This window comes from Amblyomma americanum, chromosome 1, assembly GCF_052857255.1.
Source record: "Amblyomma americanum isolate KBUSLIRL-KWMA chromosome 1, ASM5285725v1, whole genome shotgun sequence".
Classification (NCBI taxonomy): Eukaryota; Metazoa; Arthropoda; class Arachnida; order Ixodida; family Ixodidae; genus Amblyomma; species Amblyomma americanum.
The window spans coordinates 80,566,212-80,637,382 of record NC_135497.1 but is presented as its reverse complement, the minus strand read 5'-3'; positions in this window follow the sequence as shown (position 1 = coordinate 80,637,382).

Below are 71,171 nucleotides of genomic sequence, written 5' to 3'. Positions count from 1 at the left end.
AAGAAGCAGTGAAAAGAGCATCTTAGGGGCCGCACGTGGGACAGTGGGCTTCGAAGAAGGATCCCTAACTCGTCAAAGACTTAGGGCGCTCAGGTATAACCTAGGAGAAATAAAGGATATCAATGCATGGAGCCGCGAAGTGGTCACAGAAGTGGAGGAGGTCACGGAGACGGTGGCTCATGAAAGCGAAGCAGGGGCACTAGACAGACGTCTGCTTAACCTGTGGAGGCGAAAGAAGCAGTAGGAAGAGCAGTTTGGGGGCCGCACTTGGGCAGTGGACAAAGAAAAGCATCCCCAACTCGGCAAAGAGATAGGGCGCACAGGAGTAACCTAGGGGAAATAACGGATATCAATGCATGGATTCGCGAAGTGCTCACAGAAGTGGAGGAGGTCACAGAGACGGTGGCTCATGAAAACGAAGCAGGGGCACTAGACAGACGTCTGCTTAACCTGTGGAGGCGAAAGAAGCAGTGAAAAGAGCATCTTAGGGGCCGCACGTGGGACAGTGGGCTTCCAAAAAGGATCCCTAACTCGGCAAAGAGGTAGGGCGTTGAGGTATAACCTAGGAGAAATAAAGGATATCAATGCATGGAGCCGCGAAGTGGTCACAGAAGTGGAGGAGTTCACGGAGACGGTGGCTCGAGAAAGCGAAGCAGGGGCATTAGACAGAAGTCTGCTTAACCTCTGGAAGCGAAAGAAGCAGTGGGAAGAGCAGCTTACGGGCCGCACGTCGGACAGTGGGCTTCGAAAAGGATCCCTAACTCGGCAGACAGATAGGGCGCACAGGAGTAACCTAGGAGAAATAAAGGATATCAATGCATAGAGCCGCGAAGCGGTCACAGAAGTGGAGGAGGTCACTGAGATGGTGGCTCATGAAAGCGAAGCAGGGGCACTAGACAGATATCTGCTTAACCTGTGGAAGCGAAAGAAGCAGTGGGAAGAGCAGCTTGGGGACCGCACGTGGAACAGTGAGCTCCGAAAAAGGATCCCAAACGCGGCAGACAGATAGGGCGCACAGGAGTAACCTAGGAGAAATAAAAGATATCAATGCATGGAGCCGCGAAGTGGTCACAGAAATGGAGGAGGTCACAGAGACGGTGGCTCATGAAAGCGAAGCAGGGGCACTAGACAGACGTCTGCTTAACCTGTGGAAGCGAAAGAGGCAGTGCGAAGAGCAGCTTACGGGCCGCACGTCGGAGAGTAGGCTTCGAAAAAGGATCCCCAACTCGGCAGAGAGATAGGGCTCACAGGAGTAGCCTAGGCGAAATAAAGGATATCAATGCATGGAGCCGCGAAGTGGTCACAGAAGTGGAGGAGGTCACCGAGACGGTGGCTCATGAAAGCGAAGCAGGGGCATTAGACAGACGTCTGCTTAACCTGTGGAAGCGAAAGAAGCAGTGAAAAGAGCATCTTAGGGGGGCGCACGTGGGACAGTGGGCTTCGAAAAAGGATCCCCAACTCGGCAGAAAAATAGGGCGCGCATGGGTAACCTAGGAGAAATAAAGGTTATCAATGCATGGAGCCGCGAAGTGGTCACAGAAGTGGAGGAGGTCGCGGAGACGGTGGCTCATGAAAGCGAAGCAGGGGCACTAGACAGACGTCTGCTTAACCTGTCGAAGCGAAAGAAGCAGTAGGAAGAGCAGTTTGGGGCCGCACGTGGGACAGTGGACAAAGAAAAAGAATCCCCAACTCGGCAAAGAGATAGGGCGCACAGGAGTAACCTAGGAGAAATAAAGGATATCAATGCATGGAGCCGCGAAGTGGTCACAGAAGTGGAGGAGGTCACAGAGACGGTGGGTATGAAAGCGAAGAGGGGCCACTTGACAGATATTTGCTTAACCTGTGGAAGTGAAAGAAGCAGTGGCAAGAGCAGCTTAGGGGCCGCACGTCGGACAGTGGGCTCCGAAAAAGGATCTCTAACTCGGCAGACAGATAGGGCGCACAGGAGTAACCTACGAGAAATAAAGGATATCAATGCATGGAGCCGCGAAGTGGTCACAGAAGTGGAGGAGGTCACCGAGACGGTGGCTGATGAAAGCGAAGCAGGGGCACTAGAAAGACGTCTGCTTAACCTGTGGAAGCAAAAGAAGCAGTGGGAAAAGCAGCTTAGGGGCCGCACGTGGGACTGTGGACAAAAAAAGGATCACTAACTCGGCAGAGAGATAGGGCGCACAGGAGTAACCTAGGAGAAATAAAGGAAATCAATGCATGAAGCCGTCAAGTGGTCACAGAAGTGAGGGGGTCACAGAGACGATGGCTCATGAAAACGAAGCAGGGGCACTAGACAGACGTCTGCTTAACCTGTGGAAGCGAAAGAAGCAGTGGGGAGAGCAGCGTTGGGGCCGCACGTGGGACAGTGGACAAAGAAAAAGGATCCCCAACTCGGCAGACAGATAGGGCGCACAGGAGTAACCTAGGAGAAATAAAGGATATCAATGCATGGAGCCGCGAAGTGGTCACAGAAGTGGGGGAGGTCACACAGACAGTGGCTCATGAAAGCGAACTAGGGCACTAGACAGACGTCTGCTTAACCTGTGGAGTAAAAAGAAGCAGTGAAAAGAGCATCTTAGGGGCCTCACGTGGGACAGTGGGCTTCGAAAAAGGATCCCTAACTCGTCAAAGAGGTAGGGCGCTCAGGTATAACCTAGGAGAAATAAAGGATATCAATGCATGGAGTCGCGAAGTGGTCACAGAAGTGGAGGAGGTCACGGAGACGGTGGCTCATGAAAGCGAAGCAGGGGCATTAGACAGACGTCTGCTTAACCTGTGGAAGTGAAAGAAGCAGTGGCAAGAGCAGCTTAGGGGCCGGACGTCGGACAGTGGGCTCCGAAAAAGGATCCCAAACTCGGCAGACAGATAGGGCGCACAGGAGTAACCAAGGAGAAATAAAAGATATCAATGCATGGAGCCGCGAAGTGGTCACAGAAGTGGAGGAGGTCACAGAGACGGTGGCTCATGAAAGCGAAGCAGGGGCACTAGACAGACGTCTGCTTAACCTGTGGAAGCGAAAGAAGCAGTGGGAAGAGCAGCTTACGGGCCGCACGTCGGACAGTGGGCTTCTAAAAAGGATCCCTAACTCGGCAGACAGATAGGGTGCACAGGAGTAACCTAGGAGAAATAAAGGATATCAATGCATGAAGCCGCGAAGTGGTCACAGAAGTGGGGGAGGTCACTGAGACGGTGGCTCATGAAAGCGAAGCAGGGCACTAGACAGACGTCTGATTAACCTGTGGAGTAAAAAGAAGCAGTGAAAAGAGCATCTTAGGGGCCGCACGTGGGACAGTGGGCTTCCAAAAAGGATCCCTAACTCGGCAAAGAGGTAGGGCGATGATGTAAAACCTAGGAGAAGTAAAGGATATCAATGCATGGAGCCGTGAAGTGGTCACAGAAGTGGAGGAGTTCACGGAGACGGTGGCTCATGAAAGCGAAGCAGGGGCATTAGACAGAAGTCTGCTTAACCTGTGGAAGCGAAAGAAGCAGTGGGAAGAGCAGCTTGGGAGCCGCACGTGGGACAGCGAGCTCCGAAAAAGGATCCCAAACTCGGCAGACAGATAGGGCGCACAGGAGTAACCTAGGAGAAATAAAAGATATCAATGCATGGAGCCGCGAAGTGGTCACAGAAGTGGAGGAGGTCACAGAGACGGTGGCTCATGAAAGCGAAGCAGGGGCACTAGACAGACGTCTGCTTAACCTGTGGAAGCGAAAGAAGCAGTGGGAAGAGCAGCTTACGGGCCGCACGTCGGACAGTGGGCTTCGAAAAAGGATCCCTAACTCGGCAGACAGATAGGGCGCACAGGAGTAACCTAGGAGAAATAAAGGATATCAATGCATGAAGCCGCGAAGTGGTCACAGAAGTGGGGGAGGTCACATAGACGGTGGCTCATGAAAGCGAAGCAGGGCACTAGACAGACGTCTGATTAACCTGTGGAGTAAAAAGAAGCAGTGAAAAGAGCATCTTAGGGGCCGCACGTGGGACAGTGGGCTTCCAAAAAGGATCCCTAACTCGGCAAAGAGGTAGGGCGATGATGTAAAACCTAGGAGAAGTAAAGGATATCAATGCATGGAGCCGTGAAGTGGTCACAGAAGTGGAGGAGTTCACGGAGACGGTGGCTCATGAAAGCGAAGCAGGGGCATTAGACAGAAGTCTGCTTAACCTGTGGAAGCGAAAGAAGCAGTGGGAAGAGCAGCTTGGGGGCCGCACGTTTGACAGCGAGCTCCGAAAAAGGATCCCAAACTCGGCAGACAGATAGGGCGCACAGGAGTAACCTAGGAGAAATAAAAGATATCAATGCATGGAGCCGCGAAGTGGTCACAGAAGTGGAGGAGGTCACAGAGACGGTGGCTCATGAAAGCGAAGCAGGGGCACTAGACAGACGTCTGCTTAACCTGTGGAAGCGAAAGAAGCAGTGGGAAGAGCAGCTTACGGGCCGCACGTCGGACAGTGGGCTTCGAAAAAGGATCCCTAACTCGGCAGACAGATAGGGCGCACAGGAGTAACCTAGGAGAAATAAAGGATATCAATGCATGGAGCCGCGAAGTGGTCACAGATGTGGAGGAGGTCACAGAGACGGTGGGTATGAAAGCGAAGAGGGGCCACTTGACAGATATTTGCTTAACCTGTGGAGGCGAAAGAAGCAGTGAAAAGAGCATCTTAGGGGCCGCACGTGGGACAGTGGGCTTACAAAAAGGATCCCTTACTCGGCAAAGAGGTAGGGCGATGATGTATAGCCTAGGAGAAGTAAAGGATATCAATGCATGGAGCCGTGAAGTGGTCACAGAAGTGGAGGAGTTCACGGAGACGGTGGCTCATGAAAGCGAAGCAGGGGCATTAGACAGAAGTCTGCTTAACCTCTGGAAGCGAAAGAAGCAGTGGGAAGAGCAGCTTGGGGGCCGCATGTGGGACAGTGGGCACCGAAAAAGGATCCCGAACTCGGCAGAGAGATAGGGCGCACAGGAGTAACCTAGGCGAAATAAAGCATATCAATGCATAGAGCCGCGAAGTGGTCACAGAATTGGAGCAGGTCACAGAGACGGTGGGTATGAAAGCGAAGAGGGGCCACTTGACAGATATTTGCTTAACCTGTGGAAGTGAAAGAAGCAGTGGCAAGAGCAGCTTAGGGGCCGCACGTCCGACAGTGGGCTTCGAAAAAGGATCCCTAACTCGTCAAAGAGGTAGGGCGCTCAGGTATAACCTAGGAGAAATAAAGGATATCAATGCATGGAGCCGTGTAGTGGTCACAGAAGTGGAGGAGGTCACGGAGACGGTGGCTCATGAAAGCGAAGCAGGGGCATTAGACAGACGTCTGCTTAACCTGTGGAAGCGAAAGAAGCAGTGGGAAGAGCAGCTTGGGGGCCGCACGTGGGACAGTGGACAAAGAAAAAGAATCCCCAACTCGGCAAAGAGATAGGGCGCACAGGAGTAACCTAGGAGAAATAAAGGATATCAATGCATGGAGCCGCGAAGTGGTCACAGAAGTGGAGGAGGTCACAGAGACGGTGGGTATGAAAGCGAAGAGGGACCACTTGACAGATATTTGCTTAACCTGTGGAAGTGAAAGAAGCAGTGGCAAGAGCAGCTTAGGGGCCGGACGTCGGACAGTGGGCTCCGAAAAAGGATCCCAAAGTCGGCAGACAGATAGGGCGCACAGGAGTAACCAAGGAGAAATAAAAGATATCAATGCATGGAGCCGCGAAGTGGTCACAGAAGTGGAGGAGGTCACAGAGACGGTGGCTCATGAAAGCGAAGCATGGGCACTAGACAGACGTCTGCTTAACCTTTTGACGCGAAAGAAGCAGTGGGAAGAGCAGCTTACGGGCCGCACGTCGGACAGTGGGCTTCGAAAAAGGATCCCTAACTCGGCAGACAGATAGGGCGCACAGGAGTAACCTAGGAGAAATAAAGGATATCAATGCATGAAGCCGCGAAGTGGTCACAGAAGTGGGGGAGGTCACTGAGACGGTGGCTCATGAAAGCGAAGCAGGGCACTAGACAGACGTCTGATTAACCTGTGGAGTAAAAAGAAGCAGTGAAAAGAGCATCTTAGGGGCCGCACGTGGGACAGTGGGCTTCCAAAAAGGATCCCTAACTCGGCAAAGAGGTAGGGCGATGATGTATAACCTAGAAGAAGTAAAGGATATCAATGCATGGAGCCGTGAAGTGGTCACAGAAGTGGAGGAGTTCACGGAGACGGTGGCTCATGAAAGCGAAGCAGGGGCATTAGACAGAAGTCTGCTTAACCTGTGGAAGCGAAAGAAGCAGTGGGAAGAGCAGCTTGGGGGCCGCACGTGGGACAGCGAGCTCCGAAAAAGGATCCCAAACTCGGCAGACAGATAGGGCGCACAGGAGTAACCTAGCAGAAATAAAAGATATCAATGCATGGAGCCGCGAAGTGGTCACAGAAGTGGAGGAGGTCACAGAGACGGTGGCTCATGAAAGCGAAGCAGGGGCACTAGACAGACGTCTGCTTAACCTGTGGAGTAAAAAGAAGCAGTGAAAAGAGCATCTTAGGGGCCGCACGTGGGACAGTGGGCTTCGAAAAAGGATCCCTAACTCGTCAAAGAGGTAGGGCGCTCAGGTATGACCTAGGAGAAATAAAGGATATCAATGCATTGAGCCGCGAAGTGGTCACAGAAGTGGAGGAGGTCACGGAGACGGTGGCTCATGAAAGCGAAGCAGGGGCATTAGACAGACGTCTGCTTAACCTGTGGAAGCGAAAGAAGCAGTGAAAAGAGCATCTTAGGGGGGCGCACGTGGGACAGTGGGCTTCGAAAAAGGATCCCCAACTCGGCAGAAAAATAGGGCGCTCATGGGTAACCTATGAGAAATAAAGGTTATCAATGCATGGAGCCGCGAAGTGGTCACAGAAGTGGAGGAGGTCACGGAGACGGTGGCTCATGAAAGCGAAGCAGAGGCACTAGACAGACGTCTGCTTAACCTGTCGAAGCGAAAGAAGCAGTGGGAAGAGCAGTTTGGGGGCCGCAAGTGGGACAGTGGACAAAGAAAAAGAATCCCCAACTCGGCAAAGAGATAGGGCGCACAGGAGTAACCTAGGAGAAATAAAGGATATCAATGCATGGAGCCGCGAAGTGGTCACAGAAGTGGAGGAGGTCACAGAGACGGTGGGTATGAAAGCGAAGAGGGGCCACTTGACAGATATTTGCTTAACCTGTGGAGGCGAAAGAAGCAGTGAAAAGAGCATCTTAGCGGCCGCACGTGGGACAGTGGGCTTCCAAAAAGGATCCCTTACTCGGCAAAGAGGTAGGGCGATGATGTATAGCCTAGGAGAAGTAAAGGATATCAATGCATGGAGCCGTGAAGTGGTCACAGAAGTGGAGGAGTTCACGGAGACGGTGGCTCATGAAAGCGAAGCAGGGGCATTAGACAGACGTCTGCTTAACCTGTGGAAGCGAAAGAAGCAGTGAGAAGAGCAGCTTGGGGGCCGCACGTGGGACAGTGGACAAAGAAAAAGAATCCCCAACTCGGCAAAGAGATAGGGCGCACAGGAGTAACCTAGGAGAAATAAAGGAAATCAATGCATGAAGCCGTCAAGTGGTCACAGAAGTGAGGACGTCACAGAGACGATGGCTCATGAAAGCGAAGCAGGGGCACTAGGCAGACGTCTGCTTAACCTGTGGAAGCGAAAGAAGCAGTGGGAAAAGCAGCTTGGGGGCCGCACGTGTGACTGAGGACAAAAAAAGGATCCCTAACTCGGCAGAGAGATAGGGCGCACAGGAGTAACCTAGGAGAAATAAAGGATATCAATGCATAGAGCCGCGAAGCGGTCACAGAAGTGCAGGAGGTCACTGAGATGGTGGCTCATGAAAGCGAAGCAGGGGCACTAGACAGATATCTGCTTAACCTGTGGAAGCGAAAGAAGCAGTGGGAAGAGCAGCTTGGGGGCCGCACGTGGGACAGTGAGCTCCGAAAAAGGATCCCAAACTCGGCAGACAGATAGGGCGCACAGGAGTAACCTAGGAGAAATAAAGGATATCAATGCATGGAGCCGCGAAGTAGTCACAGAAGTGGAGGAGGTCACAGAGACGGTGGCTCATGAAAGCGAAGCAGGGGCACTAGACAGACGTCTGCTTAACCTGTGGAAGCGAAAGGAGCAGTGGGAAGAGCAGCTTACGGGCCGCACGTCGGACAGTGGGATTCGAAAAAGGATCCCTAACTCGTCAAAGAGGTAGGGCGCTCATGTATAACCTAGGAGAAATAAAGGATATCAATCCATGGAGCCGCGAAGTGGTCACAGAGGTGCAGGAGGTCACGGAGACGGTGGCTCATGAAAGCGAATCAGGGGCACTAGACAGACGTCTGCTTAACCTGTGGAAGCGAAAGAAGCAGTGGGAAGAGCAGCTTAGGGCTGCACATCGGACAGTGGGCTCCAAAAAAGGATCTCTAACTCGGCAGACAAATAGGGCGCCCAGGAGTAACCTAGGGGAATAAAGGATATCAATGCATGGAGCTGCGAAGTGGTCAGAGAAGTGGAGGAGGTCACAGAGACGATTGCTGATGAAAGCGAAGCAGGGGCACTAGACACACATTTGCTTAACCTGTGGAAGCGAAAGAAGAAGTGGGAAGAGCAGCTTACGGGCCGCACGTCGGACAGTGGGCTTCGAAAAAGGATCCCTAACTCGGCAGACAGATAGGGCGCACAGGAGTAACCTAGAAGAAATAAAGGATATCAATGCATGAAGCCGCGAATTGGTCACAGAAGTGGAGGACGTCTCAGAGACGGTTGCTGATGAAAGCGAAGCAGGGGCACTAGATAGACATCTGCTTAACCTGTGCAAGCGATAGAAGCAGTGGGAAGAGCAGCTTAGGGGCCGCACGTCGGACAGTGAGCTCCGAAAAAGGATCCCTAACTCGGCAGACAGATAGGGCGCACAGGAGTAACCTAGGAGAAATAAAGGATATCAATGCATGAAGCCGTCAAGTGGTCGCTGAACTGAGGAGGTCACAGAGACGGTGGCTCATGAAAGCGAAGCAGGGGCACTAGACAGACGTCTGCTTAACCTGTGGAAGCGGAAGAAGCAGTGGGGAGAGCAGCTTGGGGCCGCACGTGGGACAGTGGACAAAGAAAAAGGATCCCCAACTCGGCAGAGAGATAGGGCGCGAAGGAGTAACCTAGGAGAAAAAGGATATCAATGCATGGAGCCGCGAAGCGGTCGTAGAAGTGGAGGAGGTCACTGAGATGGTAGCTCATGAAAGCGAAGCAAGGGCACTAGACAGATATCTGCTTAACCTGTGGAAGCGAAGCAGGGGCACTAGACAGACGTCTGCTTAACCTGTGGAGGCGAAAGAAGCAGTGAAAAGAGCATCTTAGGGGCCGCACGTGGGACAGTGGGCTTCCAAAAAGGATCCCTAACTCGGCAAAGAGGTAGGGCGTTGAGGTATAACCTAGGAGAAATAAAGGATATCAATGCATGGAGCCGCGAAGTGGTCACAGAAGTGGAGGAGTTCACGGAGACGGTGGCTCGAGAAAGCGAAGCAGGGGCATTAGACAGAAGTCTGCTTAACCTCTGGAAGCGAAAGAAGCAGTGGGAAGAGCAGCTTACGGGCCGCACGTCGGACAGTGGGCTTCGAAAAGGATCCCTAACTCGGCAGACAGATAGGGCTCACAGGAGTAACCTAGGAGAAATAAATGATATCAATGCATGTTGCCGCGAAGTGGTCACAGAAGTGGAGGAGGTCACGGAGACGGTGGCTCATGAAAGCGAAGCAGGGGCACTAGCCAGACGTCTGCTTAACCTGTGGAAGCGAAAGAAGCTGTAGGAAGAGCAGTTTGGGGGCCGCACGTGGGACAGTGGACAAAGAAAAAGGATCCCCAACTCGGCAAAGAGATAGGGCGCACAGGAGTAACCTAGGAGAAATGAAGGATATCAATGCATGGATTCGCGAAGTGGTCACAGAAGTGGAGGAGGTCACAGAGACGGTGGCTCATGAAAGCGAAGCAGGGGTACTAGACAGACGTCTGCTTAACCTGTGGAGGCGAAAGAAGCAGTGAAAAGAGCACCTTAGGGGCCGCACGTGGGACAGTGGGCTTCCAAAAAGGATCCCTAACTCGGCAAAGAGGTAGGGCGATGATGTATAACCTAGGAGAAGTAAAGGATATCAATGCATGGAGCCGCGAAGTGGTCACAGAAGTGGAGGAGTTCACGGAGACGGTGGCTCATGAAAGCGAAGCAGGGGCATTAGACAGAAGTCTGCTTAACCTCTGGAAGCGAAAGAAGCAGTGGGAAGAGCAGCTTGGGGGCCGCATGTGGGACAGTGGGCTCCGAAAAAGGATCCCGAACTCGGCAGAGAGATAGGGCGCACAGGAGTAACCTAGGCGAAATAAAGCATATCAATGCATAGAGCCGCGAAGTGGTCAAAGAATTGGAGCAGGTCACAGAGACGGTGGGTATGAAAGCGAAGAGGGGCCACTTGACAGATATTTGCTTAACCTGTGGAAGTGAAAGAAGCAGTGGCAAGAGCAGCTTAGGGGCCGCACGTCCGACAGTGGGCTTCGAAAAAGGATCCCTAACTCGTCAAAGAGGTAGGGCGCTCAGGTATAACCTAGGAGAAATAAAGGATATCAATGCATGGAGCCGTGTAGTGGTCACAGAAGTGGAGGAGGTCACGGAGACGGTGGCTCATGAAAGCGAAGCAGGGGCACTAGACAGACGTCTGCTTAAGCTGTGGAAGCAAAACAAGCAGTGGGAAAAGCAGCTTGGGGGCCGCACGTGGGACTGTGGACAAAAAAAGGATCCCTAACTCGGCAGAGAGATAGTGCGCACTGGGGTAACCTAGGAGAAATAAAGGAAATCAATGCATGAAGCCTTCAAGTGGTCACAGAAGTGAGGAGGTCACAGAGACGATGGCTCATGAAAGCGAAGCAGGGGCATTAGACAGAAGTCTGCTTAACCTCTGGAAGCGAAAGAAGCAGTGGGAAGAGCAGCTTACGGGCCGCACGTAGGACAGTGGGCTTCGAAAAGGATCCCTAACTCGGCAGACAGATAGGGCGCACAGGAGTAACCTAGGAGAAATAAAGGATATCAATGCATAGAGCCGCGAAGCGGTCACAGAAGTGGAGGAGGTCACTGAGATGGTGGCTCATGAAAGCGAAGCAGGGGCACTAGACAGATATCTGCTTAACCTGTGGAAGCGAAAGAAGCAGTGGGAAGAGCAGCTTGGGGACCGCACGTAGAACAGTGAGCTCCGAAAAAGGATCCCAAACGCGGCAGACAGATAGGGCGCACAGGAGTAACCTAGGAGAAATAAAAGATATCAATGCATGGAGCCGCGAAGTGGTCACAGAAATGGAGGAGGTCACAGAGACGGTGGGTATGAAAGCGAAGCAGGGGCACTAGACAGACGTCTGCTTAACCTGTGGAAGCGAAAGAAGCAGTGCGAAGAGCAGCTTACGGGCCGCACGTCGGACAGTAGGCTTCGAAAAAGGATCCCTAACTCGGCAGACAGATAGGGCGCACAGGAGTAACCTACGAGAAATAAAGGATATCAATGCATGGAGCCGCGAAGTGGTCACAGAAGTGGAGGAGGTCACCGAGACGGTGGCTGATGAAAGCGAAGCAGGGGCACTAGACAGACGTCTGCTTAACCTGTGGAAGCAAAAGAAGCAGTGGGAAAAGCAGCTTAGGGGCCGCACGTGGGACTGTGGACAAAAAAAGGATCACTAACTCGGCAGAGAGATAGGGCGCACAGGAGTAACCAAGGAGAAATAAAGGAAATCAATGCATGAAGCCGTCCAGTGGTCACAGAAGTGAGGAGGTCACAGAGACGATGGCTCATGAAAACGAAGCAGGGGCACTAGACAGACGTCTGCTTAACCTGTGGAAGCGAAAGAAGCAGTGGGGAGAGCAGCGTTGGGGCCGCACGTGGGACAGTGGACAAAGAAAAAGGATCCCCAACTCGGCAGACAGATAGGGCGCACAGGAGTAACCTAGGAGAAATAAAGGATATCAATGCATGGAGCCCCGAAGTGGTCACAGAAGTGGGGGAGGTCACACAGACGGTGGCTCATGAAAGCGAACTAGGGCACTAGACAGACGTCTGCTTAACCTGTGGAGTAAAAAGAAGCAGTGAAAAGAGCATCTTAGGGGCCGCACGTGGGACAGTGGGCTTCGAAAAAGGATCCCTAACTCGTCAAAGAGGTAGGGCGCTCAGGTATAACCTAGGAGAAATAAAGGATATCAATGCATGGAGCCGCGAAATGGTCACAGAGGTGGAGGAGGTCACGGAGACGGTGGCTCATGAAAGCGAAGCACGGGCACTAGACAGACGTCTGCTTAACCTGTGTAAGCGAAAGAAGCAGTGCGAAGAGCAGCTTAGGGGCCGCACGTCCGACAGTGGGCTTCGAAAAAGGATCCCTAACTCGTCAAAGAGGTAGGGCGCTCAGGTATAACCTAGGAGAAATAAAGGATATCAATGCATGGAGCCGCGAAGTGGTCACAGAAGTGGAGGAGGTCACGGAGACGGTGACTCATGAAAGCGAAGCAGGGGCATTAGACAGACGTCTGCTTAACCTGTGGAAGCGAAAGAAGCAGTGGGAAGAGCAGCTTGGGGGCCGCACGTGGGACAGTGGACAAAGAAAAAGGATCCCCAACTCGGCAGACAGATAGGGCGCACAGGAGTAACCTAGGAGAAATAAAGGATATCAATGCATGGATTCGCGAAGTGGTCACAGAAGTGGAGGAGGTCACAGAGACGGTGGCTCATGAAAGCGAAGCAGGGGTACTAGACAGACGTCTGCTTAACCTGTGGAGGCGAAAGAAGCAGTGAAAAGAGCACCTTAGGGGCCGCACGTGGGACAGTGGGCTTCCAAAAAGGATCCCTAACTCGGCAAAGAGGTAGGGCGCTCAGGTATAACCTAGGAGAAATAAAGGATATCAATGCATGGAGCCGTGTAGTGGTCACAGAAGTGGAGGAGGTCACGGAGACGGTGGCTCATGAAAGCGAAGCAGGGGCATTACACAGACGTCTGCTTAACCTGTGGAAGCGAAAGAAGCAGTGGGAAGAGCAGCTTGGGGGCCGCACGTGGGACAGTGGACAAAGAAAAAGAATCCCCAACTCGGCAAAGAGATAGGGCGCACAGGAGTAACCTAAGAGAAATAAAGGATATCAATGCATGGAGCCGCGAAGTGGTCACAGAAGTGGAGGAGGTCACAGAGACGGTGGGTATGAAAGCGAAGAGGGGCCACTTGACAGATATTTGCTTAACCTGTGGAAGTGAAAGAAGCAGTGGCAAGAGCAGCTTAGGGGCCGGACGTCGGACAGTGGGCTCCGAAAAAGGATCCCTAACTCGGCAGACAGATAGGGCGCACAGGAGTAACCTACGAGAAATAAAGGATATCAATGCATGGAACCGCGAAGTGGTCACAGAAGTGGAGGAGGTCACCGAGACGGTGGCTGATGAAAGCGAAGCAGGGGCACTAGACAGACGTCTGCTTAAGCTGTGGAAGCAAAACAAGCAGTGGGAAAAGCAGCTTGGGGGCCGCACGTGGGACTGTGGACAAAAAAAGGATCCCTAACTCGGCAGAGAGATAGTGCGCACTGGAGTAACCTAGGAGAAATAAAGGAAATCAATGCATGAAGCCTTCAAGTGGTCACAGAAGTGAGGAGGACACAGAGACGATGGCTCATGAAAGCGAATTAGGGGCACTAGACAGACGTCTGCTTAACCTGTGGAAGCGAAAGAAGCAGTTGGGAGAGCAGCGTTGGGGCCGCACGTGGGACAGTGGACAAAGAAAAAGGATCCCCAACTCGGCAGACAGATAGGGCGCACAGGAGTAACCTAGGAGAAATAAAGGATATCAATGCATGGAGCCGCGAAGTGGTCACAGAAGTGGAGGAGGTCACAGAGACGGTGGCTCATGAAAGCGAAGCAGGGGCACTGGACAGATATCTGCTTAACCAGTGGAAGCGAAAGAATCAGTGGGAAGAGCACCTTACGGGCCGCACGTCGGACAGTGGGCTTCGAAAAAGGATCCCTAGCTCGGCAGAGAGATAGGGCGCACAGGAGTAACCTAGGAGAAATAAAGGATATCAATGCATGAAGCCGCGAAGTGTTCACAGAATTGGGGGAGGTCACACAGACGGTGGCTCATGAAAGCGAAGCAGGGCACTAGACAGACGTCTGCTTAACCTGTGGAGTAAAAAGAAGCAGTGAAAAGAGCATCTTAGGGGCCGCACGTGGGACAGTGGGCTTCGAAAAAGGATCCCTAACTCGTCAAAGAGGTAGGGCGCTCAGGTATAACCTAGGAGAAATAAAGGATATCAATGCATGGAGCCGCGAAGTGGTCACAGAAGTGGAGGAGGTCACGGAGACGGTGGCTCCTGAAAGCGAAGCAGGGGCATTAGACAGACGTCTGCTTAACCTGTGGAAGCGAAAGAAGCAGTGGGAAAAGCAGCTTGGGGGCCGCACGTGTGACTGTGGACAAAAAAAGGATCCCTAACTCGGCAGAGAGATAGGGCGCATAGGAGTAACCTAGGAGAAATAAAGGATATCAATGCATAGAGCCGCGAAGCGGTCACTGAAGTGCAGGAGGTCACTGAGATGGTGGCTCATGAAAGCGAAGCAGGGGCACTAGACAGATATCTGCTTAACCTGTGGAAGCGAAAGAAGCAGTGGGAAGAGCAGCTTGGGGGCCGCACGTGGGACAGTGAGCTCCGAAAAAGGATCCCAAACTCGGCAGACAGATAGGGCGCACAGGAGTAACCTAGGAGAAATAAAGGATATCAATGCATGGAGCCGCAAAGTGGTCACAGAAGTGGAGGAGGTCACAGAGACGGTGGCTCATGAAAGCGAAGCAGGGGCACTAGACAGACGTCTGCTTAACCTGTGGAAGCGAAAGAAGCAGTGGGAAGAGCAGCTTACGGGCCGCACGTCGGACAGTGGGATTCGAAAAAGGATCCCTAACTCGTCAAAGAGGTAGGGCGCTCAGGTATAACCTAGGAGAAATAAAGGATATCAATGCATGGAGCCGCGAAGTGGTCACAGAGGTGGAGGAGGTCACGGAGACGGTGGCTCATGAAAGCGAAGCAGGGGCACTAGACAGACGTCTGCTTAACCTGTGGAAGCGAAAGAAGCAGGGGGAAGAGCAGCTTAGGGCTGCACATCGGACAGTGGGCTCCAAAAAAGGATCTCTAACTCGGCAGACAAATAGGGCGCCCAGGAGTAACCTAGGGGAATAAAGGATATCAATGCATGGAGCTGCGAAGTGGTCAGAGAAGTGGAGGAGGTCACAGAGACGATTGCTGATGAAAGCGAAGCAGGGGCACTAGACACACATTTGCTTAACCTGTGGAAGCGAAAGAAGAAGTGGGAAGAGCAGCTTACGGGCCGCACGTCGGACAGTGGGCTTCGAAAAAGGATCCCTAACTCGGCAGACAGATAGGGCGCACAGGAGTAACCTAGAAGAAATAAAGGATATCAATGCATGAAGCCGCCAATTGGTCACAGAAGTGGAGGACGTCTCAGAGACGGTTGCTGATGAAAGCGAAGCAGGGGCACTAGATAGACATCTGCTTAACCTGTGCAAGCGATAGAAGCAGTGGGAAGAGCAGCTTAGGGGCCGCACGTCGGACAGTCAGCTCCGAAAAAGGATCCCTAACTCGGCAGACAGATAGGGCGCACAGGAGTAACCTAGGAGAAATAAAGGATATCAATGCATGAAGCCGTCAAGTGGTCGCAGAACTGAGGAGGTCACAGAGACGGTGGCTCATGAAAGCGAAGCAGGGGCACTAGACAGACGTCTGCTTAACCTGTGGAAGCGGAAGAAGCAGCGGGGAGAGCAGCTTGGGGCCGCACGTGGGACAGTGGACAGAGAAAAAGGATCCCCAACTCGGCAGAGATATAGGGCGCGAAGGAGTAACCTAGGAGAAAAAGGATATCAATGCATGGAGCCGCGAAGCGGTCGTAGAAGTGGAGGAGGTCACTGAGATGGTGGCTCATGAAAGCGAAGCAAGGGCACTAGACAGATATCTGCTTAACCTGTGGAAGCGAAAGAAGCAGTGGGAAGAGCAGCTTGGGGGCCGCACGTGGGACAGTGAGCTCCGAAAAAGGATCCCAAACTCGGCAGACAGATAGGGCGCACAGGAGTAACCAAGGAGAAATAAAAGATATCAATGCATGGAGCCGCGAAGTGGTCACAGAAGTGGAGGAGGTCACAGAGACGGTGGCTCATGAAAGCGAAGCAGGGGCACTAGACAGACGTCTGCTTAACCTGTGGAAGCGAAAGAAGCAGTGGGAAGTGCAGCTTACGGGCCGCACGTCGGACAGCGCGCTTCGAAAAAGGATCCCTAACTCGGCAGACAGATAGGGCGCACAGGAGTAACCTAGGAGAAATAAAGGATATCAATGCATGAAGCCGCGAAGTGGTCACAGAAGTGGGGAGGTCACTGAGACGGTGGCTCATGAAAGCGAAGCAGGGCACTAGACAGACGTCTGATTAACCTGTGGAGTAAAAAGAAGCAGTGAAAAGAGCATCTTAGGGGCCGCACGTGGGACAGTGGGCTTCGAAGAAGGATCCCTAACTCGTCAAAGACTTAGGGCGCTCAGGTATAACCTAGGAGAAATAAAGGATATCAATGCATGGAGCCGCGAAGTGGTCACAGAAGTGGAGGAGGTCACGGAGACGGTGGCTCATGAAAGCGAAGCAGGGCCACTAGACAGACGTCTGCTTAACCTGTGGAGGCGAAAGAAGCAGTAGGAAGAGCAGTTTGGGGGCCGCACTTGGGCAGTGGACAAAAAAAAGCATCCCCAACTCGGCAAAGAGATAGGGCGCACAGGAGTAACCTAGGAAAAATAAAGGATATCAATGCATGGATTCGCGAAGTGCTCACAGAAGTGGAGGAGGTCACAGAGACGGTGGCTCATGAAAACGAAGCAGGGGCACTAGACAGACGTCTGCTTAACCTGTGGAGGCGAAAGAAACAGTGAAAAGGGCATCTTAGGGGCCGCACGTGGGACAGTGGGCTTCCAAAAAGGATCCCTAACTCGGCAAAGAGGTAGGGCGTTGAGGTATAACCTAGGAGAAATAAAGGATATCAATGCATGGAGCCGCGAAGTGGTCACAGAAGTGGAGGAGTTCACGGAGACGGTGGCTCGAGAAAGCGAAGCAGGGGCATTAGACAGAAGTCTGCTTAACCTCTGGAAGCGAAAGAAGCAGTGGGAAGAGCAGCTTACGGGCCGCACGTCGGACAGTGGGCTTCGAAAAGGATCCCTAACTCGGCAGACAGATAGGGCGCACAGGAGTAACCTAGGAGAAATAAAGGATATCAATGCATAGAGTCGCGAAGCGGTCACAGAAGTGGAGGAGGTCACTGAGATGGTGGCTCATGAAAGCGAAGCAGGGGCACTAGACAGATATCTGCTTAACCTGTGGAAGCGAAAGAAGCAGTGGGAAGAGCAGCTTGGGGACCGCACGTGGAACAGTGAGCTCCGAAAAAGGATCCCAAACGCGGCAGACAGATAGGGCGCACAGGAGTAACCTAGGAGAAATAAAAGATATCAATGCATGGAGCCGCGAAGTGGTCACAGAAATGGAGGAGGTCACAGAGACGGTGGCTCATGAAAGCGAAGCAGGGGCACTAGACAGACGTCTGCTTAACCTGTGGAAGCGAAAGAGGCAGTGCGAAGAGCAGCTTACGGGCCGCACGTCGGAGAGTAGGCTTCGAAAAAGGATCCCCAACTCGGCAGAGAGATAGGGCTCACAGGAGTAGCCTAGGCGAAATAAAGGATATCAATGCATGGAGCCGCGAAGTGGTCACAGAAGTGGAGGAGGTCACCGAGACGGTGGCTCATGAAAGCGAAGCAGGGGCATTAGACAGACGTCTGCTTAACCTGTGGAAGCGAAAGAAGCAGTGAAAAGAGCATCTTAGGGGGGCGCACGTGGGACAGTGGGCTTCGAAAAAGGATCCCCAACTCGGCAGAAAAATAGGGCGCGCATGGGTAACCTAGGAGAAATAAAGGTTATCAATGCATGGAGCCGCGAAGTGGTCACAGAAGTGGAGGAGGTCGCGGAGACGGTGGCTCATGAAAGCGAAGCAGGGGCACTAGACAGACGTCTGCTTAACCTGTCGAAGCGAAAGAAGCAGTAGGAAGAGCAGTTTGGGGGCCGCACGTGGGACAGTGGACAAAGAAAAAGAATCCCCAACTCGGCAAAGAGATAGGGCGCACAGGAGTAACCTAGGAGAAATAAAGGATATCAATGCATGGAGCCGCGAAGTGGTCACAGAAGTGGAGGAGGTCACAGAGACGGTGGGTATGAAAGCGAAGAGGGGCCACTTGACAGATATTTGCTTAACCTGTGGAAGTGAAAGAAGCAATGGCAAGAGCAGCTTAGGGGCCGCACGTCGGACAGTGGGCTCCGAAAAAGGATCCCTAACTCGGCAGACAGATAGGGCGCACAGGAGTAACCTACGAGAAATAAAGGATATCAATGCATGGAGCCGCGAAGTGGTCACAGAAGTGGAGGAGGTCACCGAGACGGTGGCTGATGAAAGCGAAGCAGGGGCACTAGAAAGACGTCTGCTTAACCTGTGGAAGCAAAAGAAGCAGTGGGAAAAGCAGCTTAGGGGCCGCACGTGGGACTGTGGACAAAAAAAGGATCACTAACTCGGCAGAGAGATAGGGCGCACAGGGGTAACCTAGGAGAAATAAAGGAAATCAATGCATGAAGCCGTCAAGTGGTCACAGAAGTGAGGGGGTCACAGAGACGATGGCTCATGAAAACGAAGCAGGGGCACTAGACAGACGTCTGCTTAACCTGTGGAAGCGAAAGAAGCAGTGGGGAGAGCAGCGTTGGGGCCGCACGTGGGACAGTGGACAAAGAAAAAGGATCCCCAACTCGGCAGACAGATAGGGCGCACAGGAGTAACCTAGGAGAAATAAAGGATATCAATGCATGGAGCCGCGAAGTGGTCACAGAAGTGGGGGAGGTCACACAGACAGTGGCTCATGAAAGCGAACTAGGGCACTAGACAGACGTCTGCTTAACCTGTGGAGTAAAAAGAAGCAGTGAAAAGAGCATCTTAGGGGCCTCACGTGGGACAGTGGGCTTCGAAAAAGGATCCCTAACTCGTCAAAGAGGTAGGGCGCTCAGGTATAACCTAGGAAAAATAAAGGATATCAATGCATGGAGCCGCGTAGTGGTCACAGACGTGGAGGAGGTCACGGAGACGGTGGCTCATGAAAGCGAAGCAGGGGCATTAGACAGACGTCTGCTTAACCTGTGGAAGCGAAAGAAGCAGTGAAAAGAGCATCTTAGGGGGCGCACGTGGGACAGTGGGCTTCAAAAAAGGATCCCTAACTCGGCAGAAAATTAGGGCGCTCATGGGTAACCTAGGAGAAATAAAGGATATCAATGCATGGAGCCGCGAAGTGGTCACAGAAGTGGAGGAGGTCACGGAGACGGTGGCTCATGAAAGCGAAGCAGGGGCACTAGCCAGACGTCTGCTTAACCTGTGGAAGCGAAAGAAGCTGTAGGAAGAGCAGTTTGGGGGCCGCACGTGGGACAGTGGACAAAGAAAAAGGATCCCCAACTCGGCAAAGAGATAGGGCGCACAGGAGTAACCTAGGAGAAATGAAGGATATCAATGCATGGATTCCCGAAGTGGTCACAGAAGTGGAGGAGGTCACAGAGACGGTGGCTCATGAAAGCGAAGCAGGGGCACTAGACAGACGTCTGCTTAACCTGTGGAGGCGAAAGAAGCAGTGAAAAGAGCACCTTAGGGGCCGCACGTGGGACAGTGGGCTTCCAAAAAGGATCCCTAACTCGGCAAAGAGGTAGGGCGATGATGTATAACCTAGGAGAAGTAAAGGATATCAATGCATGGAGCCGCGAAGTGGTCACAGAAGTGGAGGAGTTCACGGAGACGGTGGCTCATGAAAGCGGAGCAGGGGCATTAGACAGAAGTCTGCTTAACCTCTGGAAGCGAAAGAAGCAGTGGGAAGAGCAGCTTGGGGGCCGCATGTGGGACAGTGGGCTCCGAAAAAGGATCCCGAACTCGGCAGAGAGATAGGGCGCACAGGAGTAACCTAGGCGAAATAAAGCATATCAATGCATAGAGCCGCGAAGTGGTCACAGAATTGGAGCAGGTCACAGAAACGGTGGGTATGAAAGCGAAGAGGGGCCACTTGACAGATATTTGCTTAACCTGTGGAAGTGAAAGAAGCAGTGGCAAGAGCAGCTTAGGGGCCGCACGTCCGACAGTGGGCTTCGAAAAAGGATCCCTAACTCGTCAAAGAGGTAGGGCGCTCAGGTATAACCTAGGAGAAATAAAGGATATCAATGCATAGAGCCGTGTAGTGGTCACAGAAGTGGAGGAGGTCACGGAGACGGTGGCTCATGAAAGCAAAGCAGGGGCATTACACAGACGTCTGCTTAACCTGTGGAAGCGAAAGAAGCAGTGGGAAGAGCAGCTTGGGGGCCGCACGTGGGACAGTGGACAAAGAAAAAGAATCCCCAACTCGGCAAAGAGATAGGGCGCACAGGAGTAACCTAGGAGAAATAAAGGATATCAATGCATGGAGCCGCGAAGTGGTCACAGAAGTGGAGGAGGTCACAGAGACGGTGGGTATGAAAGCGAAGAGGGGCCACTTGACAGATATTTGCTTAACCTGTGGAAGTGAAAGAAGCAGTGGCAAGAGCAGCTTAGGGGCCGGACGTCGGACAGTGGGCTCCGAAAAAGGATCCCAAACTCGGCAGACAGATAGGGCGCACAGGAGTAACCAAGGAGAAATAAAAGATATCAATGCATGGAGCCGCGAAGTGGTCACAGAAGTGGAGGAGGTCACAGAGACGGTGGCTCATGAAAGCGAAGCAGGGGCACTAGACAGACGTCTGCTTAACCTGTGGAAGCGAAAGAAGCAGTGGGAAGAGCAGCTTACGGGCCGCACGTCGGACAGTGGGCTTCTAAAAAGGATCCCTAACTCGGCAGACAGATAGGGTGCACAGGAGTAACCTAGGAGAAATAAAGGATATCAATGCATGAAGCCGCGAAGTGGTCACAGAAGTGGGGGAGGTCACTGAGACGGTGGCTCATGAAAGCGAAGCAGGGCACTAGACAGACGTCTGATTAACCTGTGGAGTAAAAAGAAGCAGTGAAAAGAGCATCTTAGGGGCCGCACGTGGGACAGTGGGCTTCCAAAAAGGATCCCTAACTCGGCAAAGAGGTAGGGCGATGATGTAAAACCTAGGAGAAGTAAAGGATATCAATGCATGGAGCCGTGAAGTGGTCACAGAAGTGGAGGAGGTCATGGAGACGGTGGCTCATGAAAGCGAAGCAGGGGCATTAGACAGAAGTCTGCTTAACCTGTGGAAGCGAAAGAAGCAGTGGGAAGAGCAGCTTGGGGGCCGCACGTGGGACAGCGAGCTCCGAAAAAGGATCCCAAACTCGGCAGACAGATAGGGCGCACAGGAGTAACCTAGGAGAAATAAAAGATATCAATGCATGGAGCCGCGAAGTGGTCACAGAAGTGGAGGAGGTCACAGAGACGGTGGCTCATGAAAGCGAAGCAGGGGCACTAGACAGACGTCTGGTTAACCTGTGAAAGCGAAAGAAGCAGTGGGAAGAGCAGCTTACGGGCCGCACGTCGGACAGTGGGCTTCGAAAAAGGATCCCTAACTCGGCAGACAGATAGGGCGCACAGGAGTAACCTAGGAGAAATAAAGGATATCAATGCATGAAGCCGCGAAGTGGTCACAGAAGTGGGGGAGGTCACATAGACGGTGGCTCATGAAAGCGAAGAAGGGCACTAGACAGACGTCCGCTTAACCTGTGGAGTAAAAAGAAGCAGTGAAAAGAGTATCTTAGGGGCCGCACGTGGGACAGTGGGCTTCGAAAAAGGATCCCTAACTCGTCAAAGAGGTAGGGCGCTCAGGTATGACCTAGGAGAAATAAAGGATATCAATGCATTGAGCCGCGAAGTGGTCACAGAAGTGGAGGAGGTCACGGAGACGGTGGCTCATGAAAGCGAAGCAGGGGCATTAGACAGACGTCTGCTTAACCTGTGGAAGCGAAAGAAGCAGTGAAAAGAGCATCTTAGGGGGGCGCACGTGGGACAGTGGGCTTCGAAAAAGGATCCCCAACTCGGCAGAAAAATAGGGCGCTCATGGGTAACCTAGGAGAAATAAAGGTTATCAATGCATGGAGCCGCGAAGTGGTCACAGAAGTGGAGGAGGTCACGGAGACGGTGGCTCATGAAAGCGAAGCAGGGGCACTAGACAGACGTCTGCTTAACCTGTCGAAGCGAAAGAAGCAGTAGGAAGAGCAGTTTGGGGGACGCAAGTGGGACAGTGGACAAAGAAAAAGAATCCCCAACTCGGCAAAGAGATAGGGCGCACAGGAGTAACCTAGGAGAAATAAAGGATATCAATGCATGGAGCCGCGAAGTGGTCACAGAAGTGGAGGAGGTCACAGAGACGGTGGGTATGAAAGCGAAGAGGGGCCACTTGACAGATATTTGCTTAACCTGTGGAGGCGAAAGAAGCAGTGAAAAGAGCATCTTAGGGGCCGCACGTGGGACAGTGGGCTTACAAAAAGGATCCCTTACTCGGCAAAGAGGTAGGGCGATGATGTATAGCCTAGGAGAAGTAAAGGATATCAATGCATGGAGCCGTGAAGTGGTCACAGAAGTGGAGGAGTTCACGGAGACGGTGGCTCATGAAAGCGAAGCAGGGGCATTAGACAGAAGTCTGCTTAACCTCTGGAAGCGAAAGAAGCAGTGGGAAGAGCAGCTTGGGGGCCGCATGTGGGACAGTGGGCACCGAAAAAGGATCGCGAACTCGGCAGAGAGATAGGGCGCACAGGAGTAACCTAGGCGAAATAAAGCATATCAATGCATAGAGCCGCGAAGTGGTCACAGAATTGGAGCAGGTCACAGAGACGGTGGGTATGAAAGCGAAGAGGGGCCACTTGACAGATATTTGCTTAACCTGTGGAAGTGAAAGAAGCAGTGGCAAGAGCAGCTTAGGGGCCGCACGTCCGACAGTGGGCTTCGAAAAAGGATCCCTAACTCGTCAAAGAGGTAGGGCGCTCAGGTATAACCTAGGAGAAATAAAGGATATCAATGCATGGAGCCGTGTAGTGGTCACAGAAGTGGAGGAGGTCACGGAGACGGTGGCTCATGAAAGCGAAGCAGTGGCATTAGACAGACGTCTGCTTAACCTGTGGAAGCGAAAGAAGCAGTGGGAAGAGCAGCTTGGGGGCCGCACGTGGGACAGTGGACAAAGAAAAAGAATCCCCAACTCGGCAAAGAGATAGGGCGCACAGGAGTAACCTAGGAGAAATAAAGGATATCAATGCATGGATTCGCGAAGTGCTCACAGAAGTGGAGGAGGTCACAGAGACGGTGGCTCATGAAAACGAAGCAGGGGCACTAGACAGACGTCTGCTTAACCTGTGGAGGCGAAAGAAGCAGTGAAAAGAGCATCTTAGGGGCCGCACGTGGGACAGTGGGCTTCCAAAAAGGATCCCTAACTCGGCAAAGAGGTAGGGCGTTGAGGTATAACCTAGGAGAAATAAAGGATATCAATGCATGGAGCCGCGAAGTGGTCACAGAAGTGGAGGAGTTCACGGAGACGGTGGCTCGAGAAAGCGAAGCAGGGGCATTAGACAGAAGTCTGCTTAACCTCTGGAAGCGAAAGAAGCAGCTTACGTGCCGCACGTCGGACAGTGGGCTTCGAAAAGGATCCCTAACTCGGCAGACAGATAGGGCGCACAGGAGTAACCTAGGAGAAATAAATGATATCAATGCATGGAGCCGCGAAGTGGTCACAGAAGTGGAGGAGGTCACGGAGACAGTGGCTCATGAAAGCGAAGCAGGGGCACTAGCCAGACGTCTGCTTAACCTGTGGAAGCGAAAGAAGCTGTAGGAAGAGCAGTTTGGGGGCCGCACGTGGGACAGTGGACAAAGAAAAAGGATCCCCAACTCGGCAAAGAGATAGGGCGCACAGGAGTAACCTAGGAGAAATGAAGGATATCAATGCATGGATTCGCGAAGTGGTCACAGAAGTGGAGGAGGTCACAGAGACGGTGGCTCATGAAAGCGAAGCAGGGGTACTAGACAGACGTCTGCTTAACCTGTGGAGGCGAAAGAAGCAGTGAAAAGAGCACCTTAGGGGCCGCACGTGGGACAGTGGGCTTCCAAAAAGGATCCCTAACTCGGCAAAGAGGTAGGGCGATGATGTATAAGCTAGGAGAAGTAAAGGATATCAATGCATGGAGCCGCGAAGTGGTCACAGAAGTGGAGGAGTTCACGGAGACGGTGGCTCATGAAAGCGAAGCAGGGGCATTAGACAGAAGTCTGCTTAACCTCTGGAAGCGAAAGAATCAGTGGGAAGAGCAGCTTGGGGGCCGCATGTGGGACAGTGGGCTCCGAAAAAGGATCCCGAACTCGGCAGAGAGATAGGGCGCACAGGAGTAACCTAGGCGAAATAAAGCATATCAATGCATAGAGCCGCGAAGTGGTCACAGAATTGGAGCAGGTCACAGAGACGGTGGGTATGAAAGCGAAGAGGGGCCACTTGACAGATATTTGCTTAACCTGTGGAAGTGAAAGAAGCAGTGGCAAGAGCAGCTTAGGGGCCGCACGTCCGACAGTGGGCTTCGAAAAAGGATCCCTAACTCGTCAAAGAGGTAGGGCGCTCAGGTATAACCTAGGAGAAATAAAGGATATCAATGCATGGAGCCGTGTAGTGGTCACAGAAGTGGAGGAGGTCACGGAGACGGTGGCTCATGAAAGCGAAGCAGGGGCACTAGACAGACGTCTGCTTAAGCTGTGGAAGCAAAACAAGCAGTGGGAAAAGCAGCTTGGGGGCCGCACGTGGGACTGTGGACAAAAAAAGAGTCCCTAACTCGGCAGAGAGATAGTGCGCACTCGAGTAACCTAGGAGAAATAAAGGAAATCAATGCATGAAGCCTTCAAGTGGTCACAGAAGTGAGGAGGTCACAGAGACGATGGCTCATGAAAGCGAAGCAGGGGCATTAGACAGAAGTCTGCTTAACCTCTGGAAGCGAAAGAAGCAGTGGGAAGAGCAGCTTACGGGCCGCACGTCGGACAGTGGGCTTCGAAAAGGATCCCTAACTCGGCAGACAGATAGGGCGCACAGGAGTAACCTAGGAGAAATAAAGGATATCAATGCATAGAGCCGCGAAGCGGTCACAGAAGTGGAGGAGGTCACTGAGATGGTGGCTCATGAAAGCGAAGCAGGGGCACTAGACAGATATCTGCTTAACCTGTGGAAGCGAAAGAAGCAGTGGGAAGAGCAGCTTGGGGACCGCACGTAGAACAGTGAGCTCCGAAAAAGGATCCCAAACGCGGCAGACAGATAGGGCGCACAGGAGTAACCTAGGAGAAATAAAAGATATCAATGCATGGAGCCGCGAAGTGGTCACAGAAATGGAGGAGGTCACAGAGACGGTGGGTATGAAAGCGAAGCAGGGGCACTAGACAGACGTCTGCTTAACCTGTGGAAGCGAAAGAAGCAGTGCGAAGAGCAGCTTACGGGCCGCACGTCGGACAGTAGGCTTCGAAAAAGGATCCCTAACTCGGCAGACAGATAGGGCGCACAGGAGTAACCTACGAGAAATAAAGGATATCAATGCATGGAGCCGCGAAGTGGTCACAGAAGTGGAGGAGGTCACCGAGACGGTGGCTGATGAAAGCGAAGCAGGGGCACTAGACAGACGTCTGCTTAACCTGTGGAAGCAAAAGAAGCAGTGGGAAAAGCAGCTTAGGGGCCGCACGTGGGACTGTGGACAAAAAAAGGATCACTAACTCGGCAGAGAGATAGGGCGCACAGGAGTAACCTAGGAGAAATAAAGGAAATCAATGCATGAAGCCGTCCAGTGGTCACAGAAGTGAGGAGGTCACAGAGACGATGGCTCATGAAAACGAAGCAGGGGCACTAGACAGACGTCTGCTTAACCTGTGGAAGCGAAAGAAGCAGTGGGGAGAGCAGCGTTGGGGCCGCACGTGGGACAGTGGACAAAGAAAAAGGATCCCCAACTCGGCAGACAGATAGGGCGCACAGGAGTAACCTAGGAGAAATAAAGGATATCAATGCATGGAGCCCCGAAGTGGTCACAGAAGTGGGGGAGGTCACACAGACGGTGGCTCATGAAAGCGAACTAGGGCACTAGACAGACGTCTGCTTAACCTGTGGAGTAAAAAGAAGCAGTGAAAAGAGCATCTTAGGGGCCGCACGTGGGACAGTGGGCTTCGAAAAAGGATCCCTAACTCGTCAAAGAGGTAGGGCGCTCAGGTATAACCTAGGAGAAATAAAGGATATCAATGCATGGAGCCGCGAAGTGGTCACAGAAGTGGAGGAGGTCACGGAGACGGTGGCTCATGAAAGCGAAGCAGGGGCATTAGACAGACGTCTGCTTAACCTGTGGAAGCGAAAGAAGCAGTGAAAAGAGCATCTTAGGGGGCGCACGTGGGACAGTGGGCTTCAAAAAAGGATCCCTAACTCGGCAGAAAATTAGGGCGCTCATGGGTAACCTAGGAGAAATAAATGATATCAATGCATGGAGCCGCGAAGTGGTCACAGAAGTGGAGGAGGTCACGGAGACGGTGGCTCATGAAAGCGAAGCAGGGGCACTAGCCAGACGTCTGCTTAACCTGTGGAAGCGAAAGAAGCTGTAGGAAGAGCAGTTTGGGGGCCGCACGTGGGACAGTGGACAAAGAAAAAGGATCCCCAACTCGGCAAAGAGATAGGGCGCACAGGAGTAACCTAGGAGAAATGAAGGATATCAATGCATGGATTCGCGAAATGGTCACAGAAGTGGAGGAGGTCACAGAGACGGTGGCTCATGAAAGCGAATCAGGGGCACTAGACAGACGTCTGCTTAACCTGTGGAAGCGAAAGAAGCAGTGGGAAGAGCAGCTTACGGGCCGCACGTCGGACAGTGGGATTCGAAAAAGGATCCCTAACTCGTCAAAGAGGTAGGGCGCTCAGGTATAACCTAGGAGAAATAAAGGATATCAATGCATGGAGCCGCGAAATGGTCACAGAGGTGGAGGAGGTCACGGAGACGGTGGCTCATGAAAGCGAAGCACGGGCACTAGAGAGACGTCTGCTTAACCTGTGTAAGCGAAAGAAGCAGTGCGAAGAGCAGCTTAGGGGCCGCACGTCCGACAGTGGGCTTCGAAAAAGGATCCCTAACTCGTCAAAGAGGTAGGGCGCTCAGGTATAACCTAGGAGAAATAAAGGATATCAATGCATGGGGCCGCGAAGTGGTCACAGAAGTGGAGGAGGTCACGGAGACGGTGACTCATGAAAGCGAAGCAGGGGCATTAGACAGACGTCTGCTTAACCTGTGGAAGCGAAAGAAGCAGTGGGAAGAGCAGCTTGGGGGCCGCACGTGGGACAGTGGACAAAGAAAAAGGATCCCCAACTCGGCAGACAGATAGGGCGCACAGGAGTAACCTAGGAGAAATAAAGGATATCAATGCACGGATTCGCGAAGTGGTCACAGAAGTGGAGGAGGTCACAGAGACGGTGGCTCATGAAAGCGAAGCAGGGGTACTAGACAGACGTCTGCTTAACCTGTGGAGGCGAAAGAAGCAGTGAAAAGAGCACCTTAGGGGCCGCACGTGGGACAGTGGGCTTCCAAAAAGGATCCCTAACTCGGCAAAGAGGTAGGGCGATGATGTATAACCTAGGAGAAGTAAAGCATATCAATGCATGGAGCCGCGAAGTGGTCACAGAAGTGGAGGAGTTCACGGAGACGGTGGCTCATGAAAGCGAAGCAGGGGCATTAGACAGAAGTCTGCTTAACCTCTGGAAGCGAAAGAAGCAGTGGGAAGAGCAGCTTGGGGGCCGCATGTGGGACAGTGGGCTCCGAAAAAGGATCCCGAACTCGGCAGAGAGATAGGGCGCACAGGAGTAACCTAGGCGAAATAAAGCATATCAATGCATAGAGCCGCGAAGTGGTCACAGAATTGAAGCAGGTCACAGAGACGGTGGGTATGAAAGCGAAGAGGGGCCACTTGACAGATATTTGCTTAACCTGTGGAAGTGAAAGAAGCAGTGGCAAGAGCAGCTTAGGGGCCGCACGTCCGACAGTGGGCTTCGAAAAAGGATCCCTAACTCGTCAAAGAGGTAGGGCGCTCAGGTATAACCTAGGAGAAATAGAGGATATCAATGCATGGAGCCGTGTAGTGGTCACAGAAGTGGAGGAGGTCACGGAGACGGTGGCTCATGAAAGCGAAGCAGGGGCATTACACAGACGTCTGCTTAACCTGTGGAAGCGAAAGAAGCAGTGGGAAGAGCAGCTTGGGGGCCGCACGTGGGACAGTGGACAAAGAAAAAGAATCCCCAACTCGGCAAAGAGATAGGGCGCACAGGAGTAACCTAGGAGAAATAAAGGATATCAATGCATGGAGCCGCGAAGTGGTCACAGAAGTGGAGGAGGTCACAGAGACGGTGGCTCATGAAAGCGAAGCAGGGGCACTAGACAGATATCTGCTTAACCAGTGGAAGCGAAAGAATCAGTGGGAAGAGCACCTTACGGGCCGCACGTCGGACAGTGGGCTTCGAAAAAGGATCCCTAACTCGGCAGACAGATAGGGCGCACAGGAGTAACCTAGGAGAAATAAAGGATATCAATGCATGAAGCCGCGAAGTGTTCACAGAATTGGGGGAGGTCACACAGACGGTGGCTCATGAAAGCGAAGCAGGGCACTAGACAGACGTCTGCTTAACCTGTGGAGTAAAAAGAAGCAGTGAAAACAGCATCTCAGGGGCCGCACGTGGGACAGTGGGCTTCGAAAAAGGATCCCTAACTCGTCAAAGAGGATGGGCGCTCAGGTATAACCTAGGAGAAATAAAGGATATCAATGCATGGAGCCGCGAAGTGGTCACAGAAGTGGAGGAGGTCACGGAGACGGTGGCTCATGAAAGCGAAGCAGGGGCATTAGACAGACGTCTGCTTAACCTGTGGAAGCGAAAGAAGCAGTGAAAAGAGCATCTTAGGGGGCGCACGTGGGACAGTGGGCTTCGAAAAAGGATCCCTAACTCGGCAGAAAATTAGGGCGCTCATGGGTAACCTAGGAGAAATAAAGGATGTCAATGCATGGAGCCGCGAAGTGGTCACAGAAGTGGAGGAGGTCACGGAGACGGTGGCTCATCAAAGCGAAGCAGGGGCACTAGCCAGACGTCTGCTTAACCTGTGGAAGCGAAAGAAGCTGTAGGAAGAGCAGTTTGGGGGCCGCACGTGGGACAGTGGACAAAGAAAAAGGATCCCCAACTCGGCAAAGAGATAGGGCGCACAGGAGTAACCTAGGAGAAATGAAGGATATCAATGCATGGATTCGCGAAGTGGTCACAGAAGTGAAGGAGGTCACAGAGACGGTGGCTCATGAAAGCGAAGCAGGGGCACTAGACAGACGTCTGCTTAACCTGTGGAAGTGAAAGAAGCAGTGGAAAGAGCAGCTTAGGGGCCGCACGTCGGACAGTGGGCTTCGAAAAAGGATCCCTAACTCGTCAAAGAGGTAGGGCGCTAAGGTATAACCTAGGAGAAATAAAGGATATCAATGCATGGAGCCGCGAAGTGGTCACAGAGGTGGAGGAGGTCACGGAGACGGTGGCTCATGAAAGCGAAGAAGGGCACTAGACAGACGTCTGCTTAACCTGTGGAAGCGAAAGAAGCAGTGCGAAGAGCAGCTTACGGGCCGCACGTCGGACAGTGGGCTTCGAAAAAGGATCCCTAACTCGGCAAAGAGGTAGGGCGCTCAGGTATAACCTAGGAGAAATAAAGCATATCAATGCATGGAGCCGCGAAGTGGTCACAGAAGTGGAGGAGGTCACGGAGACGGTGGCTCATGAAAGCGAAGCAGGGGCATTAGACAGACGTCTGCTTAACCTGTGGAAGCGAAAGAAGCAGTGGGGAGAGCAGGTGGGGGCCACACGTGGGACAGTGGACAAAGAAAAAGGATCCCCAACTCGGCAGAGAGATAGGGCGCAAAGGAGTAACCTAGGAGAAATAAAGGATATCAATGCATGGAGCCGCGGAGTGGTCACAGAAGTGGAGGAGGTCACGGATACGGTGGCTCATGAAAGCGAAGCAGGGGCACTAGACAGACGTCTGCTTAACCTGTGGAAGCGAAAGAAGCAGTGGGAAAAGCAGCTTGGGGGCCGCACGTGTGACTGTGGACAAAAAAGGGATCCCTAACTCGGCAGAGAGATAGGGCGCACAGGAGTAACCTAGAAGAAATAAAGGATATCAATGCATAGAGCCGCGAAGCGGTCACAGAAGTGCAGGAGGTCACTGAGATGGTGGCTCATGAAAGCGAAGCAGGGGCACTAGACAGATATCTGCTTAACCTGTGGAAGCGAAAGAAGCAGTGGGAAGAGCAGCTTGGGGGCCGCACGTGGGACAGTGAGCTCCGAAAAAGGATCCCAAACTCGGCAGACAGATAGGGCGCACAGGAGTAACCTAGGAGAAATAAAGGATATCAATGCATGGAGCCGCGAAGTGGTCACAGAAGTGGAGGAGGTCACAGAGACGGTGGCTCATGAAAGCGAATCAGGGGCACTAGACAGACGTCTGCTTAACCTGTGGAAGCGAAAGAAGCAGTGGGAAGAGCAGCTTACGGGCCGCACGTCGGACAGTGGGATTCGAAAAAGGATCCCTAACTCGTCAAAGAGGTAGGGCGCTCAGGTATAACCTAGGAGAAATAAAGGATATCAATGCATGGAGCCGCGAAATGGTCACAGAGGTGGAGGAGGTCATGGAGACGGTGGCTCATGAAAGCGAAGCACGGGCACTAGACAGACGTCTGCTTAACCTGTGTAAGCGAAAGAAGCAGTGCGAAGAGCAGCTTAGGGGCCGCACGTCCGACAGTGGGCTTCGAAAAAGGATCCCTAACTCGTCAAAGAGGTAGGGCGCTCAGGTATAACCTAGGAGAAATAAAGGATATCAATGCATGGAGCCGCGAAGTGGTTACAGAAGTGGAGGAGGTCACGGAGACGGTGGCTCATGAAAGCGAAGCAGGGGCATTAGACAGACGTCTGCTTAACCTGTGGAAGCGAAAGAAGCAGTGGGAAGAGCAGCTTGGGGGCCGCACGTGGGACAGTGGACAAAGAAAAAGGATCCCCAACTCGGCAGACAGATAGGGCGCACAGGAGTAACCTAGGAGAAATAAAGGATATCAATGCATGGAGCCGCGAAGTGGTCACAGAAGTGGGGGAGGTCACACAGACGGTGGCTCATGAAAGCGAACTAGGGCACTAGACAGACGTCTGCTTACCCTGTGGAGTAAAAAGAAGCAGTGAAAAGAGCATCTTAGGGGCCGCACGTGGGACAGTGGGCTTCGAAAAAGGATCCCTAACTCGGCAGAAGATTAGGGCGCTCATGGGTAACCTAGGAGAAATAAATGATATCAATGCATGGAGCCGCGAAGTGGTCACAGAAGTGGAGGAGGTCACGGAGACGGTGGCTCATGAAAGCGAAGCAGGGGCACTAGCCAGACGTCTGCTTAACCTGTGGAAGCGAAAGAAGCTGTGGGAAGAGCAGTTTGGGGGCCGCACGTGGGACAGTGGACAAAGAAAAAGGATCCCCAACTCGGCAAAGAGATAGGGCGCACAGGAGTAACCTAGGAGAAATGAAGGATATCAATGCATGGATTCGCGAAGTGGTCACAGAAGTGGAGGAGGTCACAGAGACGGTGGCTCATGAAAGCGAAGCAGGGGTACTAGACAGACGTCTGCTTAACCTGTGGAGGCGAAAGAAGCAGTGAAAAGAGCACCTTAGGGGCCGCACGTGGGACAATCTGCTTCCAAAAAGGATCCCTAACTCGGCAAAGAGGTAGGGCGATGATATATAACCTAGGAGAAGTAAAGGATATCAATGCATGGAGCCGCGAAGTGGTCACAGAAGTGGAGGAGTTCACGGAGACGGTGGCTCATGAAAGCGAAGCAGGGGCATTAGACAGAAGTCTGCTTAACCTCTGGAAGCGAAAGAAGCAGTGGGAAGAGCAGCTTGGGGGCCGCATGTGGGACAGTGGGCTCCGAAAAAGGATCCCGAACTCGGCAGAGAGATAGGGCGCACAGGAGTAACCTAGGCGAAATAAAGCATATCAATGCATAGAGCCGCGAAGTGGTCACAGAATTGGAGCAGGTCACAGAGACGGTGGGTATGAAAGCGAAGAGGGGCCACTTGACAGATATTTGCTTAACCCGTGGAAGTGAAAGAAGCAGTGGCAAGAGCAGTTTAGGGGCCGCACGTCCGACAGTGGGCTTCGAAAAAGGATCCCTAACCCGTCAAAGAGGTAGGGCGCTCAGGTATAATCTAGGAGAAATAAAGGATATCAATGCATGGAGCCGTGTAGTGGTCACAGAAGTGGAGGAGGTCACGGAGACGGTGGCTCATGAAAGCGAAGCAGGGGCATTACACAGACGTCTGCTTAACCTGTGGAAGCGAAAGAAGCAGTGGGAAGAGCAGCTTGGGGGCCGCACGTGGGACAGTGGACAAAGAAAAAGAATCCCCAACTCGGCAAAGAGATAGGGCGCACAGGAGTAACCTAGGAGAAATAAAGGATATCAATGCATGGAGCCGCGAAGTGGTCACAGAAGTGGAGGAGGTCACAGAGACGGTGGGTATGAAAGCGAAGAGGGGCCACTTGACAGATATTTGCTTAACCTGTGGAAGTGAAAGAAGCAGTGGCAAGAGCAGCTTCGGGGCCGGACGTCGGACAGTGGGCTCCGAAAAAGGATCCCTAACTCGGCAGACAGATAAATAAAGGATATCAATGCATGGAACCGCGAAGTGGTCACAGAAGTGGAGGAGGTCACCGAGACGGTGGCTGATGAAAGCGAAGCAGGGGCACTAGACAGACGTCTGCTTAAGCTGTGGAAGCAAAACAAGCAGTGGGAAAAGCAGCTTGGGGGCCGCACGTGGGACTGTGGACAAAAAAAGGATCCCTAACTCGGCAGAGAGATAGTGCGCACTGGAGTAACCTAGGAGAAATAAAGGAAATCAATGCATGAAGCCTTCAAGTGGTCACAGAAGTGAGGAGGTCACAGAGACGATGGCTCATGAAAGCGAAGCAGGGGCACTAGACAGACGTCTGCTTAACCTGTGGAAGCGAAAGAAGCAGTTGGGAGAGCAGCGTTGGGGCCGCACGTGGGACAGTGGACAATGAAAATGGATCCCCAACTCGGCAGACAGATAGGGCGCACAGGAGTAACCTAGGAGAAATAAAGGATATCAATGCATGGAGCCGCGAAGTGGTCACAGAAGTGGAGGAGGTCACAGAGACGGTGGCTCATGAAAGCGAAGCAGGGGCACTAGACAGATATCTGCTTAACCAGTGGAAGCGAAAGAATCAGTGGGAAGAGCACCTTACGGGCCGCACGTCGGACAGTGGGCTTCGAAAAAGGATCCCTAACTCGGCAGACAGATAGGGCGCACAGGAGTAACCTAGGAGAAATAAAGGATATCAATGCATGAAGCCGCGAAGTGTTCACAGAATTGGGGGAGGTCACACAGACGGTGGCTCATGAAAGCGAAGCAGGGCACTAGACAGACGTCTGCTTAACCTGTGGAGTAAAAAGAAGCAGTGAAAAGAGGATCTTAGGGGCCGCACGTGGGACAGTGGGCTTCGAAAAAGGATCCCTAACTCGTCAAAGAGGTAGGGCGCTCAGGTATAACCTAGGAGAAATAAAGGATATCAATGCATGGAGCCGCGAAGTGGTCACAGAAGTGGAGGAGGTCACGGAGACGGTGGCTCCTGAAAGCGAAGCAGGGGCATTAGACAGACGTCTGCTTAACCTGTGGAAGCGAAAGAAGCAGTGGGAAAAGCAGCTTGGGGGCCGCACGTGTGACTGTGGACAAAAAAAGGATCCCTAACTCGGCAGAGAGATAGGGCGCACAGGAGTAACCTAGGAGAAATAAAGGATATCAATGCATAGAGCCGCGAAGCGGTCACAGAAGTGCAGGAGGTCACTGAGATGGTGGCTCATGAAAGCGAAGCAGGGGCACTAGACAGATATCTGCTTAACCTGTGGAAGCGAAAGAAGCAGTGGGAAGAGCAGCTTGGGGGCCGCACGTGGGACTGTGAGCTCCGAAAAGGATCCCAAACTCGGCAGACAGATAGGGCGCACAGGAGTAACCTAGGAGAAATAAAGGATATCAATGCATGGAGCCGCAAAGTGGTCACAGAAGTGGAGGAGGTAACAGAGACGGTGGCTCATGAAAGCGAAGCAGGGGCACTAGACAGACGTCTGCTTAACCTGTGGAAGCGAAAGAAGCAGTGGGAAGAGCAGCTTACGGGCCGCACGTCGGACAGTGGGCTTCGAAAAAGGATCCCTAACTCGTCAAAGAGGTAGGGCGCTCAGGTATAACCTAGGAGAAATAAAGGATATCAATGCATGGAGCCGCGAAGTGGTCACAGAAGTGGAGGAGGTCACGGAGATGGTGGCGCATGAAAGCGAAGCAGGGGCATTAGACAGACGTCTGCTTAACCTGTGGAAGCGAAAGAAGCAGTGGGAAGAGCAGCTTGGGGGCCGCACGTGGGACAGTGGACAAAGAAAAAGGATCCCCAACTCGGCAGACAGATAGGGCGCACAGGAGTAACCTAGGAGAAATAAAGGATATCAATGCATGGAGCCGCGAAGTGGTCACAGAAGTGGGGGAGGTCACACAGACGGTGGCTCATGAAAGCGAACTAGGGCACTAGACAGACGTCTGCTTAACCTGTGGAGTAAAAAGAAGCAGTGAAAAGAGCATCTTAGGTGCCGCACGTGGGACAGTGGGCTTCGAAAAAGGATCCCTAGCTCGTCAAAGAGGATGGGCGCTCAGGTATAACCTAGATGAAATAAAGGATATCAATGCATGGAGCCGCGAAGTGGTCACAGAAGTGGAGGAGGTCACAGAGACGGTGGCTCATGAAAGCGAAGCAGGGGCACTAGACAGACGTCTGCTTAACCTGTGGAGGCGAAAGGAGCAGTGAAAAGAGCATCTTAGGGGCCGCACGTGGGACAGTGGGCTTCCAAAAAGGATCCCTAACTCGGCAAAGAGGTAGGGCGATGATGTATAACCTAGGAGAAGTAAAAGATATCAATGCATGGAGCCGCGAAGTGGTCACAGAAGTGGAGGAGTTCACGGAGACGGTGGCTCACGAAAGCGAAGCAGGGGCATTAGACAGAAGTCTGCTTAACCTCTGGAAGCGAAAGAAGCAGTGGGAAGAGCAGCTTAGGGGCCGCATGTGGGACAGTGGGCTCCGAAAAAGGATCCCGAACTCGGCAGAGAGATAGGGCGCACAGGAGTAACCCAGGCGAAATAAAGCATATCAATGCATAGAGCCGCGAAGTGGTCACAGAATTGGAGCAGGTCACAGAGACGGTGGGTATGAAAGCGAAGAGGGGCCACTTGACAGATATTTGCTTAACCTGTGGGAGTGAAAGAAGCAGTGGCAAGAGCAGCTTAGGGGCCGCACGTCCGACAGTGGGCTTCGAAAAAGGATCCCTAACTCGTCAAAGAGGATGGGCGCTCAGGTATAACCTAGGAGAAATAAAGGATATCAATGCATGGAGCCGTGTAGTGGTCACAGAAGTGGAGGAGGTCACGGAGACGGTGGCTCATGAAAGCGAAGCAGGGGCATTAGACAGACGTCTGCTTAACCTATGGAAGCGAAAGAAGCAGTGGGAAGAGCAGCTTGGGGGCCGCACGTGGGACAGTGGACAAAGAAAAAGAATCCCCAACTCGGCAAAGAGATAGGGCGCACAGGAGTAACCTAGGAGAAATAAAGGATATCAATGCATGGAGCCGCGAAGTGGTCACAGAAGTGGAGGAGGTCACAGAGACGGTGGGTATGCAAGCGAAGAGGGGCCACTTGACAGATATTTGCTTAAGCTGTGGAAGTGAAAGAAGCAGTGGCAAGAGCAGCTTAGGGGCCGGACGTCGGACAGTGGGCTTCGAAAAAGGATCCCTAACTCGGCAGACAGATAGGGCGCACAGGAGTAACCTACGAGAAATAAAGGATATCAATGCATGGAGCCGCGAAGTGGTCACAGAAGTGGAGGAGGTCACTGAGACGGTGGCTGATGAAAGCGAAGCAGGGGCACTAGACAGACGTCTGCTTAACCTGTGGAAGCAAAACAAGCAGTGGGAAAAGCAGCTTGGGGGCCACACGTGGGACTGTGGACAAAAAAAGGATCCCTAACTCGGCAGAGAGATAGGGCGCACTGGAGTAACCTAGGAGAAATAAAGGAAATCAATGCATGAAGCCTTCAAGGGGTCACAGAAGTGAGGAGGTCACAGAGACGATGGCTCATGAAAGCGAAGCAGGGGCACTAGACAGACGTCTGCTTAACCTGTGGAAGCGAAAGAAGCAGTTGGGAGAGCAGCGTTGGGGCCGCACGTGGGACAGTGGACAAAGAAAAAGGATCCCCAACTAGGCAGACAGATAGGGCGCACAGGAGTAACCTAGGAGAAATAAAGGATATCAATGCATAGAGCCGCGAAGCGGTCACAGAAGTGCAGGAGGTCACTGAGATGGTGGCTCATGAAAGCGAAGCAGGGGCACTAGACAGATATCTGCTTAACCTGTGGAAGCGAAAGAAGCAGTGGGAAGAGCAGCTTGGGGGCCGCACGTGGGACAGTGAGCTCCGAAAAAGGATCCCAAACTCGGCAGACAGATAGGGCGCACAGGAGTAACCTAGGAGAAATAAAGGATATCAATGCATGGAGCCGCGAAGTGGTCACAGAAGTGGAGGAGGTCACAGAGACGGTGGCTCATGAAAGCGAAGCAGGGGCACTAGACAGACGTCTGCTTAACCTGTGTAAGGGAAAGAAGCAGTGGGAAGAGCAGCTTACGGGCCGCACGTCGGACAGTGGGATTCGAAAAAGGATCCCTAACTCGTCAAAGAGGTAGGGCGCTCAGGTATAACCTAGGAGAAATAAAGGATATCAATGCATGGAGCCGCGAAGTGGTCACAGAGGTGGAGGAGGTCACGGAGACGGTGGCTCATGAGAGCGAAGCACGGGCACTAGACAGACGTCTGCTTAACCTGTGGAAGCGAAAGAAGCAGTGCGAAGAGCAGCTTAGGGGCCGCACGTCCGACAGTTAGCTTCGAAAAAGGATCCCTAACTCGTCAAAGAGGTAGGGCGCTCAGGTATAACCTAGGAGAAATAAAGGATATCAATGCATGGAGCCGCGAAGTGGTCACAGAAGTGGAGGAGGTCAAGGAGACGGTGGCTCATGAAAGCGAAGCAGGGGCATTACACAGACGTCTGCTTAACCTGTGGAAGCGAAAGAAGCAGTGGGAAGAGCAGCTTGGGGGCCGCACGTGGGACAGTGGACAAAGAAAAAGAATCCCCAACTCGGCAAAGAGATAGGGCGCACAGGAGTAACCTAGGAGAAATAAAGGATATCAATGCATGGAGCCGCGAAGTGGTCACAGAAGTGGAGGAGGTCACAGAGACGGTGGCTCATGAAAGCGAAGCAGGGGCACTAGACAGACGTCTGCTTAACCTGTGGAGGCGAAAGGAGCAGTGAAAAGAGCATCTTAGGGGCCGCACGTGGGACAGTGGGCTTCCAAAAAGGATCCCTAACTCGGCAAAGAGGTAGGGCGATGATGTATAACCTAGGAGAAGTAAAAGATATCAATGCATGGAGCCGCGAAGTGGTCACAGAAGTGGAGGAGTTCACGGAGACGGTGGCTCATGAAAGCGAAGCAGGGGCATTAGACAGAAGTCTGCTTAACCTCTGGAAGCGAAAGAAGCAGTGGGAAGAGCAGCTTAGGGGCCGCATGTGGGACAGTGGGCTCCGAAAAAGGATCCCGAACTCGGCAGAGAGATAGGGCGCACAGGAGTAACCCAGGCGAAATAAAGCATATCAATGCATAGAGCCGCGAAGTGGTCACAGAATTGGAGCAGGTCACAGAGACGGTGGGTATGAAAGCGAAGAGGGGCCACTTGACAGATATTTGCTTAACCTGTGGAAGTGAAAGAAGCAGTGGCAAGAGCAGCTTAGGGGCCGCACGTCGGACAGTGGGCTTCGAAAAAGGATCCCTAACTCGTCAAAGAGGTAGGGCGCTAAGGTATAACCTAGGAGAAATAAAGGATATCAATGCATGGAGCCGCGAAGTGGTCACAGAGGTGGAGGAGGTCACGGAGACGGTGGCTCATGAAAGCGAAGCAGGGGCACTAGACAGACGTCTGCTTAACCTGTGGAAGCGAAAGAAGCAGCGCGAAGAGCAGCTTACGGGCCGCACGTCGGACAGTGGGCTTCGAAAAAGGATACCTAACTCGTCAAAGAGGTAGGGCGCTCAGGTATAACCTAGGAGAAATAAAGGATATCAATGCATGGAGCCGCGAAGTGGTCACAGAAGTGGAGGAGGTCACGGAGACGGTGGCTCATGAAAGCGAAGCAGGGGCATTAGACAGACGTCTGCTTAACCTGTGGAAGCGAAAGAAGCAGTGGGGAGAGCAGGTGGGGGCCACACGTGGGACAGTGGACAAAGAAAAAGGATCCCCAACTCGGCAGAGAGATAGGGCGCAAAGGAGTAACCTAGGAGAAATAAAGGATATCAATGCATGGAGCCGCGGAGTGGTCACAGAAATGGAGGAGGTCACAGAGACGGTGGGTATGAAAGCGAAGAGGGGCCACTTGACAGATATTTGCTTAACCTGTGGAAGTGAAAGAAGCAGTGGCAAGAGCAGCTTAGGGGCCGGACGTCGGACAGTGGGCTTCGAAAAAGGATCCCTAACTCGGCAGACAGATAGGGCGCACAGGAGTAACCTACGAGAAATAAAGGATATCAATGCATGGAGCCGCGAAGTGGTCACAGAAGTGGAGGAGGTCACTGAGACGGTGGCTGATGAAAGCGAAGCAGGGGCACTAGACAGACGTCTGCTTAACCTGTGGAAGCAAAACAAGCAGTGGGAAAAGCAGCTTGGGGGCCGCACATGGGACTGTGGACAAAAAAAGGATCCCTAACTCGGCAGAGAGATAGGGCGCACTGGAGTAACCTAGGAGAAATAAAGGAAATCAATGCATGAATCCTTCAAGGGGTCACAGAAGTGAGGAGGTCACAGAGACGATGGCTCATGAAAGCGAAGCAGGGGCACAAGACAGACGTCTGCTTAACCTGTGGAAGCGAAAGAAGCAGTTGGGAGAGCAGCGTTGGGGCCGCACGTGGGACAGTGGACAAAGAAAAAGGATCCCCAACTAGGCAGACAGATAGGGCGCACAGGAGTAACCTAGGAGAAATAAAGGATATCAATGCATGGAGCCGCGAAGTGGTCACAGAAGTGGAGGAGGTCACAGAGACGGTGGCTCATGAAAGCGAAGCAGGGGCACTAGACAGACATCTGCTTAACCTGTGGAAGCGAAAGAAGCAGTGGGAAGAGCAGCTTACGGGCCGCACATCGGACAGTGGGCTTCGAAAAAGGATCCCTAACTCGGCAGACAGATAGGGCGCACAGGAGTAACCTAGGAGAAATAAAGGATATCAATGCATAGAGCCGCGAAGTGGTCACAGAATTGGAGCAGGTCACAGAGACGGTGGGTATGAAAGCGAAGAGGGGCCACTTGACAGATATTTGCTTAACCTGTGGAAGTGAAAGAAGCAGTGGCAAGAGCAGCTTAGGGGCCGCACGTCGGACAGTGGGCTTCGAAAAAGGATCCCTAACTCGTCAAAGAGGTAGGGCGCTAAGGAATAACCTAGGAGAAATAAAGGATATCAATGCATGGAGCCGCGAAGTGGTCACAGAGGTGGAGGAGGTCACGGAGACGGTGGCTCATGAAAGCGAAGCAGGGGCACTAGACAGACGTCTGCTTAACCTGTGGAAGCGAAAGAAGCAGCGCGAAGAGCAGCTTACGGGCCGCACGTCGGACAGTGGGCTTCGAAAAAGGATACCTAACTCGTCAAAGAGGTAGGGCGCTCAGGTATAACCTAGGAGAAATAAAGGATATCAATGCATGGAGCCGCGAAGTGGTCACAGAAGTGGAGGAGGTCACGGAGACGGTGGCTCATGAAAGCGAAGCAGGGGCATTAGACAGACGTCTGCTTAACCTGTGGAAGCGAAAGAAGCAGTGGGGAGAGCAGGTGGGGGCCACACGTGGGACAGTGGACAAAGAAAAAGGATCCCCAACTCGGCAGAGAGATAGGGCGCAAAGGAGTAACCTAGGAGAAATAAAGGATATCAATGCATGGAGCCGCGGAGTGGTCACAGAAGTGGAGGAGGTCACGGATACGGTGGCTCATAAAAGCGAAGCAGGGGCACTAGACAGACGTCTGCTTAACCTGTGGAAGCGAAATAAGCAGTGGGAAAAGCAGCTTGGGGGCCGCACGTGTGACTGTGGACAAAAAAAGGATCCCTAACTCGGCAGAGAGATAGGGCGCACAGGAGTAACCTAGGAGAAATAAAGGATATCAATGCATAGAGCCGCGAAGCGGTCACAGAAGTGCAGGAGGTCACTGAGATGGTGGCTCATGAAAGCGAAGCAGGGGCACTAGACAGATATCTGCTTAACCTGTGGAAGCGAAAGAAGCAGTGGGAAGAGCAGCTTGGGGGCCGCACGTGGGACAGTGAGCTCCGAAAAAGGATCCCAAACTCGGCAGACAGATAGGGCGCACAGGAGTAACCTAGGAGAAATAAAGGATATCAATGCATGGAGCCGCGAAGTGGTCACAGAAGTGGAGGAGGTCACAGAGACGGTGGCTCATGAAAGCGAAGCAGGGGCACTAGACAGACGTCTGCTTAACCTGTGTAAGGGAAAGAAGCAGTGGGAAGAGCAGCTTACGGGCCGCACGTCGGACAGTGGGATTCGAAAAAGGATCCCTAACTCGTCAAAGAGGTAGGGCGCTCAGGTATAACCTAGGAGAAATAAAGGATATCAATGCATGGAGCCGCGAAGTGGTCACAGAGGTGGAGTAGGTCACGGAGACGGTGGCTCATGAGAGCGAAGCACGGACACTAGACAGACGTCTGCTTAACCTGTGGAAGCGAAAGAAGCAGTGCGAAGAGCAGCTTAGGGGCCGCACGTCCGACAGTGGGCTTCGAAAAAGGATCCCTAACTCGTCAAAGAGGTAGGGCGCTCAGGTATAACCTAGGAGAAATAAAGGATATCAATGCATGGAGCCGTGAAGTGGTCACAGAAGTGGAGGAGGTCACGGAGACGGTGGCTCATGAAAGCGAAGCAGGGGCATTACACAGACGTCTGCTTAACCTGTGGAAGCGAAAGAAGCAGTGGGAAGAGCAGCTTGGGGGCCGCACGTGGAACAGTGGACAAAGAAAAAGAATCCCCAACTCGGCAAAGAGATAGGGCGCACAGGAGTAACCTAGGAGAAATAAAGGATATCAATGCATGGAGCCGCGAAGTGGTCACAGAAGTGGAGGAGGTCACAGAGACGGTGGGTATGAAAGCGAAGAGGGGCCACTTGACAGATATTTGCTTAACCTGTGGAAGTGAAAGAAGCAGTGGCAAGAGCAGCTTAGGGGCCGCACGTCGGACAGTGGGCTCCGAAAAAGGATCCCTAACTCGGCAGACAGATAGGGTGCACAGGCGATACCTACGAGAAATAAAGGATATCAATGCATGGAGCCGCGAAGTGGTCACAGAAGTGGAGGAGGTCACCGAGACGGTGGCTGATGAAAGCGAAGCAGGGGCACTAGACAGACGTCTGCTTAACCTGTGGAAGCAAAACAAGAAGTGGGAAAAGCAGCTTGGGGGCCGCACGTGGGACTGTGGACAAAAAAAGGATCCCTAACTCGGCAGAGAGATAGGGCGCACTGGAGTAACATAGGAGAAATAAAGGAAATCAATGCATGAAACCGTCAAGTGGTCACAGAAGTGAGGAGGTCACAGAGACGATGGCTCATGAAAGCGAAGCAGTGGAACTAGACAGACGTCTGCTTAACCTGTGGAAGCGAAAGAACCAGTGGGGAGAGCAGCGTTGGGGCCGCACGTGGGACAGTGGACAAAGAAAAAGGATCCCTAACTCGGCAGACAGATAGGGCGCACAGAACTAACCTAGGAGAAATAAAGGATATCAATGCATGAAGCCACGAAGTGGTCACAGAAGTGGGGGAGGTCACACAGACGGTGGCTCATGAAAGCGAAGCAGGGCACTAGACAGACGTCTGCTTAACCTGTGGAGTAAAAAGAAGCAGTGAAAAGAGCATCTTAGGGGCCGCACGTGGGACAGTGGGCTTCGAAAAAGGACCCCTAACTCGTCAAAGAGGTAGGGCGCTCAGGTATAACCTAGGAGAAATAAAGGATATCAATGCATGGAGCCGCGAAGCGGTCACAGAAGTGCAGGAGGTCACTGAGATGGTGGCTCATGAAAGCGAAGCAGGGGCACTAGACAGATATCTGCTTAACCTGTGGAAGCGAAAGAAGCAGTGGGAAGAGCAGCTTGGGGGCCGCACGTGGGACAGTGAGCTCCGAAAAAGGATCCCAAACTCGGCAGACAGATAGGGCGCACAGGAGTAACCTAGGAGAAATAAAGGATATCAATGCATGGAGCCGCGAAGTGGTCACAGAAGTGGAGGAGGTCACAGAGACGGTGGCTCATGAAAGCGAAGCAGGGGCACTAGACAGACGTCTGCTTAACCTGTGTAAGGGAAAGAAGCAGTGGGAAGAGCAGCTTACGGGCCGCACGTCGGACAGTGGGATTCGAAAAAGGATCCCTAACTCGTCAAAGAGGTAGGGCGCTCAGGTATAACCTAGGAGAAATAAAGGATATCAATGCATGGAGCCGCGAAGTGGTCACAGAGGTGGAGTAGGTCACGGAGACGGTGGCTCATGAGAGCGAAGCACGGACACTAGACAGACGTCTGCTTAACCTGTGGAAGCGAAAGAAGCAGTGCGAAGAGCAGCTTAGGGGCCGCACGTCCGACAGTGGGCTTCGAAAAAGGATCCCTAACTCGTCAAAGAGGTAGGGCGCTCAGGTATAACCTAGGAGAAATAATGGATATCAATGCATGGAGCCGCGAAGTGGTCACAGAAGTGGAGGAGGTCACGGAGACGGTGGCTCATGAAAGCGAAGCAGGGGCATTACACAGACGTCTGCTTAACCTGTGGAAGCGAAAGAAGCAGTGGGAAGAGCAGCTTGGGGGCCGCACGTGGGACAGTGGACAAAGAAAAAGAATCCCCAACTCGGCAAAGAGATAGGGCGCACAGGAGTAACCTAGGAGAAATAAAGGATATCAATGCATGGAGCCGCGAAGTGGTCACAGAAGTGGAGGAGGTCACAGAGACGGTGGGTATGAAAGCGAAGAGGGGCCACTTGACAGATATTTGCTTAACCTGTGGAAGTGAAAGAAGCAGTGGCAAGAGCAGCTTAGGGGCCGCACGTCGGACAGTGGGCTCCGAAAAAGGATCCCTAACTCGGCAGACAGATAGGGTGCACAGGAGATACCTACGAGAAATAAAGGATATCAATGCATGGAGCCGCGAAGTGGTCACAGAAGTGGAGGAGGTCACCGAGACGGTGGCTGATGAAAGCGAAGCAGGGGCACTAGACAGACGTCTGATTAACCTGTGGAAGCAAAACAAGAAGTGGGAAAAGCAGCTTGGGGGCCGCACGTGGGACTGTGGACAAAAAAAGGATCCCTAACTCGGCAGAGAGATAGGGCGCACTGGAGTAACATAGGAGAAATAAAGGAAATCAATGCATGAAACCGTCAAGTGGTCAAAGAAGTGAGGAGGTCACAGAGACGATGGCTCATGAAAGCGAAGCAGTGGCACTAGACAGACGTCTGCTTAACCTGTGGAAGCGAAAGAACCAGTGGGGAGAGCAGCGTTGGGGCCGCACGTGGGACAGTGGACAAAGAAAAAGGATCCCTAACTCGGCAGACAGATAGGGCGCACAGGAGTAACCTAGGAGAAATAAAGGATATCAATGCATGGAGCCGCGAAGTGGTCACAGAAGTGGAGGAGGTCACAGAGACGGTGGCTCATGAAAGCGAAGCAGGGGCACTAGACAGACATCTTCTTAACCTGTGGAAGCGAAAGAAGCAGAGGGAAGAGCAGCCTTCGGGCCGCACGTCGGACAGTGGGCTTCGAAAAAGGATCCCTAACTCGGCAGACAGATAGGGCGCACAGAACTAACCTAGGAGAAATAAAGGATATCAATGCATGAAGCCACGAAGTGGTCACAGAAGTGGGGGAGGTCACACAGACGGTGGCTCATGAAAGCGAAGCAGGGCACTAGACAGACGTCTGCTTAACCTGTGGAGTAAAAAGAAGCAGTGAAAAGAGCATCTTAGGGGCCGCACGTGGGACAGTGGGCTTCGAAAAAGGACCCCTAACTCGTCAAAGAGGTAGGGCGCTCAGGTATAACCTAGGAGAAATAAAGGATATCAATGCATGGAGCCGCGAAGTGGTCACAGAAGTGCAGGAGGTCACGGAGACGGTGGCTCATGAAAGCGAAGCAGGGGCATTAGACAGACGCCTGCTTAACCTGTGTAAGCGAAAGAAGCAGTGGGAAGAGCAGCTTGGGGGCCGCACGTGGGACAGTGGACAAAGAGAAAGGATCCCCAACTCGGCAGACAGATAGGGCGCACAGTAGTAACCTAGGAGAAATAAAGGATATCAATGCATGGAGCCGCGAAGTGGTCACAGATGTGGAGGAGGTCGCAGAGACGGTTGCTGATGAAAGCGAAGCAGGGGCACTAGACAGACATCTGCTTAACCTGTGGAAGCGAAGGAAGAAGTGCGAAGAGCAGCTTGGGGGCCGCACGTGGGACAGTGGGCTCCGAAAGAGGATCCCCAACTCGGCAGAGAGATAGGGCTCACAGGGGTAACCTACGAGAAATAAAGGATATCAATGCATGGAGCCGCGAAGTGGTCACAGAAGTGGAGGAGTTCACCGAGACGGTGGCTGATGAAAGCGAAGCAGGGGCTCTAGACAGGCGTCTGCTTAACCTGTGGAAGCGAAAGAAGCAGTGGGAAAAGCAGCTTGGGGGCCGCACGTGGGACTGTGGACAAAAAAAGGATCCCTAACTCGGCAGAGAGATGGGACGCACAGGAGTAACCTAGGAGAAATAAAGGATATCAATGCATGAAGCCGTCAAGTGGTCACAGAAGTGAGGAGGTCACAGAGACGGTGGCTCATGAAAGCGAACCAGGGGCACTAGACAGACGTCTGCTTAACCTGTGGAAGCGAAAGAAGCAGTGGGGAGAGCAGCTTGGGGGCCGCACGTGGGACAGTGGACAAAGAAAAAGGATCCCTAACTCGGCAGACAGATAAGGCGCACAGGAGTAACCTAGGAGAAATAAAGGATATCAATGCATGAAGCCGCGAAGTGGTCACAGAAGTGGGGGAGGTCACACAGACGGTGGCTCATGAAAGCGAAGCAGGGCACTAGACAGACGTCTGCTTAACCTGTGGAGTAAAAAGAAGCAGTGAAAAGAGCATCTTAGGGGCCGCACGTGGGACAGTGGGCTTCGAAAAAGGATCCCTAACTCGTCAAAGAGGTAGGGCGCTCAGGTATACCCTAGGCGAAATAAAGGATATCAATGCATGGAGCCGCGAAGTGGTCACAGAAGTGGAGGAGGTCACAGAGACGGTGGCTCATGAAAGCGAAGCAGGGGCACAAGACAGACATCTGCTTAACCTGTGGAAGCGAAGGAAGAAGTGCGAAGAGCAGTTCGGGTGCCGCACGTGGGACAGTGGGCTCCGAAAAAGGATCCCTAACTCGGCAGACAGATAGGGCGCACAGGAGTAACCTACGAGAAATAAAGGATATCAATGCATGGAGCCGCGAAGTGGTCGCAGAAGTAGAGGAGGTCACCGAGACGGTGGCTGATGAAAGCGAAGCAGGGGCACTAGACAGACGTCTGCTTAACCTGTGGAAGCGAAAGAAGCAGTTGGGAGAGCAGCGTTGGGGCCGCACGTGGGACAGTGGACAAAGAAAAAGGATCCCCAACTCGGCAGACAGATAGGGCGCACAGGAGTAACCTAGGAGAAATAAAGGATATCAATGCATGGAGCCGCGAAGTGGTCACAGAAGTGGAGGAGGTCACAGAGACGGTGGCTCATGAAAGCGAAGCAGGGGCACTAGACAGACATCTGCTTAACCTGTGGAAGCGAAAGAAGCAGTGGGAAGAGCAGCTTACGGGCCGCACATCGGACAGTGGGCTTCGAAAAAGGATCCCAAACTCGGCAGACAGATAGGGCGCACAGGAGTAACCTAGGAGAAATAAAGGATATCAATGCATGAAGCCGCGAAGTGGTCACAGAAGTGGGGGAGGTCACACAGACGGTGGCTCATGAAAGCGAAGCAGGGCACTAGACAGACGTCTGCTTAACCTGTGGAGTAAAAAGAAACAGTGAAAAGAGCATCTTAGGGGCCGCACGTGGGACAGTGGGCTTCGAAAAAGGATCCCTAACTCGTCAAAGAGGTAGGGCGCTCAGGTATAACCTAGGAGTAATAAAGGATATCAATGCATGGAGCCGCGAAGTGTCACAGAAGTGGAGGAGGTCACGGAGACGGTGGCTCATGAAAGCGAAGCAGGGGCATTAGACAGACGTCTGCTTAACCTGTGGAAGCAAAAGAAGCAGTGAAAAGAGCATATTAGGGGGCGCACGTGGGACAGTGGGCTTCGAAAAAGGATCCCTAACTCGGTAGAAAATTAGGGCGCTCATGGGTAACCTAGGAGAAATAAAGGATATCAATGCATGGAGCCGCGAAGTGGTCACAGAAGTGGAGGAGGTCACGGAGACGGTGGCTCATGAAAGCGAAGCAGGGGCACTAGACAGACGCCTGCTTAACCTGTGGAAGCGAAAGAAGCAGTAGGAAGAGCAGTTTGGGAACCGCACGTGGGACAGTGGACAAAGAAAAAGCATCCCCAACTCGGCAAAGAGATAGGGCGCACAGGAGTAACCTAGGAGAAATAAAGGATATCAATGCATGGATTCGCGAAGTGGTCACAGAAGTGGAGGAGGTCACAGAGACGGTGGCTCATGAATGCGAAGCAGGGGCACTAGAGAGACGTCTGCGTAACCTGTGGAGGCGAAAGAAGCAGTGAAAAGAGCATCTTAAGGGGCCGCACGTGGGACAGTGGGCTTCCAAAAAGGATCCCTAACTCGGCAAAGAGGTAGGGCGATTATGTATAACCTAGAAGTAAAGGATATCAATGCATGGAGCCGCGAAGTGGTCACAGAAGTGGAGGAGTTCACGGAGACGGTGGCTCATGAAAGCGAAGCAGGGGCATTAGACAGAAGTCTGCTTAACCTCTGGAAGCGAAAGAAGCAGTGGGAAGAGCAGCTTGGGGGCCGCATGTGGGACAGTGGGCTCCGAAAAAGGATCCCCAACTCGGCAGAGAGATAGGGCGACAGGAGTAACCTAGGCGAAATAAAGGATATCAATGCATAGAGCCGCGAAGTGGTCACAGAATTGGAGCAGGTCACAAAGACGGTGGGTATGAAAGCGAAGAGGGGCCACTTGACAGATATTTGCTTAACCTGTGGAAGTGAAAGAAGCAGTGGCAAGAGCAGCTTAGGGGCCGCACGTCGGACAGTGGGCTTCGAAAAAGGATCCCTAACTCGTCAAAGAGGTAGGGCGCTAAGGTATAACCTAGGAGAAATAAAGGATATCAATGCATGGAGCCGCGAAGTGGTCACAGAGGTGGAGGAGGTCACGGAGACGGTGGCTCATGAAAGCGAAGCAGGGGCACTAGACAGACGTCTGCTTAACCTGTGGAAGCGAAAGAAGCAGTGCGAAGAGCAGCTTACGGGCCGCACGTCGGACAGTGGGCTTCGAAAAAGGATACCTAACTCGTCAAAGAGGTAGGGCGCTCAGGTATAACCTAGGAGAAATAAAGGATATCAATGCATGGAGCCGCGAAGTGGTCACAGAAGTGGAGGAGGTCACGGAGACGGTGGCTCATGAAAGCGAAGCAGGGGCATTAGACAGACGTCTGCTTAACCTGTGGAAGCGAAAGAAGCAGTGGGGAGAGCAGGTGGGGGCACACGTGGGACAGTGGACAAAGAAAAAGGATCCCCAACTCGGCAGAGAGATAGGGCGCAAAGGAGTAACCTAGGAGAAATAAAGGATATCAATGCATGGAGCCGCGGAGTGGTCACAGAAGTGGAGGAGGTCACGGATACGGTGGCTCATGAAAGCGAAGCAGGGGCACTAGACAGACGTCTGCTTAACCTGTGGAAGCGAAAGAAGCAGTGGGAAAAGCAGCTTGGGGGCCGCACGTGTGACTGTGGACAAAAAAGGATCCCTAACTCGGCAGAGAGATAGGGCGCACAGGAGTAACCTAGGAGAAATAAAGGATATCAATGCATAGAGCCGCGAAGCGGTCACAGAAGTGCAGGAGGTCACTGAGATGGTGGCTCATGAAAGCGAAGCAGGGGCAATAGACAGACGTCTGCTTAACCTGTGGAAGCGAAAGAAGCAGTGGGAAGAGCAGCTTGGGGGCCGCACGTGGGACAGTGAGCTCTGAAAAAGGATCCCAAACTCGGCAGACAGATAGGGCGCACAGGAGTAACCTAGGAGAAATAAAGGATATCAATGCATGGAGCCGCGAAGTGGTCACAGAGGTGGAGGAGGTCACGGAGACGGTGGTTCATGAAAGCGAAGCACGGGCACTAGACAGACGTCTGCTTAACCTGTGGAAGCGAAAGAAGCAGTGCGAAGAGCAGCTTAGGGGCCGCACGTCCGACAGTGGGCTTCGAAAAAGGATCCCTAACTCGTCAAAGAGGTAGGGCGCTCAGGTTTAACCTAGGAGAAATAAAGGATATCAATGCATGGAGCCGCGAAGTGGTCACAGAAGTGGAGGAGGTCACGGAGACGGTGGCTCATGAAAGCGAAGCAGGGGCATTAGACAGACGTCTGCTTAACCTGTGGGAGCGAAAGAAGCAGTGGGAAGAGCAGTTTGGGGGCCGCACGTGGGACAGTGGACAAAGAAAAAGAATCCCCAACTCGGCAAAGAGATAGGGCGCACAGGAGTAACCTAGGAGAAATAAAGGATTTCAAAGCATGGAGCCGCGAAGTGGTCACAGAAGTGGAGGAGGTCACAGAGACGGTGGGTATGAAAGCGAAGAGGGGCCACTTGACAGATATTTGCTGAACCTGTGGAAGTGAAAGAAGCAGTGGCAAGAGCAGCTTAGGGGCCGCACGTCGGACAGTGGGCTCCGAAAAAGGATCCCTAACTCGGCAGACAGATAGGGTGCACAGGAGTAACCTACGTGAAATAAAGGATATCAATGCATGGAGCCGCGAAGTGGTCACAGAAGTGGAGGAGGTCACCGAGACGGTGACTGATGAAAGCAAAGCAGGGGCACTAGACAGACGTCTGCTTAACCTGTGGAAGCAAAACAAGAAGTGGGAAAAGCAGCTTGGGGGCCGCACGTGGGACTGTGGACAAAAAAGGATCCCTAACTCGGCAGAGAAATAGGGCGCACTGGAGTAACATAGGAGAAATAAAGGAAATCAATGCATGAAACCGTCAAGTGGTCACAGAAGTGAGGAGGTCACAGAGACGATGGCTCATGAAAGCGAAGCAGTGGCACTAGACAGACGTCTGCTTAACCTGTGGAAGCGAAAGAAGCAGTGGGGAGAGCAGCGTTGGGGCCGCACGTGGGACAGAGGACAAAGAAAAAGGATCCCTAACTCGGCAGACAGATAGGGCGCACAGGAGTAACCTAGGAGAAATAAATAATATCAATGCATGGAGCCGCGAAGTGGTCACAGAAGTGGAGGAGGTCACAGAGACGGTGGCTCATGAAAGCGAAGCAGGGGCACTAGACAGACATCTTAACCTGTGGAAGCGAAAGAAGCAGAGGGAAGAGCAGCTTACGGGCCGCACGTCGGACAGTGGGCTTCGAAAAAGGATCCCTAACTCGGCAGACAGATAGGGCGCACAGAACTAACCTAGGAGAAATAAAGGATATCAATGCATGAAGCCACGAAGTGGTCACAGAAGTGGGGGAGGTCACACAGACGGTGGCTCATGAAAGCGAAGCAGGGCACTAGACAGACGTCTGCTTAACCTGTGGAGTAAAAAGAAGCAGTGAAAAGAGCATCTTAGGGGCCGCACGGGGGACAGTGGGCTTCGAAAAAGGATCCCTAACTCGTCAAAGAGGTAGGGCGCTCAGGTATAACCTAGGAGAAATAAAGGATATCAATGCATGGAGCCGCGAAGTGGTTACAGATGTGGAGGAGGTCACAGAGACGGTTGCTGATGAAAGCGAAGCAGGGGCACTAGACAGACATCTGCTTAACCTGTGGAAGCGAAGGAAGAAGTGCGAAGAGCAGCTTGGGGGTCGCACGGGGGACAGTGGACAAAGAGAAAGGATCCCCAACTCGACAGACAGATAGGGCGCACAGTAGTAACCTAGGAGAAATAAAGGATATTTATGCATGGAGCCGCGAAGTGGTCACAGATGTGGAGGAGGTCACAGAGACGGTTGCTGATGAAAGCGAAGCAGGGGCACTAGACAGACATCTGCTTAACCTGTGGAAGCGAAGGAAGAAGTGCGAAGAGCAGCTTGGGGGCCGCACGTGGGACAGTGGGCTCCGAAAGAGGATCCCCAACTCCGTTGAGAGATAGGGCTCACAGGAGTAACCTAGGCGAAATACAGGATATCAATGCATGGAGCCGCGGAGTGGTCAAAGAAGTGGAGGAGGTCACAGGGACGGTGGCTCATGAAAGCGAAGCAGGGGCACTAGACAGACGTCTGCTTAACCTGTGGAAGCGAAAGAAGCAGTGGGAAGAGCAGCTTAGGGCTGCACATCGGACAGTGGGCTCCGAAAAAGGATCCCTAACTCGGCAGACAGATAGGGCGCAGAGGGGTAACCTACGAGAAATAAAGGATATCAATGCATGGAGCCGCGAAGTGGTCACAGAAGTGGAGGAGTTCACCGAGACGGTGGCTGATGAAAGCGAAGCAGGGGCTCTAGACAGGCGTCTGCTTAACCTGTGGAAGCGAAAGAAGCAGTAGGAAAAGCAGCTTGGGGGCCGCACGTGGGACTGTGGACAAGAAAAGGATCCCTAACTCGGCAGAGAGATCGGACGCACAGGAGTAACCTAGGAGAAATAAAGGATATCAATGCATGAAGCCGTCAAGTGGTCACAGAAGTGAGGAGGTCACAGAGACGGTGGCTCATGAAAGCGAAGCAGGGGCACTAGACAGACGTCTGCTTAACCTGTGGAAGCGAAAGAAGCAGTGGGGAGAGCAGCTTGGGGGCCGCACGTGGGACAGTGGACAAAGAAAAAGGATCCCCAACTCGGCAGAGAGATAGGTCGCAAAGGAGTAACCTAGGAGAAATAAAGGATATCAATGCATGGAGCCGCGAAGTGGTCACAGAAGTGGAGGAGGTCACGGAGACGGTGGCTCATGAAAGCGAAGCAGGGGCATTAGACAGACGTCTGCTTAACCTGTGGAAGCGAAAGAAGCAGTGGGGAGAGCAGGTGGGGGCACACGTGGGACAGTGGACAAAGAAAAAGGATCCCCAACTCGGCAGAGAGATAGGGCGCAAAGGAGTAACCTAGGAGAAATAAAGGATATCAATGCATGGAGCCGCGGAGTGGTCACAGAAGTGGAGGAGGTCACGGAGACAGTGGCTCATGAAAGCGAAGCAGGGGCATTAGACAGACGTCTGCTTAACCTGTGGGAGCGAAAGAAGCAGTGGGAAGAGCAGTTTGGGGGCCGCACGTGGGACAGTGGACAAAGAAAAAGAATCCCCAACTCGGCAAAGAGATAGGGCGCACAGGAGTAACCTAGGAGAAATAAAGGATATCAAAGCATGGAGCCGCGAAGTGGTCACAGAAGTGGAGGAGGTCACAGAGACGGTGGTTATGAAAGCGAAGAGGGGCCACTTGACAGATATTTGCTGAACCTGTGGAAGTGAAAGAAGCAGTGGCAAGAGCAGCTTAGGGGCCGCACGTCGGACAGTGGGCTCCGAAAAAGGATCCCTAACTCGGCAGACAGATAGGGTGCACAGGAGTAACCTACGAGAAATAAAGGATATCAATGCATGGAGCCGCGAAGTGGTCACAGAAGTGGAGGAGGTCACCGAGACGGTGACTGATGAAAGCGAAGCAGGGGCACTAGACAGACGTCTGCTTAACCTGTGGAAGCAAAACAAGAAGTGGGAAAAGCAGCTTGGGGGCCGCACGTGGGAATGTGGACAAAAAAAGGATCCCTAACTCGGCAGAGAAATAGGGCGCACTGGAGTAACATAGGAGAAATAAAGGAAATCAATGCATGAAACCGTCAAGTGGTCACAGAAGTGAGGAGGTCGCAGAGACGATGGCTCATGAAAGCGAAGCAGTGGCACTAGACAGACGTCTGCTTAACCTGTGGAAGCGAAAGAAGCAGTGGGGAGAGCAGCGTTGGGGCCGCACGTGGGACAGAGGACAAAGAAAAAGGATCCCTAACTCGGCAGACAGATAGGGCGCACAGGAGTAACCTAGGAGAAATAAAGGATATCAATGCATGAAGCCACGAAGTGGTCACAGAAGTGGGGGAGGTCACACAGACGGTGGCTCATGAAAGCGAAGCAGGGCACTAGACAGACGTCTGCTTAACCTGTGGAGTAAAAAGAAGCAGTGAAAAGAGCATCTTAGGGGCCGCACGGGGGACAGTGGGCTTCGAAAAAGGATCCCTAACTCGTCAAAGAGGTAGGGCGCTCAGGTATAACCTAGGAGAAATAAAGGATATCAATGCATGGAGCCGCGAAGTGGTTACAGAAGTGCAGGAGGTCACGGAGACGGTGGCTCATGAAAGCGAAGCAGGGGCATAAGACAGACGTCTGCTTAACCTGTGTAAGCGAAAGAAGCAGTGGGAAGAGCAGCTTGGGGGTCGCATGTGGGACAGTGGACAAAGAGAAAGGATCCCCAACTCGACAGACAGATAGGGCGCACAGTAGTAACCTAGGAGAAATAAAGGATATTAATGCATGGAGCCGCGAAGTGGTCACAGATGTGGAGGAGGTCACAGAGACGGTTGCTGATGAAAGCGAAGCAGGGGCACTAGACAGACATCTGCTTAACCTGTGGAAGCGAAGGAAGAAGTGCGAAGAGCAGCTTGGGGGCCGCACGTGGGACAGTGGGCTCCGAAAGAGGATCCCCAACTCCGTTGAGAGATAGGGCTCACAGGAGTAACCTAGGCAAAATACAGGATATCAATGCATGGAGCCGCGGAGTGGTCAAAGAAGTGGAGGAGGTCACAGGGACGGTGGCTCATGAAAGCGAAGCAGGGGCACTAGACAGACGTCTGCTTAACCTGTGGAAGCGAAAGAAGCAGTGGGAAGAGCAGCTTAGGGCTGCACATCGGACAGTGGGCTCCGAAAAAGGATCCCTAACTCGGCAGACAGATAGGGCGCAGAGGGGTAACCTACGAGAAATAAAGGATATCAATGCATGGAGCCGCGAAGTGGTCACAGAAGTGGAGGAGTTCACCGAGACGGTGGCTGATGAAAGCGAAGCAGGGGCTCTAGACAGGCGTCTGCTTAACCTGTGGAAGCGAAAGAAGCAGTGGGAAAAGCAGCTTGGGGGCCGCACGTGGGACTGTGGACAAGAAAAGGATCCCTAACTAGGCAGAGAGATGGGACGCACAGGAGTAACCTAGGAGAAATAAAGGATATCAATGCATGAAGCCGTCAAGTGGTCACAGAAGTGAGGAGGTCACAGAGACGGTGGCTCATGAAAGCGAAGCAGGGGCACTAGACAGACGTCTGCTTAACCTGTGGAAGCGAAAGAAGCAGTGGGGAGAGCAGATTGGGGGCCGCACGTGGGACAGTGGACAAAGAAAAAGGATCCCTAACTCGGCAGACAGATAAGGCGCACAGGAATAACCTAGGAGAAATAAAGGATATCAATGCATGAAGCCGCGAAGTGGTCACAGAAGTGGGGGAGGTCACACAGACGGTGGCTCATGAAAGCGAAGCAGGGCACTAGACAGACGTCTGCTTAGCCTGTGGAGTAAAAAGAAGCAGTGAAAAGAGCATCTTAGGGGCCGCACGTGGGACAGTGGGCTTCGAAAAAGGATCCCTAACTCGGCAGACAGATAGGGCGCACAGGAGTAACCTACGAGAAATAAAGGATATCAATGCATGGAGCCGCGGTGTGGTCACAGAAGTGGAGGAGGTCACGGATACGGTGGCTCATGAAAGCGAAGCAGGGGCACTAGACAGACGTCTGCTTAACCTGTGGAAGCGAAAGAAGCAGTAGGAAGAGCAGTTTGGGGGCCGCACGTGGGACAGTGGACAAAGAAAAAGGATCCCCAACTCGGCAAAGAGATAGGGTGCACAGGAGTAACCTAGGAGAAATAAAGGATATCAATGCATGGAGCCGCGAAGTGGTCACAGAGGTGGAGGAGGTGACGGAGACGGTGGCTCATGAAAGCGAAGCAGGGGCACTAGACAGACGTCTGCTTAACCTGTGGAAGCGAAAGAAGCAGTGGGAAGAGCAGCTTAGGGCTGCACATCGGACAGTGGGCTCCAAAAACGGATCTCTAACTCGGCAGACAAATAGGGCGCCCAGGAGTAACCTAGGGGAATAAAGGATATCAATGCATGGAGCTGCAAAGTGGTCAGAGAAGTGGAGGAGGTCACAGAGACGATTGCTGATGAAAGCGAAGCAGGGGCACGAGACACACATTTGCTTAACCTGTGGAAGCGAAAGAAGAAGTGGGAAGAGCAGCTTACGGGCCGCACGTCGGACATTGGGCTTCGAAAAAGGATCCCTAACTCGGCAGACAGATAGAGCGCACAGGAGTAACATAGAAGAAATAAAGGATATCAATGCATGAAGCCGCGAAGTGGTCACAGAAGTGGAGGACGTCTCAGAGACGGTTGCTGATGAAAGCGAAGCAGGGGCACTAGACAGACATCTGCTTAACCTGTGCAAGCGATAGAAGCAGTGGGAAGAGCAGCTTAGGGGCCGCACGCCGGACAGTGAGCTCCGAAAAAGGATCCCTAACTCGGCAGACAGATAGGGCGCACAGGAGTAACCTAGGAGAAATAAAGGATATCAGTGCATGAAGCCGTCAAGTGGTCGCAGAACTGAGGAGGTCACAGAGACGGTGGCTCATGAAAGCGAAGCAGGGGCACTAGACAGACGTCTGCTTAACCTGTGGAAGTGAAAGAAGCAGTGGGGAGAGCAGCTTGGGGGCCGCACGTGGGACAGTGGACAAAGAAAAAGGATCCCTAACTCGGCAGACAGATAGGGCGCACAGGAGTAACTTAGGAGAAATAAAGGATATCAATGCATGAAGCCGCGAAGTAGTCACAGAAGTGGGGGAGGTCACTGAGACGGTGGCTCATGAAAGCGAAGCAGGGCACTAGACAGACGTCTGATTAACCTGTGGAGTAAAAAGAAGCAGTGAAAAGAGCATCTTAGGGGCCGCACGTGGGACAGTGGGCTTCGAAAAAGGATCCCTAACTCGTCAAAGATTTAGGGCGCTCAGGTATAACCTAGGAGAAATAAAGGATATCAATGCATGGAGCCGCGAAGTGGTCACAGAAGTGGAGGAGGTCACGGAGACGGTGGCTCATGAAAGCGAAGCAGGGGCACTAGACAGACGTCTGCTTAACCTGTGGAAGCGAAAGAAGCAGTGGGGAGAGCAGATTGGGGGCCGCACGTGGGACAGTGGACAAAGAAAAAGGATCCCTAACTCGGCAGACAGATAAGGCGCACAGGAATAACCTAGGAGAAATAAAGGATATCAATGCATGAAGCCGCGAAGTGGTCACAGAAGTGGGGGAGGTCACACAGACGGTGGCTCATGAAAGCGAAGCAGGGCACTAGACAGACGTCTGCTTAACCTGTGGAGTAAAAAGAAGCAGTGAAAAGAGCATCTTAGGGGCCGCACGTGGGACAGTGGGCTTCGAAAAAGGATCCCTAACTCGTCAAAGAGGTAGGGCGCTCAGGTATACCCTAGGCGAAATAAAGAATATCAATGCAAGGAGCCGCGAAGTGGTCACAGAAGTGGAGGAGGTCACGGAGACGGTGGCTCATGAATGCGAAGCAGGGGCACAAGACAGACATCTGCTTAACCTGTGGAAGCGAAGGAAGAAGTGCGAAGAGCAGCTTGGGGGCCGCACGTGGGACAGTGGGCTCCGAAAAAGGATCCCTAACTCGGCAGACAGATAGGGCGCACAGGAGTAACCTACGAGAAATAAAGGATATCAATGCATGGAGCCGCGGTGTGGTCACAGAAGTGGAGGAGGTCACGGATACGGTGGCTCATGAAAGCGAAGCAGGGGCACTAGACAGACGTCTGCTTAACCTGTGGAAGCGAAAGAAGCAGTAGGAAGAGCAGTTTGGGGGCCGCACGTGGGACAGTGGACAAAGAAAAAGGATCCCCAACTCGGCAGAGATAGGGTGCACAGGAGTAACCTAGGAGAAATAAAGGATATCAATGCATGGAGCCGCGAAGTGGTCACAGAGGTGGAGGAGGTGACGGAGACGGTGGCTCATGAAAGCGAAGCAGGGGCACTAGACAGACGTCTGCTTAACCTGTGGAAGCGAAAGAAGCAGTGGGAAGAGCAGCTTAGGGCTGCACATCGGACAGTGGGCTCCAAAAACGGATCTCTAACTCGGCAGACAAATAGGGCGCCCAGGAGTAACCTAGGGGAATAAAGGATATCAATGCATGGAGCTGCAAAGTGGTCAGAGAAGTGGAGGAGGTCACAGAGACGATTGCTGATGAAAGCGAAGCAGGGGCACGAGACACACATTTGCTTAACCTGTGGAAGCGAAAGAAGAAGTGGGAAGAGCAGCTTACGGGCCGCACGTCGGACATTGGGCTTCGAAAAAGGATCCCTAACTCGGCAGACAGATAGAGCGCACAGGAGTAACATAGAAGAAATAAAGGATATCAATGCATGAAGCCGCGAAGTGGTCACAGAAGTGGAGGACGTCTCAGAGACGGTTGCTGATGAAAGCGAAGCAGGGGCACTAGACAGACATCTGCTTAACCTGTGCAAGCGATAGAAGCAGTGGGAAGAGCAGCTTAGGGGCCGCACGCCGGACAGTGAGCTCCGAAAAAGGATCCCTAACTCGGCAGACAGATAGGGCGCACAGGAGTAACCTAGGAGAAATAAAGGATATCAGTGCATGAAGCCGTCAAGTGGTCGCAGAACTGAGGAGGTCACAGAGACGGTGGCTCATGAAAGCGAAGCAGGGGCACTAGACAGACGTCTGCTTAACCTGTGGAAGTGAAAGAAGCAGTGGGGAGAGCAGCTTGGGGGCCGCACGTGGGACAGTGGACAAAGAAAAGGATCCCTAACTCGGCAGACAGATAGGGCGCACAGGAGTAACTTAGGAGAAATAAAGGATATCAATGCATGAAGCCGCGAAGTAGTCACAGAAGTGGGGGAGGTCACTGAGACGGTGGCTCATGAAAGCGAAGCAGGGCACTAGACAGACGTCTGATTAACCTGTGGAGTAAAAAGAAGCAGTGAAAAGAGCATCTTAGGGGCCGCACGTGGGACAGTGGGCTTCGAAAAAGGATCCCTAACTCGTCAAAGATTTAGGGCGCTCAGGTATAACCTAGGAGAAATAAAGGATATCAATGCATGGAGCCGCGAAGTGGTCACAGAAGTGGAGGAGGTCACGGAGACGGTGGCTCATGAAAGCGAAGCAGGGGCACTAGACAGACGTCTGCTTAACCTGTGGAAGCGAAAGAAGCTGTAGAAAGAGCAGTTTGGGGGCCGCACGTGGGACAGTGGACAAAGAAAAAGGATCCCCAACTCGGCAAAGAGATAGGGCGCACAGGAGTAACCTAGGAGAAATGAAGGATATCAATGCATGGATTCGCGAAGTGGTCACAGAAGTGGAGGAGGTCACAGAGACGGTGGCTCATGAAAGCGAAGCAGGGGCACTAGACAGACGTCTGCTTAACCTGTGGAGGCGAAAGGAGCAGTGAAAAGAGCATCTTAGGGGCCGCACGTGGGACAGTGGGCTTCCAAAAAGGATCCCTAACTCGGCAAAGAGGTAGGGCGATGATGTATAACCTAGGAGAAGTAAAAGATATCAATGCATGGAGCCGCGAAGTGGTCACAGAAGTGGAGGAGTTCACGGAGACGGTGGCTCATGAAAGCGAAGCAGGGGCATTAGACAGAAGTCTGCTTAACCTCTGGAAGCGAAAGAAGCAGTGGGAAGAGCAGCTTAGGGGCCGCATGTGGGACAGTGGGCTCCGAAAAAGGATCCCGAACTCGGCAGAGAGATAGGGCGCACAGGAGTAACCCAGGCGAAATAAAGCATATCAATGCATAGAGCCGCGAAGTTGTCACAGAATTGGAGCAGGTCACAGAGACGGTGGGTATGAAAGCGAAGAGGGGCCACTTGACAGATATTTGCTTAACCTGTGGGAGTGAAAGAAGCAGTGGCAAGAGCAGCTTAGGGGCCGCAAGTCCGACAGTGGGCTTCGAAAAAGGATCCCTAACTCGTCAAAGAGGATGGGCGCTCAGGTATAACCTAGGAGAAATAAAGGATATCAATGCATGGAGCCGTGTAGTGGTCACAGAAGTGGAGGAGGTCACGGAGACGGTGGCTCATGAAAGCGAAGCAGGGGCATTAGACAGAACTCTGCTTAACCTCTGGAAGCGAAAGAAGCAGTGGGAAGAGCAGCTTAGGGGCCGCATGTGGGACAGTGGGCTCCGAAAAAGGATCCCGAACTCGGCAGAGAGATAGGGCGCACAGGAGTAACCCAGGCGAAATAAAGCATATCAATGCATAGAGCCGCGAAGTTGTCACAGAATTGGAGCAGGTCACAGAGACGGTGGGTATGAAAGCGAAGAGGGGCCACTTGACAGATATTTGCTTAACCTGTGGGAGTGAAAGAAGCAGTGGCAAGAGCAGCTTAGGGGCCGCACGTGGGACAGTGGGCTTCGAAAAAGGATCCCTAACTCGTCAAAGAGGTAGGGCGCTCAGGTATACCCTAGGCGAAATAAAGAATATCAATGCAAGGAGCCGCGAAGTGGTCACAGAAGTGGAGGAGGTCACGGAGACGGTGGCTCATGAATGCGAAGCAGGGGCACAAGACAGACATCTGCTTAACCTGTGGAAGCGAAGGAAGAAGTGCGAAGAGCAGCTTGGGGGCCGCACGTGGGACAGTGGGCTCCGAAAAAGGATCCCTAACTCGGCAGATAGATAGGGCGCACAGGAGTAACCTACGAGAAATAAAGGATATCAATGCATGGAGCCGCGGTGTGGTCACAGAAGTGGAGGAGGTCACGGATACGGTGGCTCATGAAAGCGAAGCAGGGGCACTAGACAGACGTCTGCTTAACCTGTGGAAGCGAAAGAAGCAGTAGGAAGAGCAGTTTGGGGGCCGCACGTGGGACAGTGGACAAAGAAAAAGGATCCCCAACTCGGCAAAGAGATAGGGTGCACAGGAGTAACCTAGGAGAAATAAAGGATATCAATGCATGGAGCCGCGAAGTGGTCACAGAGGTGGAGGAGGTGACGGAGACGGTGGCTCATGAAAGCGAAGCAGGGGCACTAGACAGACGTCTGCTTAACCTGTGGAAGCGAAAGAAGCAGTGGGAAGAGCAGCTTAGGGCTGCACATCGGACAGTGGGCTCCAAAAACGGATCTCTAACTCGGCAGACAAATAGGGCGCCCAGGAGTAACCTAGGGGAATAAAGGATATCAATGCATGGAGCTGCAAAGTGGTCAGAGAAGTGGAGGAGGTCACAGAGACGATTGCTGATGAAAGCGAAGCAGGGGCACGAGACACACATTTGCTTAACCTGTGGAAGCGAAAGAAGAAGTGGGAAGAGCAGCTTACGGGCCGCACGTCGGACATTGGGCTTCGAAAAAGGATCCCTAACTCGGCAGACAGATAGAGCGCACAGGAGTAACATAGAAGAAATAAAGGATATCAATGCATGAAGCCGCGAAGTGGTCACAGAAGTGGAGGACGTCTCAGAGACGGTTGCTGATGAAAGCGAAGCAGGGGCACTAGACAGACATCTGCTTAACCTGTGCAAGCGATAGAAGCAGTGGGAAGAGCAGCTTAGGGGCCGCACGCCGGACAGTGAGCTCCGAAAAAGGATCCCTAACTCGGCAGACAGATAGGGCGCACAGGAGTAACCTAGGAGAAATAAAGGATATCAGTGCATGAAGCCGTCAAGTGGTCGCAGAACTGAGGAGGTCACAGAGACGGTGGCTCATGAAAGCGAAGCAGGGGCACTAGACAGACGTCTGCTTAACCTGTGGAAGTGAAAGAAGCAGTGGGGAGAGCAGCTTGGGGGCCGCACGTGGGACAGTGGACAAAGAAAAAGGATCCCTAACTCGGCAGACAGATAGGGCGCACAGGAGTAACTTAGGAGAAATAAAGGATATCAATGCATGAAGCCGCGAAGTAGTCACAGAAGTGGGGGAGGTCACTGAGACGGTGGCTCATGAAAGCGAAGCAGGGCACTAGACAGACGTCTGATTAACCTGTGGAGTAAAAAGAAGCAGTGAAAAGAGCATCTTAGGGGCCGCACGTGGGACAGTGGGCTTCGAAAAAGGATCCCTAACTCGTCAAAGATTTAGGGCGCTCAGGTATAACCTAGGAGAAATAAAGGATATCAATGCATGGAGCCGCGAAGTGGTCACAGAAGTGGAGGAGGTCACGGAGACGGTGGCTCATGAAAGCGAAGCAGGGGCACTAGACAGACGTCTGCTTAACCTGTGGAAGCGAAAGAAGCTGTAGAAAGAGCAGTTTGGGGGCCGCACGTGGGACAGTGGACAAAGAAAAAGGATCCCCAACTCGGCAAAGAGATAGGGCGCACAGGAGTAACCTAGGAGAAATGAAGGATATCAATGCATGGATTCGCGAAGTGGTCACAGAAGTGGAGGAGGTCACAGAGACGGTGGCTCATGAAAGCGAAGCAGGGGCACTAGACAGACGTCTGCTTAACCTGTGGAGGCGAAAGGAGCAGTGAAAAGAGCATCTTAGGGGCCGCACGTGGGACAGTGGGCTTCCAAAAAGGATCCCTAACTCGGCAAAGAGGTAGGGCGATGATGTATAACCTAGGAGAAGTAAAAGATATCAATGCATGGAGCCGCGAAGTGGTCACAGAAGTGGAGGAGTTCACGGAGACGGTGGCTCATGAAAGCGAAGCAGGGGCATTAGACAGAAGTCTGCTTAACCTCTGGAAGCGAAAGAAGCAGTGGGAAGAGCAGCTTAGGGGCCGCATGTGGGACAGTGGGCTCCGAAAAAGGATCCCGAACTCGGCAGACAGATAGGGCGCACAGGAGTAACCCAGGCGAAATAAAGCATATCAATGCATAGAGCCGCGAAGTTGTCACAGAATTGGAGCAGGTCACAGAGACGGTGGGTATGAAAGCGAAGAGGGGCCACTTGACAGATATTTGCTTAACCTGTGGGAGTGAAAGAAGCAGTGGCAAGAGCAGCTTAGGGGCCGCAAGTCCGACAGTGGGCTTCGAAAAAGGATCCCTAACTCGTCAAAGAGGATGGGCGCTCAGGTATAACCTAGGAGAAATAAAGGATATCAATGCATGGAGCCGTGTAGTGGTCACAGAAGTGGAGGAGGTCACGGAGACGGTGGCTCATGAAAGCGAAGCAGGGGCATTAGACAGAAGTCTGCTTAACCTCTGGAAGCGAAAGAAGCAGTGGGAAGAGCAGCTTAGGGGCCGCATGTGGGACAGTGGGCTCCGAAAAAGGATCCCGAACTCGGCAGAGAGATAGGGCGCACAGGAGTAACCCAGGCGAAATAAAGCATATCAATGCATAGAGCCGCGAAGTTGTCACAGAATTGGAGCAGGTCACAGAGACGGTGGGTATGAAAGCGAAGAGGGGCCACTTGACAGATATTTGCTTAACCTGTGGGAGTGAAAGAAGCAGTGGCAAGAGCAGCTTAGGGGCCGCACGTGGGACAGTGGGCTTCGAAAAAGGATCCCTAACTCGTCAAAGAGGTAGGGCGCTCAGGTATACCCTAGGCGAAATAAAGAATATCAATGCAAGGAGCCGCGAAGTGGTCACAGAAGTGGAGGAGGTCACGGAGACGGTGGCTCATGAATGCGAAGCAGGGGCACAAGACAGACATCTGCTTAACCTGTGGAAGCGAAGGAAGAAGTGCGAAGAGCAGCTTGGGGCCGCACGTGGGACAGTGGGCTCCGAAAAAGGATCCCTAACTCGGCAGACAGATAGGGCGCACAGGAGTAACCTACGAGAAATAAAGGATATCAATGCATGGAGCCGCGGTGTGGTCACAGAAGTGGAGGAGGTCACGGATACGGTGGCTCATGAAAGCGAAGCAGGGGCACTAGACAGACGTCTGCTTAACCTGTGGAAGCGAAAGAAGCAGTAGGAAGAGCAGTTTGGGAGACACGTGGGACAGTGGACAAAGAAAAAGGATCCCCAACTCGGCAAAGAGATAGGGTGCACAGGAGTAACCTAGGAGAAATAAAGGATATCAATGCATGGAGCCGCGAAGTGGTCACAGAGGTGGAGGAGGTGACGGAGACGGTGGCTCATGAAAGCGAAGCAGGGGCACTAGACAGACGTCTGCTTAACCTGTGGAAGCGAAAGAAGCAGTGGGAAGAGCAGCTTAGGGCTGCACATCGGACAGTGGGCTCCAAAAACGGATCTCTAACTCGGCAGACAAATAGGGCGCCCAGGAGTAACCTAGGGGAATAAAGGATATCAATGCATGGAGCTGCAAAGTGGTCAGAGAAGTGGAGGAGGTCACAGAGACGATTGCTGATGAAAGCGAAGCAGGGGCACGAGACACACATTTGCTTAACCTGTGGAAGCGAAAGAAGAAGTGGGAAGAGCAGCTTACGGGCCGCACGTCGGACATTGGGCTTCGAAAAAGGATCCCTAACTCGGCAGACAGATAGAGCGCACAGGAGTAACATAGAAGAAATAAAGGATATCAATGCATGAAGCCGCGAAGTGGTCACAGAAGTGGAGGACGTCTCAGAGACGGTTGCTGATGAAAGCGAAGCAGGGGCACTAGACAGACATCTGCTTAACCTGTGCAAGCGATAGAAGCAGTGGGAAGAGCAGCTTAGGGGCCGCACGCCGGACAGTGAGCTCCGAAAAAGGATCCCTAACTCGGCAGACAGATAGGGCGCACAGGAGTAACCTAGGAGAAATAAAGGATATCAGTGCATGAAGCCGTCAAGTGGTCGCAGAACTGAGGAGGTCACAGAGACGGTGGCTCATGAAAGCGAAGCAGGGGCACTAGACAGACGTCTGCTTAACCTGTGGAAGTGAAAGAAGCAGTGGGGAGAGCAGCTTGGGGGCCGCACGTGGGACAGTGGACAAAGAAAAAGGATCCCTAACTCGGCAGACAGATAGGGCGCACAGGAGTAACTTAGGAGAAATAAAGGATATCAATGCATGAAGCCGCGAAGTAGTCACAGAAGTGGGGGAGGTCACTGAGACGGTGGCTCATGAAAGCGAAGCAGGGCACTAGACAGACGTCTGATTAACCTGTGGAGTAAAAAGAAGCAGTGAAAAGAGCATCTTAGGGGCCGCACGTGGGACAGTGGGCTTCGAAAAAGGATCCCTAACTCGTCAAAGATTTAGGGCGCTCAGGTATAACCTAGGAGAAATAAAGGATATCAATGCATGGAGCCGCGAAGTGGTCACAGAAGTGGAGGAGGTCACGGAGACGGTGGCTCATGAAAGCGAAGCAGGGGCACTAGACAGACGTCTGCTTAACCTGTGGAAGCGAAAGAAGCTGTAGAAAGAGCAGTTTGGGGGCCGCACGTGGGACAGTGGACAAAGAAAAAGGATCCCCAACTCGGCAAAGAGATAGGGCGCACAGGAGTAACCTAGGAGAAATGAAGGATATCAATGCATGGATTCGCGAAGTGGTCACAGAAGTGGAGGAGGTCACAGAGACGGTGGCTCATGAAAGCGAAGCAGGGGCACTAGACAGACGTCTGCTTAACCTGTGGAGGCGAAAGGAGCAGTGAAAAGAGCATCTTAGGGGCCGCATGTGGGACAGTGGGCTCCGAAAAGGATCCCGAACTCGGCAGAGAGATAGGGCGCACAGGAGCAACCCAGGCGAAATAAAGCATATCAATGCATAGAGCCGCGAAGTTGTCACAGAATTGGAGCAGGTCACAGAGACGGTGGGTATGAAAGCGAAGAGGGGCCACTTGACAGATATTTGCTTAACCTGTGGAAGTGAAAGAAGCAGTGGCAAGAGCAGCTTAGGGGCCGCAAGTCCGACAGTGGGCTTCGAAAAAGGATCCCTAACTCGTCAAAGAGGATGGGCGCTCAGGTATAACCTAGGAGAAATAAAGGATATCAATGCATGGAGCCGTGTAGTGGTCACAGAAGTGGAGGAGGTCACGGAGACGGTGGCTCATGAAAGCGAAGCAGGGGCATTAGACAGACGTCTGCTTAACCTATGGAAGCGAAAGAAGCAGTGGGAAGAGCAGCTTGGGGGCCGCACGTGGGACAGTGGACAAAGAAAAAGAATCCCCAACTCGGCAAAGAGATAGGGCGCACAGGAGTAACCTAGGAGAAATAAAGGATATCAATGCATGGAGCCGCGAAGTGGTCACAGAAGTGGAGGAGGTCACAGAGACGGTGGGTATGAAAGCGAAGAGGGGCCACTTGACAGATATTTGCTTAACCTGTGGAAGTGAAAGAAGCAGTGGCAAGAGCAGCTTAGGGGCCGGACGTCGGACAGTGGGCTTCGAAAAAGGATCCCTAACTCGGCAGACAGATAGGGCGCACAGGAGTAACCTACGAGAAATAAAGGATATCAATGCATGGAGCCGCGAAGTGGTCACCGAAGTGGAGGAGGTCACTGAGACGGTGGCTGATGAAAGCGAAGCAGGGGCACTAGACAGACGTCTTCTTAACCTGTGGAAGCAAAACAAGCAGTGGGAAAAGCAGCTTGGGGGCCGCACGTGGGACTGTGGACAAAAAAAGGATCCCTAACTTGGCAGAGAGATAGGGCGCACTGGAGTAACCTAGGAGAAATAAAGGAAATCAATGCATGAAGCCTTCAAGGGGTCACAGAAGTGAGGAGGTCACAGAGACGATGGCTCATGAAAGCGAAGCAGGGGCACTAGACAGACGTCTGCTTAACCTGTGGAAGCGAAAGAAGCAGTTGGGAGAGCAGCGTTGGGGCCGCACGTGGGACAGTGGACAAAGAAAAAGGATCCCCAACTAGGCAGACAGATAGGGCGCACAGGAGTAACCTAGGAGAAATAAAGGATATCAATGCATGGAGCCGCGAAGTGGTCACAGTAGTGGAGGAGGTCACAGAGACGGTGGCTCATGAAAGCGAAGCAGGGGCACTAGACAGACATCTGCTTAACCTGTGGAAGCGAAAGAAGCAGTGGGAAGAGCAGCTTACGGGCCGCACATCGGACAGTGGGCTTCGAAAAAGGATCCCTAACTCGGCAGACAGATAGGGCGCACAGGAGTAACCTAGGAGAAATAAAGGATATCAATGCATGAAGCCGCGAAGTGGTCACAGAAGTGGGGGAGGTCACACAGACGGTGGCTCATGAAAGCGAAGCAGGGCACTAGACAGACGTCTGCTTAACCTGTGGAATAAAAAGAAACAGTGAAAAGAGCATCTTAGGGGCCGCACGTGGGACAGTGGGCTTCGAAAAAGGATCCCTAACTCGGCAGAAAATTAGGGCGCTCATGGGTAACCTAGGAGAAATAAAGGATATCAATGCATGGAGCCGCGAAGTGGTCACAGAAGTGGAGGAGGTCACGGAGACAGTGGCTCATGAAAGCGAAGCAGGGGCACTAGACAGACGTCTGCTTAACCTGTGGAAGCGAAAGAAGCAGTAGGAAGAGCAGTTTGGGAACCGCACGTGGGACAGTGGACAAAGAAAAAGCATCCCCAACTCGGCAAAGAGATAGGGCGCACAGGAGTAACCTAGGAGAAATAAAGGATATCAATGCATGGATTCGCGAAGTGGTCACAGAAGTGGAGGAGGTCACAGAGACGGTGGCTCATGAATGCGAAGCAGGGGCACTAGACAGACGTCTGCGTAACCTGTGGAGGCGAAAGAAGCAGTGAAAAGAGCATCTTAAGGGGCCGCACGTGGGACAGTGGGCTTCCAAAAAGGATCCCTAACTCGGCAAAGAGGTAGGGCGATTATGTATAACCTAGGAGAAGTAAAGGATATCAATGCATGGAGCCGCGAAGTGGTCACAGAAGTGGAGGAGTTCAAGGAGACGGTGGCTCATGAAAGCGAAGCAGGGGCATTAGACAGAAGTCTGCTTAACCTCTGCAAGCGAAAGAAGCAGTGGGAAGAGCAGCTTGGGGGCCGCATGGGGGACAGTGGGCTCCGAAAAAGGATCCCGAACTCGGCAGAGAGATAGGGCGCACAGGAGTAACCTAGGCGAAATAAAGGATATCAATGCATAGAGCCGCGAAGTGGTCACAGAATTGGAGCAGGTCACAGAGACGGTGGGTATGAAAGCGAAGAGGGGCCACTTGACAGATATTTGCTTAACCTGTGGAAGTGAAAGAAGCAGAGGCAAGAGCAGCTTAGGGGCCGCACGTCGGACAGTGGGCTTCGAAAAAGGATCCCTAACTCGTCAAAGAGGTAGGGCGCTAAGGTATAACCTAGGAGAAATAAAGGATATCAATGCATGGAGCCGCGAAGTGGTCACAGAGGTGGAGGAGGTCACGGAGACGGTGGCTCATGAAAGCGAAGCAGGGGCACTAGACAGACGTCTGCTTAACCTGTGGAAGCGAAAGAAGCAGTGCGAAGAGCAGCTTACGGGCCGCACGTCGGACAGTGGGCTTCGAAAAAGGATACCTAACTCGTCAAAGAGGTAGGGCGCTCAGGTATAACCTAGGAGAAATAAAGGATATCAATGCATGGAGCCGCGAAGTGGTCACAGAAGTGGAGGAGGTCACGGAGACGGTGGCTCATGAAAGCGAAGCAGGGGCATTAGACAGACGTCTGCTTAACCTGTGGAAGCGAAAGAAGCAGTGGGGAGAGCAGGTGGGGGCCACACGTGGGACAGTGGACAAAGAAAAACGATCCCCAACTCGGCAGAGAGATAGGGCGCAAAGGAGTAACCTAGGAGAAATAAAGGATATCAATGCATGGAGCCGCGGAGTGGTCACAGAAGTGGAGGAGGTCACGGATACGGTGGCTCATAAAAGCGAAGCAGGGGCACTAGACAGACGTCTGCTTAACCTGTGGAAGCGAAAGAAGCAGTGGGAAAAGCAGCTTGGGGGCCGCACGTGTGACTGTGGACAAAAAAAGGATCCCTAACTCGGCAGAGAGATAGGGCGCACAGGAGTAACCTAGGAGAAATAAAGGATATCAATGCATAGAGCCGCGAAGCGGTCACAGAAGTGCAGGAGGTCACGGAGATGGTGGCTCATGAAAGCGAAGCAGGGGCACTAGACAGATATCTGCTTAACCTGTGGAAGCGAAAGAAGCAGTGGGAAGAGCAGCTTGGGGGCCGCACGTGGGACAGTGAGCTCCGAAAAAGGATCCCAAACTCGGCAGACAGATAGGGCGCACAGGAGTAACCTAGGAGAAATAAAGGATATCAATGCATGGAGCCGCGAAGTGGTCACAGAAGTGGAGGAGGTCACAGAGACGGTGGCTCATGAAAGCGAAGCAGGGGCACTAGACAGACGTCTGCTTAACCTGTGTAAGCGAAAGAAGCAGTGGGAAGAGCAGCTTACGGGCCGCACGTCGGACTGTGGGATTCGAAAAAGGATCCCTAACTCGTCAAAGAGGTAGGGCGCTCAGGTATAACCTAGGAGAAATAAAGGATATCAATGCATGGAGCCGCGAAGTGGTCACAGAGGTGGAGGAGGTCACGGAGACGGTGGCTCATGAAAGCGAAGCACGGGCACTAGACAGACGTCTGCTTAACCTGTGGAAGCGAAAGAAGCAGTGCGAAGAGCAGCTTAGGGGCCGCACGTCCGACAGTGGGCTTCGAAAAAGGATCCCTAACTCGTCAAAGAGGTAGGGCGCTCAGGTATAACCTAGGAGAAATAAAGGATATCAATGCATGGAGCCGCGAAGTGGTCACAGAAGTGGAGGAGGTCACGGAGACGGTGGCTCATGAAAGCGAAGCAGGGGCATTAGACAGACGTCTGCTTAACCTGTGGAAGCGAAAGAAGCAGTGGGAAGAGCAGCTTGGGGGCCGCACGGGGGACAGTGGACAAAGAAAAAGAATCCCCAACTCGGCAAAGAGATAGGGCGCACAGGAGTAACCTAGGAGAAATAAAGGATATCAATGCATGGAGCCGCGAAGTGGTCACAGAAGTGGAGGAGGTCACAGAGACGGTGGGTATGAAAGCGAAGAGGGGCCACTTGACAGATATTTGCTTAACCTGTGGAAGTGAAAGAAGCAGTGGCAAGAGCAGCTTAGGGGCCGCACGTCGGACAGTGGGCTCCGAAAAAGGATCCCTAACTCGGCAGACAGATAGGGTGCACAGGAGATACCTACGAGAAATAAAGGATATCAATGCATGGAGCCGCGAAGTGGTCACAGAAGTGGAGGAGGTCACCGAGACGGTGGCTGATGAAAGCGAAGCAGGGGCACTAGACAGACGTCTGCTTAACCTGTGGAAGCAAAACAAGAAGTGGGAAAAGCAGCTTGGGGGCCGCACGTGGGACTGTGGACAAAAAAAGGATCCCTAACTCGGCAGAGAGATAGGGCGCACTGGAGTAACATAGGAGAAATAAAGGAAATCAATGCATGAAACCGTCAAGTGTTCACAGAAGTGAGGAGGTCACAGAGACGATGGCTCATGAAAGCGAAGCAGTGGCACTAGACAGACGTCTGCTTAACCTGTGGAAGCGAAAGAACCAGTGGGGAGAGCAGCGTTGGGGCCGCACGTGGGACAGTGGACAAAGAAAAAGGATCCCTAACTCGGCAGACAGATAGGGCGCACAGGAGTAACCTAGGAGAAATAAAGGATATCAATGCATGGAGCCGCGAAGTGGTCACAGAAGTGGAGGAGGTCACAGAGACGGTGGCTCATGAAAGCGAAGCAGGGGCACTAGACAGACATCTTCTTAACCTGTGGAAGCGAAAGAAGCAGAGGGAAGAGCAGCCTTCGGGCCGCACGTCGGACAGTGGGCTTCGAAAAAGGATCCCTAACTCGGCAGACAGATAGGGCGCACAGACCTAACCTAGGAGAAATAAAGGATATCAATGCATGAAGCCACGAAGTGGTCACAGAAGTGGGGGAGGTCACACAGACGGTGGCTCATGAAAGCGAAGCAGGGCACTAGACAGACGTCTGCTTAACCTGTGGAGTAAAAAGAAGCAGTGAAAAGAGCATCTTAGGGGCCGCACGTGGGACAGTGGGCTTCGAAAAAGGACCACTAACTCGTCAAAGAGGTAGGGCGCTCAGGTATAACCTAGGAGAAATAAAGGATATCAATGCATGGAGCCGCGAAGTGGTCACAGAAGTGCAGGAGGTCACGGAGACGGTGGCTCATGAAAGCGAAGCAGGGGCATTAGACAGACGCCTGCTTAACCTGTGTAAGCGAAAGAAGCAGTGGGAAGAGCAGCTTGGGGGCCGCACGTGGGACAGTGGACAAAGAGAAAGGATCCCCAACTCGGCAGACAGATAGGGCGCACAGTAGTAACCTAGGAGAAATAAAGGATATCAATGCATGGAGCCGCGAAGTGGTCACAGATGTGGAGGAGGTCACAGAGACGGTTGCTGATGAAAGCGAAGCAGGGGCACTAGACAGACATCTGCTTAACCTGTGGAAGCGAAGGAAGAAGTGCGAAGAGCAGCTTGGGGGCCGCACGTGGGACAGTGGGCTCCGAAAGAGGATCCCCAACTCGGCAGAGAGATAGGGCTCACAGGGGTAACCTACGAGAAATAAAGGATATCAATGCATGGAGCCGCGAATTGGTCACAGAAGTGGAGGAGTTCACCGAGACGGTGGCTGATGAAAGCGAAGCAGGGGCTCTAGACAGGCGTCTGCTTAACCTGTGGAAGCGAAAGAAGCAGTGGGAAAAGCAGCTTGGGGGCCGCACGTGGGACTGTGGACAAAAAAAGGATCCCTAACTCGGCAGAGAGATGGGACGCACAGGAGTAACCTAGGAGAAATAAAGGATATCAATGCATGAAGCCGTCAAGTGGTCACAGAAGTGAGGAGGTCACAGAGACGGTGGCTCATGAAAGCGAAGCAGGGGCACTAGACAGACGTCTGCTTAACCTGTGGAAGCGAAAGAAGCAGTGGGGAGAGCAGCTTGGGGGCCGCACGTGGGACAGTGGACAAAGAAAAAGGATCCCTAACTCGGCAGACAGATAAGGCGCACAGGAGTAACCTAGGACAAATAAAGGATATCAATGCATGAAGCCGCGAAGTGGTCACAGAAGTGGGGGAGGTCACACAGACGGTGGCTCATGAAAGCGAAGCAGGGCACTAGACAGACGTCTGCTTAACCTGTGGAGTAAAAAGAAGCAGTGAAAAGAGCATCTTAGGGGCCGCACGTGGGACAGTGGGCTTCGAAAAAGGATCCCTAACTCGTCAAAGAGGTAGGGCGCTCAGGCATACCCTAGGCGAAATAAAGGATATCAATGCATGGAGCCGCGAAGTGGTCACAGAAGTGGAGGAGGTCACAGAGACGGTGGCTCATGAAAGCGAAGCAGGGGCACAAGACAGACATCTGCTTAACCTGTGGAAGCGAAGGAAGAAGTGCGAAGAGCAGTTCGGGGGCCGCACGTGGGACAGTGGGCTCCGAAAAAGGATCCCTAACTCGGCAGACAGATAGGGCGCACAGGAGTAACCTACGAGAAATAAAGGATATCAATGCATGGAGCCGCGAAGTGGTCGCAGAAGTAGAGGAGGTCACCGAGACGGTGGCTGATGAAAGCGAAGCAGGGGCACTAGACAGACGTCTGCTTAACCTGTGGAAGCGAAAGAAGCAGTTGGGAGAGCAGCGTTGGGGCCGCACGTGGGACAGTGGACAAAGAAAAAGGATCCCCAACTCGGCAGACAGATAGGGCGCACAGGAGTAACCTAGGAGAAATAAAGGATATCAATGCATGGAGCCGCGAAGTGGTCACAGAAGTGGAGGAGGTCACAGAGACGGTGGCTCATGAAAGCGAAGCAGGGGCACTAGACAGACATCTGCTTAACCTGTGGAAGCGAAAGAAGCAGTGGGAAGAGCAGCTTACGGGCCGCACATCGGACAGTGGGCTTCGAAAAAGGATCCCAAACTCGGCAGACAGATAGGGCGCACAGGAGTAACCTAGGAGAAATAAAGGATATCAATGCATGAAGCCGCGAAGT